The sequence below is a fragment of the Schistocerca piceifrons genome, chromosome 3, assembly GCF_021461385.2.
Source record: "Schistocerca piceifrons isolate TAMUIC-IGC-003096 chromosome 3, iqSchPice1.1, whole genome shotgun sequence".
Classification (NCBI taxonomy): domain Eukaryota; kingdom Metazoa; phylum Arthropoda; class Insecta; order Orthoptera; family Acrididae; genus Schistocerca; species Schistocerca piceifrons.
This window is the reverse complement of record NC_060140.1, coordinates 914,082,779-914,154,867: the sequence shown is the minus strand read 5'-3', so window position 1 is coordinate 914,154,867 and position 72,089 is coordinate 914,082,779. Positions and strand designations below refer to the sequence as shown.

Below are 72,089 nucleotides of genomic sequence, written 5' to 3'. Positions count from 1 at the left end.
CCAACGGCTGCAACAGGTGTTTTTCAGTACCAGGTTAACTGAGCGATTAAGTGAAAGGTTTGAGAGTGAAAACTTCGATATATTGGCGCCTGTTTGATACAAAACCACTGCCAAGCTCCTTTAAGTATTCAGGCGGAATCATAGTGACTCGTAATAGCCAGCTTGTGGTATCGAACCAAACCTAATACCAGAAAGGATTTCAAAACGGATTATCTGTGACAGAATGCTCGCTCAACTATTGTACAAACGGTCCACTACGCATGTTCGTTTTGCGGTCACTACTTGTATAACATGGCACTCGGAATTTGGTTATTCAAAAGTCATAGTCTGCATACTAAAATCGAAATTTCGCGTGTTAGTTATTATCATACGTTCGCATCCACTTTTCGGTGCTCTACGGTAAGTTTTAATCAAATGGTTCAAATGGCCCTAAGCACTATGGGACTTAACATCTGAGGTCATCAGTTCCCTAGACTTAGAACTCCTTAAACCTAGCTAACTTAAGGACATCACACACATCCATGCCCGAGGCAGGATTCGAACCTGCGACAGTAGCAGCAGCACGGTTCCGGACTGAAATGCCCAGAACCCCTCGGTCACAGCGGCCGGCTAAGTTTTAATCATTATTCTGCAAAAGTATCACACTTCTTCAGAATTCTTTATATTCGCATTCCAATATGATGGCTGATCTTCGAACCCCTGTTTAGACGTCGCAAAGAAATTGTTTAGCCCACAGTATACTCGCGAATGTACTGCCCTGTGATTGGGTGATACACATAAGAGCCAATCCGATATTCGTATTAGACCGTCCTGTCCTGCGTGTTTTACATACGACCAATCGCAGCTTGATAGCTTTTACGAATAATATATTAGCTGAAAAAATTTAGAAACTCCACAAAAATGTAACAAACTCTCTCTTCAAATAAGGGATCATCGTAAAATGTTTCTCGTTTGCTCAGTCCCATAACCTGACTAGCAGCACTTTACAATTATTCACCTTCTCTGTGCACATATCTCACGCTAATGCGTACTCGGTCAATAGAGACAACAATATCCGTTTATTACCTTACTTTCCATTCACATCAACATTCAAATTAATAAAAACATTAGCAATAATTTGTGATAGTCGTAATAAACAGAATTAGCGCACTTTTGTTACCAAAATATCTTTTAATTATTTGATAATTACATAGCCCCTTAGGAGCTGACATCTTTCAACAACAGTCGTAACTACCAGTACCTAGCTACTGGATTAACGCATCTGCCAAGCAATAACCATGACTCATTGTGTCTACCTGCTCGTTTCCTTCTGTTAGCGCGATGCAAGGCGCTGCGCCTCAAAATTTACACCAGTCTTACTTCATCTACAGACTAATACTTATAGCCATTATCAGTAGTATGTTTTTGGTTTGGATAGTAAATTGTAATGTTAAGGTGTGTGTGTGTGAGTGAGTTTTGTGCTCCAAGGTTCGTGAGATCTGCCTGGCTTTCGGCAGTAGTGAGACCAAGCTGTCTGCTACACTTGCGGACTGAAAACACTATTAACCCTACCAGCTATTCGACACCTTGTAGGTATAAACCACCATAGAATGATACTGTCAATGAAAACCACTCACACTGCTCAGTGCAGATGCAGGTGAAGTATAATTAGCAGTAAATAAACCCCCAGAAAATGTTCCAGGTAATGGCACCTGTTTCACACCGGAATAGCGACACAGCAAACGCACAATTTAGACATAAAGAACCGAAATAAGACATTTATTTGGAAAAAAGGACTGCCTCATCAAATGGTTGTACGACAGAAAAAAACAATTACATTCATTAAACTTAATCTTTAGGACACTGATTCAATGCGATTTACAAATCAGTAGTAACTATCGAGACAATTCACCACGTCGTAGATAATTTAATTACTGCGCTTGGAATTAGAAACAGAAAGAAACTACCCAGTCATGAGATAACATTCCTGTCTATGTTTCTTCCACTGAATAAAAGCTGAAGGCATCTCAATGTTCTGTGGGAGACTGCTTCTCAAGAGGCCAATGATCGTTCAAATTGCGAACATCTTTCAAATGCAACAACACTGGAGAAGATTGATCACGATCCCGCTACAAGAAAGCTACCGTAAATAGGAAACTCCGGTCGTGAAATAAACACGCAAATTGTGAGTTGCTCAGAGGAAAATCGGTGCAAATGATTAGCGCGATACTTACTCAAAAGGTACGGCGAAGGAAGCGCCAGGCTGGGTCAGACGCCGAGTGACATCTCTGTGACGTGAGCACCACGTTCTTGAACCCGACTCCATCCGACTGTCCTCTCCTGTGCTCCTCACTGCACCTCTATGCTACCGGGGGAGGGAAGGAATCCCGAGTTTTGCCATGGTGAAGGCCGAGAATGTCTTCTCATACTCAACACTGCAGGATAAGCCCAAATAATACATACCTGGGGCCGGCCGAAGTGGCCGTGCGGTTAAAGGCGCTGCAGTCTGGAACCGCCAGACCGCTACGGTCGCATGTTCGAATCCTGCCTCGGGCATGGATGTTTGTGATGTCCTTAGGTTAGTTAGGTTTAACTAGTTCTAAGTTCTAGGGGACTAATGACCTCAGCAGTTGAGTCCCATAGTGCTCAGAGCCATTTGAACCATACCCTGGGACCACTTGACTATCTCATAGGTCTGAGAAGGCGCCTTACGGTAGTCTGGCCTGGGAGCACCGTTACCTCCGACAGCCTTCCCATGTAGCTCTAGCGTTCTGGGGGGAATTTAGAGAGACGTCCCAAAGATCTGCTCCCCGGCGACCCAAAGTCCTTAGCTTGCGTTTGGCCTTTTTTCACTATGTTTCAATTTAATATTAAAGACTTCACAAGCCCTGTTCTTTCATACAGAAATTTTCTGATAATACAAAAGCAATAACTATATATATATGGTCACTTATGACATGTGACTAACTAGTTACGTCACAACCTCCAAGTATGTGTGATACAAACAAGCCATTAATATTTGATTTTCCCTAGGCAGCAGGTCAGGTATGGAACTGTAGCTATGCGGAAGCAAAGTAAATAGTCTATACCGGTAGTCATAGTTCACAGTGCTGTTAGTCAGTGAGTAAAAACAACTGAGACACTGAATTCGGTACGTATCAAAATACCAATGATCACAATTCCAATACCCCTCACACACTGTATATCTTTTCTCTGTGAGTCTACAGAGATCCTCCTCATTCATCAGTCCACTTAATTTTCTGCATTCTTCTGTAATAACATACAGCAAATGTTTTGATTCTTTTCCGCTTTTTACAGATTTTGCAAACGATAGGTCTATTGAATGTGATAACCAGAACTCTGAAGGAATCGGTTCAGGAGGTCTCGAATTGAACAAAGCCTAGCTAGCAGCATGCGATGAACTTGTCAAAGAATCTATCGGGCGTATGACTATCTCTAAGAAAATGGAAGTTTTGACAGCCAAGTGTGGTGTTTGAGAATCTACTGCAAGCTTTACGAATCGATCAACACGGACAGTTGATACCTCTCTTTTTTTCTACTGTCACTCTTATTGCGTACACCACTTTACTGTCTTGAATTTTGTTATTGCTGTCTTAACCCACTAATGAAGAATTGCAATCGCCATATTGAAAAAGTTGTGATTCAGTAGTCCCTCCAGGTGACTGCCTGAGTGACAGTCGAGCAGACGAAATTTCACCTTTTTAATGGCGGTCATCCTCATGATTATTTATATGCAGTTGGTTTTTTTATACGCGCCACAATATCGCTCTCTGCTCAAAGAACATCACTTTAAGTGAACTTCCGTGGACAATGTAATGCGATAGACGATGACGCCTTCGGTTGTTTAAAATTCTTAGACGTGAAACCTACTCTAATTCACTATTGCATACGAAGAATGCAAATAGGTTCTACCATGGAGACCATTGCACTCTCAGGGGATTAAAAAAGTCACCAGTCAGATTTAACAAAATGGTTCAAAAGCCTCTGAGCACTATGGGACTTAACATCTGAGGTCATCAGTTCCCTAGACTTAGAACTCCTTAAACCTAGCTAACTTAAGGACATCACACACATCCATGCCCGAGGCAGGATTCGAACCTGCGACAGTAGCAGCAGCGCGGTTCCGGACTGAAATGCCCAGAACCCCTCGGTCACAGCGGCCGGCTAAGTTTTAATCATTATTCTGCAAAAGTATCACACTTCTTCAGAATTCTTTATATTCGCATTCCAATATGATGGCTGATCTTCGAACCCCTGTTTAGACGTCGCAAAGAAATTGTTTAGCCCACAGTATACTCGCGAATGTACTGCCCTGTGATTGGGTGATACACATAAGAGCCAATCCGATATTCGTATTAGACCGTCCTGTCCTGCGTGTTTTACATACGACCAATCGCAGCTTGATAGCTTTTACGAATAATATACAGTATTAGCTGAAAAAATTTAGAAACTCCACAAAAATGTAACAAACTCTCTCTTCAAATAAGGGATCATCGTAAAATGTTTCTCGTTGGCTCAGTCCCATAACCTGACTAGCAGCACTTTACAATTATTCACCTTCTCTGTGCACATGTCTCACGCTAATGCGTACTCGGTCAATAGAGACAACAATATCCGTTTATTACCTTACTTTCCATTCACATCAACATTCAAATTAATAAAAACATTAGCAATAATTTGTGATAGTCGTAATAAACAGAATTAGCGCACTTTTGTTACCAAAATATCTTTTAATTATTTGATAATTACATAGCCCCTTAGGAGCTGACACCTTTCAACAACAGTCGTAACTACCAGTACCTAGCTACTGGATTAACGCATCTGCCAAGCAATAACCATGACTCATTGTGTCTACCTGCTCGTTTCCTTCTGTTAGCGCGATGCAAGGCGCTGCGCCTCAAAATTTACACCAGTCTTACTTCATCTACAGACTAATACTTATAGCCATTATCAGTAGTATGTTTTTGGTTTGGATAGTAAATTGTAATGTTAAGGTGTGTGTGTGTGAGTGAGTTTTGTGCTCCAAGGTTCGTGAGATCTGCCTGGCTTTCGGCAGTAGTGAGACCAAGCTGTCTGCTACACTTGCGGACTGAAAACACTATTAACCCTACCAGCTATTCGACACCTTGTAGGTATAAACCACCATAGAATGATACTGTCAATGAAAACCACTCACACTGCTCAGTGCAGATGCAGGTGAAGTATAATTAGCAGTAAATAAACCCCCAGAAAATGTTACAGGTAATGGCACCTGTTTCACACCGGAATAGCGACACAGCAAACGCACAATTTAGACATAAAGAACCGAAATAAGACATTTATTTGGAAAAAAGCACTGCCTCATCAAATGGTTGTACGACAGAAAAAAACAATTACATTCATTAAACTTAATCTTTAGGACACTGATTCAATGCGATTTACAAATCAGTAGTAACTATCGAGACAATTCACCACGTCATAGATAATTTAATTACTGCGCTTGGAATTAGAAACAGAAAGAAACTACCCAGTCATGAGATAACATTCCTGTCTATGTTTCTTCCACTGAATAAAAGCTGAAGGCATCTCAATGTTCTGTGGGAGACTGCTTCTCAAGAGGCCAATGATCGTTCAAATTGCGAACATCTTTCAAATGCAACAACACTGGAGAAGATTGATCACGATCCCGCTACAAGAAAGCTACCGTAAATAGGAAACTCCGGTCGTGAAATAAACACGCAAATTGTGAGTTGCTCAGAGGAAAATCGGTGCAAATGATTAGCGCGATACTTACTCAAAAGGTACGGCGAAGGAAGCGCCAGGCTGGGTCAGACGCCGAGTGACATCTCTGTGACGTGAGCACCACGTTCTTGAACCCGACTCCATCCGACTGTCCTCTCCTGTGCTCCTCACTGCACCTCTATGCTACCGGGGGAGGGAAGGAATCCCGAGTTTTGCCATGGTGAAGGCCGAGAATGTCTTCTCATACTCAACACTGCAGGATAAGCCCAAATAATACATACCTGGGGCCGGCCGAAGTGGCCGTGCGGTTAAAGGCGCTGCAGTCTGGAACCGCCAGACCGCTACGGTCGCATGTTCGAATCCTGCCTCGGGCATGGATGTTTGTGATGTCCTTAGGTTAGTTAGGTTTAACTAGTTCTAAGTTCTAGGGGACTAATGACCTCAGCAGTTGAGTCCCATAGTGCTCAGAGCCATTTGAACCATACCCTGGGACCACTTGACTATCTCATAGGTCTGAGAAGGCGCCTTACGGTAGTCTGGCCTGGGAGCACCGTTACCTCCGACAGCCTTCCCATGTAGCTCTAGCGTTCTGGGGGGAATTTAGAGAGACGTCCCAAAGATCTGCTCCCCGGCGACCCAAAGTCCTTAGCTTGCGTTTGGCCTTTTTTCACTATGTTTCAATTTAATATTAAAGACTTCACAAGCCCTGTTCTTTCATACAGAAATTTTCTGATAATACAAAAGCAATAACTATATATATATGGTCACTTATGACATGTGACTAACTAGTTACGTCACAACCTCCAAGTATGTGTGATACAAACAAGCCATTAATATTTGATTTTCCCTAGGCAGCAGGTCAGGTATGGAACTGTAGCTATGCGGAAGCAAAGTAAATAGTCTATACCGGTAGTCATAGTTCACAGTGCTGTTAGTCAGTGAGTAAAAACAACTGAGACACTGAATTCGGTACGTATCAAAATACCAATGATCACAATTCCAATACCCCTCACACACTGTATATCTTTTCTCTGTGAGTCTACAGAGATCCTCCTCATTCATCAGTCCACTTAATTTTCTGCATTCTTCTGTAATAACATACAGCAAATGTTTTGATTCTTTTCCGCTTTTTACAGATTTTGCAAACGATAGGTCTATTGAATGTGATAACCAAAACTCTGAAGGAATCGGTTCAGGAGGTCTCGAATTGAACAAAGCCTAGCTAGCAGCATGCGATGAACTTGTCAAAGAATCTATCGGGCGTATGACTATCTCTAAGAAAATGGAAGTTTTGACAGCCAAGTGTGGTGTTTGAGAATCTACTGCAAGCTTTACGAATCGATCAACACGGACAGTTGATACCTCTCTTTTTTTCTACTGTCACTCTTATTGCGTACACCACTTTACTGTCTTGAATTTTGTTATTGCTGTCTTAACCCACTAATGAAGAATTGCAATCGCCATATTGAAAAAGTTGTGATTCAGTAGTCCCTCCAGGTGACTGCCTGAGTGACAGTCGAGCAGACGAAATTTCACCTTTTTAATGGCGGTCATCCTCATGATTATTTATATGCAGTTGGTTTTTTTATACGCGCCACAATATCGCTCTCTGCTCAAAGAACATCACTTTAAGTGAACTTCCGTGGACAATGTAATGCGATAGACGATGACGCCTTCGGTTGTTTAAAATTCTTAGACGTGAAACCTACTCTAATTCACTATTGCATACGAAGAATGCAAATAGGTTCTACCATGGAGACCATTGCACTCTCAGGGGATTAAAAAAGTCACCAGTCAGATTTAACAAAATGGTTCAAAAGCCTCTGAGCACTATGGGACTTAACATCTGAGGTCATCAGTTCCCTAGACTTAGAACTCCTTAAACCTAGCTAACTTAAGGACATCACACACATCCATGCCCGAGGCAGGATTCGAACCTGCAACAGTAGCAGCAGCGCGGTTCCGGACTGAAATGCCCAGAACCCCACGGTCACAGCGGCCGGCTAAGTTTTAATCATTATTCTGCAAAAGTATCACACTTCTTCAGAATTCTTTATATTCGCATTCCAATATGATGGCTGATCTTCGAACCCCTGTTTAGACGTCGCAAAGAAATTGTTTAGCCCACAGTATACTCGCGAATGTACTGCCCTGTGATTGGGTGATACACATAAGAGCCAATCCGATATTCGTATTAGACCGTCCTGTCCTGCGTGTTTTACATACGACCAATCGCAGCATGATAGCTTTTACGAATAATATACAGTATTAGCTGAAAAAATTTAGAAACTCCACAAAAATGTAACAAACTCTCTCTTCAAATAAGGGATCATCGTAAAATGTTTCTCGTTGGCTCAGTCCCATAACCTGACTAGCAGCACTTTACAATTATTCACCTTCTCTGTGCACATGTCTCACGCTAATGCGTACTCGGTCAATAGAGACAACAATATCCGTTTATTACCTTACTTTCCATTCACATCAACATTCAAATTAATAAAAACATTAGCAATAATTTGTGATAGTCGTAATAAACAGAATTAGCGCACTTTTGTTACCAAAATATCTTTTAATTATTTGATAATTACATAGCCCCTTAGGAGCTGACACCTTTCAACAACAGTCGTAACTACCAGTACCTAGCTACTGGATTAACGCATCTGCCAAGCAATAACCATGACTCATTGTGTCTACCTGCTCGTTTCCTTCTGTTAGCGCGATGCAAGGCGCTGCGCCTCAAAATTTACACCAGTCTTACTTCATCTACAGACTAATACTTATAGCCATTATCAGTAGTATGTTTTTGGTTTGGATAGTAAATTGTAATGTTAAGGTGTGTGTGTGTGAGTGAGTTTTGTGCTCCAAGGTTCGTGAGATCTGCCTGGCTTTCGGCAGTAGTGAGACCAAGCTGTCTGCTACACTTGCGGACTGAAAACACTATTAACCCTACCAGCTATTCGACACCTTGTAGGTATAAACCACCATAGAATGATACTGTCAATGAAAACCACTCACACTGCTCAGTGCAGATGCAGGTGAAGTATAATTAGCAGTAAATAAACCCCCAGAAAATGTTACAGGTAATGGCACCTGTTTCACACCGGAATAGCGACACAGCAAACGCACAATTTAGACATAAAGAACCGAAATAAGACATTTATTTGGAAAAAAGCACTGCCTCATCAAATGGTTGTATGACAGAAAAAAACAATTACATTCATTAAACTTAATCTTTAGGACACTGATTCAATGCGATTTACAAATCAGTAGTAACTATCGAGACAATTCACCACGTCATAGATAATTTAATTACTGCGCTTGGAATTAGAAACAGAAAGAAACTACCCAGTCATGAGATAACATTCCTGTCTATGTTTCTTCCACTGAATAAAAGCTGAAGGCATCTTAATGTTCTGTGGGAGACTGCTTCTCAAGAGGCCAATGATCGTTCAAATTGCGAACATCTTTCAAATGCAACAACACTGGAGAAGATTGATCACGATCCCACTACAAGAAAGCTACCGTAAATAGGAAACTCCGGTCGTGAAATAAACACGCAAATTGTGAGTTGCTCAGAGGAAAATCGGTGCAAATGATTAGCGCGATACTTACTCAAAAGGTACGGCGAAGGAAGCGCCAGGCTGGGTCAGACGCCGAGTGACATCTCTGTGACGTGAGCACCACGTTCTTGAACCCAACTCCATCCGACTGTCCTCTCCTGTGCTCCTCACTGCACCTCTATGCTACCGGGGGAGGGAAGGAATCCCGAGTTTTGCCATGGTGAAGGCCGAGAATGTCTTCTCATACTCAACACTGCAGGATAAGCCCAAATAATACATACCTGGGGCCGGCCGAAGTGGCCGTGCGGTTAAAGGCGCTGCAGTCTGGAACCGCCAGACCGCTACGGTCGCATGTTCGAATCCTGCCTCGGGCATGGATGTTTGTGATGTCCTTAGGTTAGTTAGGTTTAACTAGTTCTAAGTTCTAGGGGACTAATGACCTCAGCAGTTGAGTCCCATAGTGCTCAGAGCCATTTGAACCATACCCTGGGACCACTTGACTATCTCATAGGTCTGAGAAGGCGCCTTACGGTAGTCTGGCCTGGGAGCACCGTTACCTCCGACAGCCTTCCCATGTAGCTCTAGCGTTCTGGGGGGAATTTAGAGAGACGTCCCAAAGATCTGCTCCCCGGCGACCCAAAGTCCTTAGCTTGCGTTTGGCCTTTTTTCACTATGTTTCAATTTAATATTAAAGACTTCACAAGCCCTGTTCTTTCATACAGAAATTTTCTGATAATACAAAAGCAATAACTATATATATATGGTCACTTATGACATGTGACTAACTAGTTACGTCACAACCTCCAAGTATGTGTGATACAAACAAGCCATTAATATTTGATTTTCCCTAGGCAGCAGGTCAGGTATGGAACTGTAGCTATGCGGAAGCAAAGTAAATAGTCTATACCGGTAGTCATAGTTCACAGTGCTGTTAGTCAGTGAGTAAAAACAACTGAGACACTGAATTCGGTACGTATCAAAATACCAATGATCACAATTCCAATACCCCTCACACACTGTATATCTTTTCTCTGTGAGTCTACAGAGATCCTCCTCATTCATCAGTCCACTTAATTTTCTGCATTCTTCTGTAATAACATACAGCAAATGTTTTGATTCTTTTCCGCTTTTTACAGATTTTGCAAACGATAGGTCTATTGAATGTGATAACCAGAACTCTGAAGGAATCGGTTCAGGAGGTCTCGAATTGAACAAAGCCTAGCTAGCAGCATGCGATGAACTTGTCAAAGAATCTATCGGGCGTATGACTATCTCTAAGAAAATGGAAGTTTTGACAGCCAAGTGTGGTGTTTGAGAATCTACTGCAAGCTTTACGAATCGATCAACACGGACAGTTGATACCTCTCTTTTTTTCTACTGTCACTCTTATTGCGTACACCACTTTACTGTCTTGAATTTTGTTATTGCTGTCTTAACCCACTAATGAAGAATTGCAATCGCCATATTGAAAAAGTTGTGATTCAGTAGTCCCTCCAGGTGACTGCCTGAGTGACAGTCGAGCAGACGAAATTTCACCTTTTTAATGGCGGTCATCCTCATGATTATTTATATGCAGTTGGTTTTTTTATACGCGCCACAATATCGCTCTCTGCTCAAAGAACATCACTTTAAGTGAACTTCCGTGGACAATGTAATGCGATAGACGATGACGCCTTCGGTTGTTTAAAATTCTTAGACGTGAAACCTACTCTAATTCACTATTGCATACGAAGAATGCAAATAGGTTCTACCATGGAGACCATTGCACTCTCAGGGGATTAAAAAAGTCACCAGTCAGATTTAACAAAATGGTTCAAAAGCCTCTGAGCACTATGGGACTTAACATCTGAGGTCATCAGTTCCCTAGACTTAGAACTCCTTAAACCTAGCTAACTTAAGGACATCACACACATCCATGCCCGAGGCAGGATTCGAACCTGCAACAGTAGCAGCAGCGCGGTTCCGGACTGAAATGCCCAGAACCCCACGGTCACAGCGGCCGGCTAAGTTTTAATCATTATTCTGCAAAAGTATCACACTTCTTCAGAATTCTTTATATTCGCATTCCAATATGATGGCTGATCTTCGAACCCCTGTTTAGACGTCGCAAAGAAATTGTTTAGCCCACAGTATACTCGCGAATGTACTGCCCTGTGATTGGGTGATACACATAAGAGCCAATCCGATATTCGTATTAGACCGTCCTGTCCTGCGTGTTTTACATACGACCAATCGCAGCATGATAGCTTTTACGAATAATATACAGTATTAGCTGAAAAAATTTAGAAACTCCACAAAAATGTAACAAACTCTCTCTTCAAATAAGGGATCATCGTAAAATGTTTCTCGTTGGCTCAGTCCCATAACCTGACTAGCAGCACTTTACAATTATTCACCTTCTCTGTGCACATGTCTCACGCTAATGCGTACTCGGTCAATAGAGACAACAATATCCGTTTATTACCTTACTTTCCATTCACATCAACATTCAAATTAATAAAAACATTAGCAATAATTTGTGATAGTCGTAATAAACAGAATTAGCGCACTTTTGTTACCAAAATATCTTTTAATTATTTGATAATTACATAGCCCCTTAGGAGCTGACACCTTTCAACAACAGTCGTAACTACCAGTACCTAGCTACTGGATTAACGCATCTGCCAAGCAATAACCATGACTCATTGTGTCTACCTGCTCGTTTCCTTCTGTTAGCGCGATGCAAGGCGCTGCGCCTCAAAATTTACACCAGTCTTACTTCATCTACAGACTAATACTTATAGCCATTATCAGTAGTATGTTTTTGGTTTGGATAGTAAATTGTAATGTTAAGGTGTGTGTGTGTGAGTGAGTTTTGTGCTCCAAGGTTCGTGAGATCTGCCTGGCTTTCGGCAGTAGTGAGACCAAGCTGTCTGCTACACTTGCGGACTGAAAACACTATTAACCCTACCAGCTATTCGACACCTTGTAGGTATAAACCACCATAGAATGATACTGTCAATGAAAACCACTCACACTGCTCAGTGCAGATGCAGGTGAAGTATAATTAGCAGTAAATAAACCCCCAGAAAATGTTACAGGTAATGGCACCTGTTTCACACCGGAATAGCGACACAGCAAACGCACAATTTAGACATAAAGAACCGAAATAAGACATTTATTTGGAAAAAAGCACTGCCTCATCAAATGGTTGTACGACAGAAAAAAACAATTACATTCATTAAACTTAATCTTTAGGACACTGATTCAATGCGATTTACAAATCAGTAGTAACTATCGAGACAATTCACCACGTCATAGATAATTTAATTACTGCGCTTGGAATTAGAAACAGAAAGAAACTACCCAGTCATGAGATAACATTCCTGTCTATGTTTCTTCCACTGAATAAAAGCTGAAGGCATCTTAATGTTCTGTGGGAGACTGCTTCTCAAGAGGCCAATGATCGTTCAAATTGCGAACATCTTTCAAATGCAACAACACTGGAGAAGATTGATCACGATCCCACTACAAGAAAGCTACCGTAAATAGGAAACTCCGGTCGTGAAATAAACACGCAAATTGTGAGTTGCTCAGAGGAAAATCGGTGCAAATGATTAGCGCGATACTTACTCAAAAGGTACGGCGAAGGAAGCGCCAGGCTGGGTCAGACGCCGAGTGACATCTCTGTGACGTGAGCACCACGTTCTTGAACCCAACTCCATCCGACTGTCCTCTCCTGTGCTCCTCACTGCACCTCTATGCTACCGGGGGAGGGAAGGAATCCCGAGTTTTGCCATGGTGAAGGCCGAGAATGTCTTCTCATACTCAACACTGCAGGATAAGCCCAAATAATACATACCTGGGGCCGGCCGAAGTGGCCGTGCGGTTAAAGGCGCTGCAGTCTGGAACCGCCAGACCGCTACGGTCGCATGTTCGAATCCTGCCTCGGGCATGGATGTTTGTGATGTCCTTAGGTTAGTTAGGTTTAACTAGTTCTAAGTTCTAGGGGACTAATGACCTCAGCAGTTGAGTCCCATAGTGCTCAGAGCCATTTGAACCATACCCTGGGACCACTTGACTATCTCATAGGTCTGAGAAGGCGCCTTACGGTAGTCTGGCCTGGGAGCACCGTTACCTCCGACAGCCTTCCCATGTAGCTCTAGCGTTCTGGGGGGAATTTAGAGAGACGTCCCAAAGATCTGCTCCCCGGCGACCCAAAGTCCTTAGCTTGCGTTTGGCCTTTTTTCACTATGTTTCAATTTAATATTAAAGACTTCACAAGCCCTGTTCTTTCATACAGAAATTTTCTGATAATACAAAAGCAATAACTATATATATATGGTCACTTATGACATGTGACTAACTAGTTACGTCACAACCTCCAAGTATGTGTGATACAAACAAGCCATTAATATTTGATTTTCCCTAGGCAGCAGGTCAGGTATGGAACTGTAGCTATGCGGAAGCAAAGTAAATAGTCTATACCGGTAGTCATAGTTCACAGTGCTGTTAGTCAGTGAGTAAAAACAACTGAGACACTGAATTCGGTACGTATCAAAATACCAATGATCACAATTCCAATACCCCTCACACACTGTATATCTTTTCTCTGTGAGTCTACAGAGATCCTCCTCATTCATCAGTCCACTTAATTTTCTGCATTCTTCTGTAATAACATACAGCAAATGTTTTGATTCTTTTCCGCTTTTTACAGATTTTGCAAACGATAGGTCTATTGAATGTGATAACCAGAACTCTGAAGGAATCGGTTCAGGAGGTCTCGAATTGAACAAAGCCTAGCTAGCAGCATGCGATGAACTTGTCAAAGAATCTATCGGGCGTATGACTATCTCTAAGAAAATGGAAGTTTTGACAGCCAAGTGTGGTGTTTGAGAATCTACTGCAAGCTTTACGAATCGATCAACACGGACAGTTGATACCTCTCTTTTTTTCTACTGTCACTCTTATTGCGTACACCACTTTACTGTCTTGAATTTTGTTATTGCTGTCTTAACCCACTAATGAAGAATTGCAATCGCCATATTGAAAAAGTTGTGATTCAGTAGTCCCTCCAGGTGACTGCCTGAGTGACAGTCGAGCAGACGAAATTTCACCTTTTTAATGGCGGTCATCCTCATGATTATTTATATGCAGTTGGTTTTTTTATACGCGCCACAATATCGCTCTCTGCTCAAAGAACATCACTTTAAGTGAACTTCCGTGGACAATGTAATGCGATAGACGATGACGCCTTCGGTTGTTTAAAATTCTTAGACGTGAAACCTACTCTAATTCACTATTGCATACGAAGAATGCAAATAGGTTCTACCATGGAGACCATTGCACTCTCAGGGGATTAAAAAAGTCACCAGTCAGATTTAACAAAATGGTTCAAAAGCCTCTGAGCACTATGGGACTTAACATCTGAGGTCATCAGTCCCCTAGAACTTAGAACTACTTAAACCTAACTAACCTAAGGGCATCACACACATCCATGCCCGAGGCAGGTTTCGAACCTGCGACTGTAGCAGTCGCGCGGTTCCGGACTATAGCGCCTACAACCGCATGGACACCGCGGCCCCCCAGATTTAACAATTGGAGTTGTAAAGTCGCCATTGTAAATTGAAACTGTGGGAAAATGTCACGTGGACTGGCAGTGAAAACTGCCTATTGATCACGCAGGTGATGCTTTTGATTTATTATACATGCAAAGTGATTCGATTGAAAATTTGTTATCAGACACTGCTGGTCGTTCACAGTGAAGATATGTCAGCGGAAACAATAGTGGCGTCCCCATGTAACTCACATTGAGTTTAGAACTTTATTTTACCGAGTTATGAATATATAAGTGCTCCGACAACTTTCGCGAAAGATGTAAGTATGGATGACGCATCACTATAAAAAATTTTACAAATTATCTCTAAACTCTGATTTTTTTTATGAAGTTCGGGTTTCCCCTGTGTAAGTGCACCTGATACTCTCTACTTCAGCTGTCTCACCTTCCACAGAGAACTAAAGGTTTTAACCAGCATGGGCTCCACACCTGCAGTCATTAGCGACGTGGCGTAGATAGACGTGTGTTTTTCAGTCACCTAGTCTGTACTACTAAACATATCTCCAAAGCCAATGTGGATACGTTTGGACACTGGAAGTAGCGTACAGCTGTCTCTTCGTGATATATGATCATGGCTACTCATTTTCTTTCTTTGTGTTGTCGAGTTACCGCCATCATTAAACTGACAGAGGCTGCTAAATGTTGCGCTTTTTCCTTCTGGTCATTGGTGCTCTCAATGTATTTAGACTAGTTTTTGACATTTCTGTCTTGAACAAATAAATGAGTGCCGAAATTGTTGCAGAAAAGCTAGGTTTATGGAAGAAAACGTATGAAGGTCAGGCAACAGAAACTTCTGTGTAGGTGGCAGAATAAATATCCATCAGTCACATGTAAATTAGATATTACAGTAAAGGTACAATACATTTTGTTCATCATGACTATAACAGAGATGTTTTCCACGTCGTTCTTTCACGTCCCCATCGTTCGTACTGTGACGGCATCAGGTGTGTATTCCGTATTCCGCAGAGTGCCTTCGCTCGTTGGTCGCAGGCGAACACTACCGCCCCATCGTTGGCGTGTGCAGAGCTGGGGAGAGCCACAGAAGTGCTTGCTAGTGGGAACGAGAGTTATCGAGGTTCACTGGCAGTCCAGGGACGAAGATGCTGCTGAAGGTAGGGCCCGCGGCTGCAGTGGCGGCGTTTGCCCCCGGGGCTTTGTGCGCTGCCAATACCTGCACAAAGAAACAGGCAATCAGTAACGTCACTTGGCACTGCAGGCTGGGTAACCCCGGGACAGTACGTTCTGGGGCGTAATTGTTGATCCCTTTTTTCCATCCTTCCTCTTTCGAATTTTGTCTGTAGAGACACTGTTTACTCTAGCTGTCAGTGATTAGTGCACTTACTGTGTAGTGTCTTCATTCTGTTGTTGAAAGCATTTAAGACAAAAGGGTAAGAGCGAAAGCTCGTTCCTGTATACAGCCTTTGGAAAAATGGTTCAAATGGCTCTAAGCACTTTGGGAGTTAACATCTGAGACCATCAGTCCCCTAGTCTTAGAACTACTACAACACACACATCCATGCCGAGGCAGCGCGGTTCCGGACTGAAACGCTTAGAACCGCTCAGTCACAGCGGACGGCTCAGCGTTTGGAACAACTGCTGTTGGCGCACTGACTGCCGTCACAGAGTGCACTGTTAACCCCGTCCATTCGAAGTGAGATTGATAAATTACATAAAATAAATTCTCAGTTGCAAATAAGGACTACCAACATCTGTATAACGGAATGACGACAGTGAAAATTTGTGTCAGTCTGGGACTCGAACTCAAGAGTCCCCACTTTATGATGCAATACTCCAACTGATTTGCATGCATGTCTGAAGGATCATTGCATCGTTCTTCTTAACAAGCACAGGCACTGCAACGTCGGATCAGAGTAAGATTCGCTCTAAGCTTACTTGGTATATGGCGCGGTGGCTCCCATGCAGGCTTCGTAGACTGCCAGACTGCTTCCCTGCCGGGAGCTTCAGACGTTTTCGCCCAATAGCTCCGGTACTATTTCCCTAGTAGGCATCCCCGAAAGCCACCTGCGCTGGCCAATCAGGAGCTACCAACGCCCCTTCATCTGCATCAGAGTGGCAATATTAGCCTATGACTGTGGCCCACTAATGGTAGCCATATGAATTTTAACCAATACTATCAATTCTCCAGCGCGAACGCCAGAAAACTCCCCCTTTATAAGTGGACGCAACACTCGTCTCTGACAGTGTTCTAGCAGTAGTGGACACCAAAAGATCCTGAGGAAGATCCCAGCAGAGGCGTCGAAATGTCGAACATTTTAGAAGAAACATGACGCGGCCTAATAACCCAGAAGAGTCTAACTTCAGTGACAACGGCCACGAAAGCCTGCAGACTTACAATCAGGAGTCCTGTTGGGCACCTGCCATCATAGCTTGGAGGGCGAAGCCCACTTCGCATACGTCACGAGGGTAGGCCTAAGCCCGGTCGCTCGCTCGGATCAGCAGACGAGCCGCATTTCTAAAACTGCCAACTCGTAAGTGGGTGTTTACGTACAAACGATAATTGCATCCTCTACTTTAATCCGCTATTCTGGAGTCTTACTTATTGGTAGTACTAACAACGAAACACACAACTCTGGAGCATGCTTTGATCTAATGACTATGCTAGACATAAATGACAAAATGGCTTGATGATAGCAGTTTGTCCCTTTCAAGATGTAGTGCCCCGTGTAACGTATAATCCTTTCGGCCTCATTTTAGTTTTATTGTACGTAGTACAGCAGTAACTAATAAGTATTAGTCCTATGGACTTCCAGTCATTGTAGCATTAGTGATCAGTCAGACTCCATAGTGCCGGCCATTGTGGTCGAGCGGTTCTAGGCGCTTCAGTCCGGAACCGCGCTGCTGCTACGGTCGCAGGTTCGAATCCTGCCTCGGGCATGGATGTGTGAGCTGTCCTTAAGTTAGTTAGGTTTAAGTAGTTCTAAGTTCTAGGGGACTGATGACCACAGATGTTAAGTCCCATAGTGCTCAGAGCCATTTGAACCATTTTAGACTCCATAGTAACGGGCTCTAGTCACTTTTGCACTATTCCATGGATTACACTCGACGCAGACAGATGGAGTACAGTAATTTCGTCCCGGGGGGTACGGTGTGGCGGCAGGAAGGCATCCGGCCACCCCTTGAACATTAACGTGCCAAATCCGAATAACGATGGCTGACCCTGCGTAACTGCGGGACAAGGCTCAAGCGATAGATAGATAGATAAGATAGACAGTAACGGGTTACAGTCGAAGATGCAATTCTCGTTCGCACGTAAATATCTACTCACGAGTTGAAAGGCTTAGAAACGCAGTGTGTGTGCTTAGCTGAGCGAGCCATACCGATCAATAAAAACAAAAATTCGAGACACAAATCTGAACTGTCGTATAGTTTACTACTCACCAACTGTACACAACAACGCTGTACACAACGACTTCTCTTACCTTTGTAAGCGTAATACGGATAATGAGTATTTCTTCCAGCAGCTGCACTGGCCTCGCGTTCCTCCCGTTTGGAGACTTCGGCTACGGATATATGTGGCCGTTACAACAACACAGGAAAAGAAAAAAAAACAACAACATGTGCCAGATACTAAAGTACCGGATCAATGCTTACTTACACTCATAAGCTGAATGTATGACCACCTGCTCAGTAGCACGTTGGCACTCGATGCAGCACCGATTCATCCTGGCATGAAGCTCTTAGTACGTTTTCGCAGACCTGAGGCACCAGGTGGTTACTCCGGGTCACGCAACTCCCGTAAATTACGTTCCGGTGGTATGAGGGAGCGGATCGGTCGTCAACAGTATTCTAGATGTGTTCCGCAGAGATCAAACGTCGGGATTGTGTTCACGCTGTCCTGACTAATAATAATAATAATAAAAAATATATAAAATAAGAAAATAAAAAAACAGGCGAATTTGGTGGCTATCGTGCTCCTAAAAACACTGTAGCTCTCGTATGACCCTGTGACACGGATAGCTATCCTGCTTGAAGACCCATCGTCGTCGGAGAAGGTATGTGTGTAGTCCACAGATCATAGTACCTTCCATCTCTACCACAGTTGTAATTGACACTCTGGTGAATGTTCTTCGCAGCATAATTCGCCCCACCTGCCTCCGTTAGTGGTGTGGTGCGTGTTTCAAACAGCTCTTTACCTGGATGATGGTGTATCTGGACACGTCCATCGGTCTGGTGTAACAAGAAACGTGATTCACCTGATCAGACCGCACGTTTACCTTGATCCACGGTCCAATCTGGCTGATTCCGTCCTCACTACAATCGTAACTGACGACGTAGTTGGGTAAACGTGGGAACGTGTAGGGGTCATCTACTGCAGATCCCCATGTTCAATAATGACGGCTGAACGCTGTGCTCCGAACTCTTGCGCCTGTACCAGCATTGTTACCTGTCTTCAGATTTGACAGAGATCGGCCACTATACCACGTTTTCAGAGTGGGAAAGCCTCTGAACTCCACGTTCTGTGATGAAGCTTGGACATACTCGCCTACTCGTGACTTCACAACTCTAAAATGACTTTCCGTAGAGGCTCACAACAATATGTGAATAGCTTCGCCGTTTCCGACATTCTCGCTTTCAGGTAATCCACCATAAAAATCAGCCCTTCCTCAGAGTCGCTTATATAACCGGATTTTCCCATATACTGCTCGTATAATCGCTAGAATGACTGCACATTTCTCTCTGCTCCACTTATACAAGGTGAACCAAACTCCACTGACAAACTTTCAGATGTTGTACACAGACACCGTCTTTGGTATATAGCTTGTTACCCCAGTTACGTTTATTTATGTAAAAAAGACGCTCAAAACAGTGAAAAATCCTATAACAAGAAATCACCAAAACATACAACACAAATCAAAGAGTAATATAAAAGCCCTCAGACAGATGCGAACTTGGTAACTAGCACTGTGTCGTTGGCCCACTCCTCCATTGCAGTCATTGACCAATTCTTCATCAGTGAACGAACCATACCCTTATGTACCACTGTTAATGCATAGCTAACACTGACAACCGAGCGGGCTAGCCGCGAGGTCTAGGGCGCCTTGTCACGGTCCTTCGGAAGTTCGAGTCCTCCCTCGGGCATCAGTGTGTGTGTTGTCCTTAGTGTAAGTTAGTTTAAGTTAGATTAAGTAGTGCGTAAGCTTAGGGACTGATGACTTCAGCATTTTTGTCCCCTAAGACCTTACCACAAATTTAAGAAAAAAAATGCACTGACAGATAAACAAACCGAGACAGAACCGAGCAGAAGTCAATGCCATCTCGAGGGAGAAGAGTAAAGTGGACATTATTTTTGTCAACAGCAAGTATTGTGACAGGATGATTCGAGATTGGTCCCAAAAGAGATACACAGTTTATACAGTCGACATTTGCTGTAGTGCATTATTTTCAGTACAATACAGACACACAGCTAATTCAGGAAAGAACACAAACGAAATACAATAACCTTGTAAATAGCCGCCCGAGATTGTGGTTCCATTATAGTAAAATGCTCAGAAGTTAGCCCTACACAACTACTATTCAAACGTGTGTGAATGCTAAGGGACCAAACTGGTGAGGTCATCGGTCCCTAGTCTTACACACTACTTACACTAACAGACCAGCTTACGCTAAAGACAACACAACACCCGTGTGCGAGGGAGGACTCGAACCTCCGAAGGGGGCAGCCGCTCGAACCGTGGCAAAACGCGACACCCACTGGAAGTTAGTCAGTGGAGTTCTATTTCGCCTTTATACTTCCCTTACCATGTCACATGCCTGCATAGCCACCAGGCAGCATTCAGTTTCGCCATTGGCAGTGATTATAATGTACCGCCTCATCACTATGTTTTGAATCTTACTACTAGACTAGCTGTTACCCACAACTGCACTTTGATATCAATAGTTTATGATGAGTGATGGTGAGTAAGAAAGCTGTTGTACTTGCAATAACGTCAGCTGCCCTCATGTGTCTGCCTGTTCCGGCAAGAACAGCTTGTCATCGGCACCACCCATCCCCCTGCTACCCCACTGCCCCAATGCAAGATGCAACTGCATGCACACCATTCCATTCTTTCTTTTTCTTTAACATATAACCTGTGCGCTTCCTCATGGTACAAACTATATGTATACTAAATTTCATAGAAAACGTTTCACTGAATGAGTTATTTCCACATTCAATACGAGTAACTTTGGTATGTAAGTGTAGACTAAATACTTTAAGATTGCACACAGTCCAGTAATATTAATCTGACCACCGACTTTGTGTGTGTGTGTGAAATCTTATGGGACTTAACTGCTAAGTTCATCAGTCCCTAAGCTTACACACTACTTAACCTAAATTATCCTAAGGACAAACACACACACCCATGCCCGGGGGAGGACTCGAACCTCCGCAGGGACCAGCCGCGCAGTCCAGCGCCTTAGACCGCTCGGCTAATCCCGCGCGGCACCACCGATTATTTTGGACGTCAACATGCAATAACCCCTTACAAACGGAAGTGGGCAACACTAACAACAAGGTTCAATAAAAATAACACCAGTCGCCGTTATATGGGTTTATTTGTAGGCAACCAGTTTCGACGCTACACTACGTCATCTTCAGGTAAAACTGCTCCAATCCAGTAACCTTCGTGTCACAAATGTAGCAGTGCCTTTAACTGGTGTCGTAATAGCTATTAGGGGCATACGTGCTCGTTGGACAACAGTCAGCAACTGTCACTCCATACATTCCAAACGTACGTGACCAGGCACTGTTATGTTTGTAACACGAAGGTTACTAGACTGGAGCAGTTTTGGCCTGAAGATGACGTAGTGTAGCGTCGAAATTGGCTGCCTAGAAATAAACCTATATAATGGCGATTGGTATTGCCTCTATTGAACAGTGGACAGCCGTACTCCCATACTCCATCAGAAGATGGAGTTACATTCACCAACAAGAAGGGTATACAAAGAATGTCGGGGGACGCGGAAAACAGTGCAGTCGTTGTCGTAATGCGGAAACAGAGCTCTTTACCTGAAGTCGAAAAGGGCATGATCGTGGGCTTTCGGGCAAAAGGTGAAAGCGTTTCCGCAACGGTTAGGTTTGTAAGCTACTCGCGTGCCGCCGTGGTTACAATGTACCGTGCACGGCAAAACTGCGAAATCCAAACATGGCGCCGACGGCGACAGGGGTAAATGACGGTGTGTGGAGATGTGTACGTGCGAATAGACGACCAACCTTTGAACAACTGACAACCCAGATGAACTAAGGGGCTACCAACACCGTCTCTTCAACGACAGTTCGGCGAATGTTGCTGTGTTTGGGCCTCCACAGCAGGCTCCTCATTCATGAACACATACTCACCGCTGTTCATCGGAGATTAAGGCTGCGGTTTGCACGACAATACCTCTATTGGACGTCAACTGAGTGGCGAAAGGTGGCTTTTCCAGATTAATCACGTTTTCTGCTCCACCGTACAGAAGGCCGTTGGAGTGTTGGTCTCCAGCAATCGGCGGTATGGTCCACGTCGGAGGAGGGAGCTTTATGGTCTTGGGAATGTTTTCGTGGTCTCGTCGTTCTGGAAGGTACAATGAATCGATACATGTAAGAATCTACACTTGGGTACTATGTCCACCCCTACATTCTGATTGTTATTATTCTCAGTGCGATGGCATCTACCAACAGGATAACGCAACATGTCACTCTGCTCTCAGTGTACGTTCATGGTTTGAAGAGCACGAGCTTGAGTTTATCGTACTCCCCTGCCTATCAACCTCCCGGAATTTGAACCCCAACGTGAATCTGTGCAACCACCTCGATCGGGCTGTTCGTGCCATGGATCCTCAACCGAGAAACATACCACAGCCGGCCAAGGCATCATAATGGGCGTTGCTCCACATTCCTGTCCGAACTTTCCAGAAACTCACTGATTCTCTTCGTGCAGGTCCACACTGCAAACTGTGGTTATTCAGGCGTAATGTTACTGGGCCGTGCATAAGCACGCAGAATCGTATTACGTAGGACATATCAATCAGCAAAAGCATTTTCACAAATATGATACTGTTCAAACTGTAAGTAGGCTGTTTAGGTGTTTATGTTGGTAATGCCACGTAGTGCTGTGTATGAAAATCGCTGACTGCGCTGTGTGCAGTCTGTGGCTGGTTGGACTCATTGTTGGGAATATTCGCTAGTGTACTGTTGGGCAGTTGGATGTGAACAGCGCGTAGCGTTCGGCAGTTGTATGTGAGCCGCCAGCAATGGTGGATGTGGGGGGGAGAGATGCCAGAGTTTTGAGAGGTTACTATGAGTGGGCGATCTGGACGTGTGTCCGTCAGAAAAAGGAAGTTTCTAAGACTGGATGTCATGAATTTATATATATAAAATGACTTTTGAACATTATTAAGGTAAATACATTGTTTGTTTTATATCAAAATCTTTCTCTTGCTAACTATGTCTATCAGTAGTTAGTGCCTTCAGTAGTTAGAATCTTTTATTTAGCTGGCAGTATTGGCGCTCGATGTATTGCAGTAGTTCTGTTATCGAAGACTTTTGTGACATAAGTGATTCGTGAAAGGTATAGGTTATTGTTAGTCAGGGCCATTCTGTTGTAGGGAATATTGAAAGTCAGACTGCGTTGCGCTAAAATATTGTGTGTCAGTTTAGTGATGATCAGAATAAGTAAAGAGAAAACTGTGTGAGTACGTTGAGTTTTACTCAGCTGTTCCTGTATCAAGTAACGTAAGAGTTTTTCCAGCACTGTCATTCTTTACAAACAAAGGGGAAGTTTCACAACTTCAAAGAGCAAACAGATTTTCCACATTGGAAATGTGTTTCCCTATGTCAATTTAATCCACAGCTTGTGGTCTTGCAGCAGCGTTCTCGCTTCCCGAGCACGAAATCCCGGGTTCGATTCCCCTCGAGGTCATGGATTTCCACCTGCCTCGAGATGACTGGGTGTTGTTGTGTCGTCTTCATCATCATCATTCATCCCCATTATGATCGGAGGAAGGCAAGGGAAAACCACCTCCATTAGGACCTTGCCTAGTACAGCGGTGCGGGTCTCCCACATCGTCCCCTACGCTCTGTTACGGAATATGGGACTTCATCATCATCATCATCATCATATCACTTTAACAAGATAAAACTTTTAATTTCGATGTTATTTTTTCCGTGAGTCGAATGAAATAAAGGCAGTACGTTGCCCCAAGATACGAGCAAGTTAACTGTGATAACTTCATGAAAATTTGTCTAGTAGTTTTTGAGGTTAGTGTGTTCAAACAAAGAGACAGACACGACAATTTTGATGACTAAAAGGTATAGGATGCCCCAAGCTAAGCTCAAGTAACCTAGGAAAGCCCAACCGAAATATGTCTAGTAGTTTTGGAGATCAGCGTGTTCCAACAGAGAGACAGAGACAACGCTCTTACAGAGTCCGTTTTATTAAATACAGATTTGCGGCCATATGCTTTCCTGTCGCCGGATTCGATTACGGGGTCGGCGCGACTGCCCCTCCCAGAAGCAGCGCCTTATCAAGCACGACTATCCGGGCGGGTCTGATTGCAGAGTGGTTAATGTAATTATTTAATGGTCGACAAGTGTGACACGGAGAGAGCGGCGCTGCCACCGGCGCACATTATATCGAGTGAGAACACGACGGCAACAGCGCAGGCACAGCGAGTCCGACAATGAGCCGTGATTGGATAATGGATACATTATCTTCAGGGCCTTGGAACCAGAAAGCAGTGCATGGTGAGCACAAACCTAACAAATAATTCTCTGCGTGAAGACACTTGCAATCAGTGATAGTCAACTATCGTGTACTGAGTAGACACAACAGAGAACTTGCTACTTCCGTGGCTGATACTATTACTGATCAGTGCAACTAAAAACGATTTGTAACATCTTGCTCAACTGGTTTGGGGTTTTGTGGTAGTGCACTACACAAAAATGTTTGTATATCGTTTACCGCCGGTAGTCCCTTTTCAGGGAGTTCGACCGTCAGTTACACTTTTTTTTATTTAACCCCGTGCCGGCCGCGGTGGTCGAGCGGTTCTAGGCGCTTCAGTCCGGAACCGCGAGACTGGTACGGTCGTAGGTTCGAATCCTGCCTCGGGCATGGATGTCTGTGATGTCCTTAGGTTAGTTAGGTTTTAGTAGTCCTAAGTTCTAGGGGACTGATGACCTCAGATGTTAAGCCCCATAGTGCTCAGAGCCATTTGAATTATTTTTTATTTCACCCCACATCGGCAACTTGATGATGGAAACACCACACACATGCAGTCCCGAACGGAGGGATTTCCCGACCCGGCCGGAAATGAGCCAGGGGCGTCGTGATAGTCAGTAACGCTAATCGCACATCAGTGAGTCGGTGACTGCAGTACTCAAAGAACATCCGTAGTACAACACACGAGAAGAGAACAGACAAAACGCAACATACTGGACATATAACTATTCATTCTTATAATCTGTAATGATAGCATCGTATTGTGTCAGACATCACACATCGGGCATGTAAAGTAGACAATGAAGTGTTATTAGAAACAATATGTCCCAATAAGTCGTACTCGAAGCTGTTTAACAGGAATAGGAAATGCCTAATATGTTGTTGCTCTTTAAAACTGTGTGCCAGACCGGTATCTGAACCCGCCTTACTGTCTTCCGCCAACAATGATCAGGTACAACTTACAGATTTAATCTCTATCAGGAAGTTCAAGACGGTCCGCGCTCCTCTACAGAGTACGGATCACATGAGATTAGTGTCAGGTGATCTCGGGTTTCATTGCCTAGGCCCTAGGGTAACAAGTATTTGTCTTTGTCCGTCTTGTCTGGAACAGCTGAGGGCTGTATACCAGAAAGACATTCAGGGTTTGTATTTCCTAGGAAGGGTTCCTGGGATCGGAGACGAGATTATAAAAAAAAATTGCGCATCGGTTCAAATGGCTCCAAGCACTACAGGACTTAACATCTGAGGTCATCAGTCCCCTAGACTTAGAACGACTTAAACTAACTAACCTAAGGGCATCATACACATCCATTCCCTAGGCAGGATTCGAACGTGCTACCGTGGCAGCAGCGCGGTTTCGGACTGAAGCGCCTAGAACCACTCGGTCACAATAGCCGGCTTTGTGTATAGTAAGCCATGAGTGAACGATTCTCAGTGGTCAGATAGTCCAACACCAGTGTTTACAAGAATCTGGGTCACTGACTAAACAAGAATTATTTAGGTGGACAGAGATCTTATATTAGGAGGCGGAGATATCAGCGCAGCTGGAACTGGCGTTTGATAACAATGTGGGGTGTTGGCGAGATCTCTTACACACAAAAAAATCCTTTGTTTCCCAAAGAGATGCTATAAATCAGCTGTAGACGGTGTAGTGACTGTTTGGAGTGCTCGTTTTGCAATCCAGTCGTCGTATCTGGATCTTTTGAAAACAGTGCAATTGGTACAGGGCACTGGTTAGTGATATAGAAGAAGCGTCTACCTTACCCCTGTCTTTATGGCGAGAGTAAGGTTCGCAACCATTACATTGCATGATGCTGCAGCATTCATGGAAATTTTACTCGGTGACTTTCCGTCAATTACTACGAACTGTGACTTGTCTGACAAGAAATCACAGATCCAGTCGCATAACTGAGACGATATTCCATAAGCACGGAATTTCACTACGAGCCGCTTGTGTGGTACAGTGTCAAAAGCCTTCCGGATATCCAGAAATACGGAATCGATCTGAAATCCCTTGTCAATAGCACTCAGCACTTCATGTGAATAAAGAGCTAGTTGTGTTTCACGGGAACGATGTTTTCTAAACCCATGTTGACTGTGTGTCTATAGACCATTTTCTTCGAGGTAATTTATTACGTTCGAACAGAATATATGTTCTAAAATCCTGCTGCATATCGACGTTAACGATATGGTCATGTAATGTAGTGGATTACTCCTACTACCTTTTTCGAATATTGGTGTGACTTGCCCCACTATCCAGTCTTTGGGTACGTATCTTTCGTCGAGCGATTGGTTGTATATGATAAGTATGGAGCTAATGCATCAGCATACTCCGAAAGGAACGTAATTGGTATACAGTCTGGGCCAGAAGACTTGCTTTTATTAAGTGATTTAAATTGCTTCACTACTCCGAGGATATTTACCTCTACGTCACTCATGTTATCTGGAAATTGTCTCGCTCCATCAACAAACTTTTTGGAACAAGTCAGCAGAGCAATACCTGGCTCAAATGGATCAAATGGCTCTGAGCACTATGGGACTGAACATCTGTGGTCATCAGTCCCCTAGAACTTAGAACTACTTAAACCTAACTAACCTAAGGACAGCACACAACACCCAGTCATCACGAGGCAGGGAAAATCCCTGACCCCGCCGGGAATCGACCCCGGGAACCCGGGCGCGGGGCAATACCTCATGTGATCTGTATTACGCCAACACTTTCCTGGAAATTATTTTGCTCCACCAACAGACTTTGTGGAACAAGTCAGCAGAGCAATACCTCATGTGATCTGTGTTCCGCCATGACTTTCCTGGCTGACCTCACAATTTGTAGGCAGTTGGGCCAGCTTGCTACCAGCATGATTCTGATGTAAGGGGCACAAATTGGATGAGCCGCTATGGCAGAAGCGTTCGCACCAGCACTATAGCGACTGTGGTTACCACATGCCTGTCCCTTGCGCTTGCTGCCTTGACTCCTTACGTGAAGATACATGGCATATTTGATAGTTACACTGGAGCGAGCCCGTATAAACAATGGCCACTTCGCCCATGCAGTACCCGTTATCGACTGCTGCTTACACTGGAATCCCTCCATACCAGCCAGGTATGATGAACGATAGGAAAATTGCTAAATTACCAATCGAATAATCACCACAGTGATTGGAAAGCTTTATTGTAATTCGTTGTTGTACCATACAATTCAAAAATCCGTGAGAGTAAAGGTCTATCGCTATACAAAGTAGTGCATGACGCAAAATGTAATTGCTTTTTCAGATAATGAAACCTTTGGTGGGAGAAAATAGTGAGTCAGTTGGGAACTTCACAAGGCAGTACTGCACCTCTGCAGGCAAGGGTGTGAACATCTTGCAGAAACGACTTACGAAGGGAGAGGTGCTTTTATCCAGGCAGGAGGACACTGTTTTGACCAATCACCAGTGGCTATTGGGATTAACGTATGATGCTTGGGAAGTAAGAAACGATGTGCGAAACCTGGATGAAGATTTCCTCGGAATTATACTTGACATCCGGGAAGAATGGAATGTCAAGAGAGGTACACAATTAATACCTGGTGCAGCGTCTCTCTTGTGAGTGCCTCCAGGACCAATTACAGCAAGCTGAGGTAGATGGTTGCTGGAGGTAGATTGTTGAAGCTGTTATTTAGCACATTAGATGCTGATGACATGTATGGGACTCAACGACACGTTAATACAGATGCAGATAGAGGCGGAGGGTACCAGAACCCTGACGTAATGGCACACGACTCAGCTAGACAACCTGGGACAGGGAATATTGAATAATACCATAATGCTGCGGGGGTTAACAGTAGAGCAGGCAAATTATGTAACAACGACCTCCAGTTCTGTGAACCAAAATTTTAGTTCAATACAGGGCTTGTTCGAGATACTGGAAATTCGGTTGGTCTACCGATGATCTGCAACGCAGGCACTAAGTACAAGTCACTGTATGCCCGTCCCAGGCGATCCACACAGCCATAGCGACGTGTGAAATGAAAGTATTTTTAGCAGGAACAAAAGCAGAAGGATGGGCATGGAACATACTTACGAGCAAGGGCCACTTAATGGAGCAGAATGGTTAAAGCCAGGAAGCAGCGGTATATGAAAGGTACGTGTGACATTTCGGGGTCAAATTTCAGGTGCCAGCAACCGTATCAAGACTAAAATTCTGAACCTGGCGTATCAGCTAGTGCAGTTGCCAGACAGACGCTTGGAGTTACTTCCTGCTAAAAACCTGAGCTTTCTGAATATCATGGATCCCGACTTATACAGTCCTCTGGACAAGTCGTAGCAGAGTTGGAGGGTCATGTTAGTGCGCAGGAAATGCTGCTACACATACACCATACCGGTGTCACAGCAGCTACAAGCATAAAATCACAGTAACAAGCACATCCACTTCAAGTATCATCTTGGTTCTGATTCTGATTTGTGCGGCTTATACCTGTCTATCGCACAAAACCTCCCACCCTTTTAGGCTACCTGTCCACCGAATATTGAAAGAGTGGGTCACCCTAGAAAGCAAGTACTCATTGAGGAAACTAGCCATCAGACATGGGAAACTGGACTGGATTAGTGTAAGATCCGCTGGGAGGAAAAGAGTACATAAATGTAAAAATATAGAATTCAATGTTTAAGTAATTAACAGAGTTAATAGCAGTCTGCAATACAATGGACTGGATCTACTGAAAGGAGAAGGACTGTTGTCTAGTGGACTTCACAATCCGTGTCCAGATGGGCCAGTGTCCTGTCTGTGTAATTCTGATGCTTGGGACAGAGAAAAGCTGAGCCAGCTTAGCAAAAGCCTCTGGACTGGAACTACAGCGAGCGTGGTTACCTCATGCCAGAAGCCGATCCTTACCGCCTAGAATCCATTCCTGTAAAGGGTGTCTTTGGTGTGCAGCCTGCACTGGTGTTCCTCTTGCATCTATCCCACTGTCAGTTGCTGGATGGCCGCTACACTTAGGCCTAACAGCGTAGCCGGTCTACCTGCTTGACTTTTGGAACTGCGCTCCTGTTTTCTGCATGCGGCCAACGAGATATATGGGAAATGTGGCTTGTGCCACAGTACGTGACACTAAAGGTCTTATGAGTGCAAGTGGCCCTCTGTGGCTGGGAGAGTTACTATTTCAGAAAAATTTAATAATTTTTAATTGTGCATTACATGCAAGCATTAGATGACGCAATACAAAGGTAAGAAATTTAGTGGGCTATGCGTGGAGCCGAGCGATCGCGATGTATGGCGGGCCAGGCGACTAGTGTGACGTCACAAGTTCGTTGCGGGCCCTGTATTTATCGTTGCTTCTTTTTCTGTAGCTCCAGATGTGCTGACACCACACCACTCCAGTCTGGCGTCCTTGCAGTGGTGGCTGTCACCCAGTGTCACATGCTGAGCTGGCCAAGCACCGCCATTCAGGGTCAGCACTTCAGGGGCACTGCCTGCTTCGACTGTATGTATTCTGCTGACTGAATACGTTGCAGTTACCACTGAGTTTATGAATCCACAACAGCCAAGGAACTGTTTCTATGTACCTGCTGCCCAGTCAACCATTTTGCCCACTGATATTTCTCTCACACCCTGCAATGTGCTAAGACTGCATGGGCTTTGGCCATGGCCAAGTACGGGACACAGACTCATTCTGTGATGGCTCCGAGGTGACAGATGAGAAGAAACATTTCAAGATGACAGTAACACACTACCTTACGACGAAGAAAGAACTGCCATTATAATGTCGTGTTACCAGGCTGTAAATTAATAATTGTTACAAGAGAGCCCTATGAAATCTTCTCATCTCAGCTAGGTTGTGGACAAAACCGACAAAGAATGGGAAAAACCAGTGCTTGAACTAGTTTTTAAAACACGAAACTGAAGTAATCAACTATAAAGAGAACATTACTCTCATATGTCAAGCTCTCTGTAATTATCTGATATCATGCAACGGCAGTGACTGGGCAATCGTACAAGCTGACATCGTGGATGATTCAGAGTTCGGTCTGCAAGTACCGTTTAGTCAACAAAGCACGTCAACGGAATTGCGTGAAAATCCGGTATCAGTTCTCAAAGAAAATGACAGCAAATACCTCATCACTATCATCATCATTATCATCATCATCATCATAAACTGAAGGCTATGCCTTGTCGATTTAGCCACGTCCCTCTCACCATTGTCATCCTCTTCAATTCTTTATACGATTTTATCCCCATATTTTCTTCGATGTTATTAAAATACGTTGCCCTTGGCCTGCCCCTTGGTTTTTTCCCTAAAACTTTTCCTTCAAATACATTCTTTAGGAACTGATTGTGTCTCATTGTGTGCCCTATCATTTTTGCTTTTCTTCTACCTATATAATTTAGCAGCGTTATGTTCTCATTCACTTCTCTTAAGAACTGTTCATTACTTTTTCTATCTGTCCAGCTTGTTTTCGTCATTCTTATCCATATCCACATTTCCATTGCTTCCAGTCTCTTTTTCTCTGCCTTTCCCAGAGTCCACGCTTCACATCCGTATGTTAAGACACTCCAGACAAAAGTTTTGGCAAACTTTTTCCTACTTTCTAGGCCTATATGTTTGTCTGTTAGTCAATGCCTTTTATTTCGAAAAGCTTGCTTTGCCAAGGCTGTTCTTATCGTTATATCTATGATACATTTATTGTCGTCAGTGACTGTGTTCCCCATATAACAGAAGTTCTTAACCTGCTCTAGAACATCAGCTTCTGGTTTAATATTAACTTTACCATATTCCTCTGTCTTCCCTACTACCATAGTTTTTATTTTCTTCTTATTTATTGCCGGCCGGAGTGGCCGAGCGGTTCTAGGCGCTTCAGTCCGGAACCGCGCGACCGCTACGGTCCCGAGGTTCGAATCCTGACACGGGCATGGATGTGTGTGATGTCCTTAGGTTAGGTAGGTTTAAGTATTTCTACGTTCTAGGGGACTGATGACCTCAGATGCTAAGTCCCATAGTGCTCAGAGCCATTTGAACCATGTTTTTCTTATTTATTTTATGTTATTTATTTATTTAGACCATCAACATCTTCATAAACCAAACTAAACAGAAGAAGGAACTCTAGAAGAGTAAGGAAAATGGGGCTGAAACTCGACCTAATTAGGAACACTTTAATGTAAAGACAATTTGAATTAAGAACAATCTAGGATATTACCTGTCAATGACCCTGTCTGAAAGTCTATATACTTCAGAACCTCCGACATTACTACAAAAAAGGACACTGAAGAGACAGATAATAAGAATCATAAGTTTCTTGAAAAAATTCAGCGCCTAAGAAGGAACTACCCTTTGTTATAGCCAATCATATCCGTGGTTTTCCACTTCACTTATCGCTGATCCTCAGAAAGACTTTGTCTGTACCACTGTGCGTTACTTACTTTATGTACGAAGCCACTGCCCTCTACGTTACTTTTATGTGTTCGTTTGCATCGGTAGTCTCCAATTAAGATAATTTCTTGAAGGACCGTGACTGAAAATTCCCGATTGCTGTAAACAGAACTAAGAGCTGGCTCACAATAACCAATTCAGAAATATGAAAGCAATTAAGTGTAGCGAAATGAGGCCGTAGCCTGAAGACATTGTTTGAAAGACGATATTTCCGTTTACCATTCTCTATGTGTTATTTCAGTTTTGGCAGTCTTCAATACTTAAGCAGATAGGAATGTACAAACGTATACGGAATACACGAGAAAGTAAAGCACGAAACAACAGCAGGCCATAAACTACAACTGTGGTAACGTGCAGGTACTTTTAATCGTTTCCCATCATTGCACTTTATAAATCAATTTGTTATTGATAGGAACGAAAGTACGGGGTAATTCAGAAAGAAAGAACCGATTTCAGTTGTTTATTACCGGCAGACTATTAAAGATAGAAACACACTGCGCACGTCACTGTACAGAGGAAGGATCCAAGTTTCAGACACTATACTATACGCAACCAACAGCGCAGCTATGACAAAACTTTGAACCTTTCTCTATTCGTGGACATGTGCAGTATCTTTCTATCTTTTATAGTTTGTCTGTAACAAACAACTGAAATCTGTTCTTTTGTATCTGAGTCACCCTGTACATTATGTTCCAATTTTAAAAAAAATCCTGTTGCATAGATCTAAGTAAATACGTTACATTCCATCAATTCATACAGCAGCTCAGAACAACGACTGGCATTTAAAGTGAAGGAATGAACGCTTTCTGAAGAAGTAGCAAACGATACAACTAACCGAGCAGATAACTTCTCTACTCTTGGTCGCTCGTATGCATACAGAATTAAAATGCTGCTGAACAAAGTAAAATCATATGGTAGCTACGATATCAGTATTTGAAGCACTTGAAAATTGCTTAATGATGAAGTACAATAATAGCACGTCATCATATATAGCGACTTCTAAGAGAGAAAGACGTCTTTGAAATGTTAAGTATGTTATCGATTGACTAATTAAGATCACAAGTTAACTTCTTTGACTATTTTCGAAAATAGATTACGTGTGTATTCTCTGCAGAAGACAAAGCAATTACAATTTGACTATGGTAGGTGAGAGGTTAGTGCAATACCTGACTGATGTCATCCAGTGATGGCTGTTGTGGAAAAATGGCGAAATTCGAGGGTCCGCCAACGAGGACAGGACCTTGAGCCGTGTTGACGACATTTCCAAGTGGCACAGTATCGCTATACAGGAGTACACTGGCACTATTGACTAGAACACTGTTGGAGCGGCTAGTTACTGGAGCTACGGAAGTGGGAATGTTTCCAGGAACACTGTGAGAAGGATTGTTCATAAGGAAAGCAATATTTTTCAGAGGACAAGTTTCGGGGCTACTGTTGGGGAAACCAGACGAGACAGTGTTAATGGGAATATGGCTTTGAGGATTGCCTGTGACACTGTTGACTGGGAGACTGTGAAAAAATTTTACTTGGCTGCTAGTGGAGGGTAAAGTCGAAAACGGGTTTTTAGAGAAGAATTTGGGACTGACAGTTTTGGCGAGGAATTCGCTGAAGGGATTACTTACAAGAAAATCAGTATTGCCGTTGTTGGTGGGAAAATTAGCAGAGCCACTTTTCAAAGGTAAACCAGCAGTGCTGGGAGCATTTGAAGTGGGGATACTGACAGGGAAGAAAACAAGGGTACAATGAGTGGGGAAACTGTTGGGAGTAGAAGCATCTGGGAGATCTGGACTGACGTCAACAGACTGACTTTTGGGCTGGCTGCTGGAATGGACAGCACCGCTGTTGACAGTTAAGCTGGCAGGAGAAGTACCAGTCGAAAGTTTGTTAGCACCATCATCCTTCGAAGAAACCTCAGTAAGAATATTGTAAAGGGAACTGCCAGAGGCTCCTTCAGATGAGGTATCAGTCTGGAAATTAGTTATAGGACTGCTGACAGTAGTGGCACTGGCAGGTGAATGAGAAATGGGACTGTCAGCAGGAAGGCCAACATGAGGGCTGTCTATTCGTATTTTAAAAGTAGTTGAAGCATCTGCAGTGTTAGTAGTTGGTGAGTCTTGATATCGACTTAGAGGATCAGGTAGAGGCAACAGGGTTCCAAAAGGAAGACCGATGTGGGGATTGTCAACGAACCGAGTGCCGGTGGAGTTATTGCCACTGTCACTGATGGGAAAACTGTCAGGTAGTATGGGATTGGCGAGCCTGGACTTTTTGAAAGTGCCTCGTACAGGGTTATGGAGGCTTCTGAGGATTCGAACTATGTTTTTGCCATCAACATTTGCCTCTTGGATGGCATTGTTGTTTGTCCTCACTGTTGGCGCCTTTGAGGATGCAGCGTCTGGAATGGTTCCTTGGACAGCCTCCAGCGAGCCAGGCCTGGCCACTGCAGCTGTGATCACTGCGCTCAGGAGCACCTGCACAAGAACAGGTCACTAAATTACTCTCCACAGAACATGACGTGCATGACATGCAAACTAAAGTGGCGAATAAAAATTTCTACCTAGGCCATGATTCGAACCCAGGTCTCCTGCTCTCATTTTTTTTCTCTGACCACTTTTTACTCTTTTTTGTTTATTTATTTAGTTATTTTTTTGAAAAATGAGAAGGTAATACAAACTTTGTTTATAAGCAAACAACACACCAAATCAGCATAACATCAGAAAATGCATTGGCGAAAACTGCCTGTTCCTGTTAAGGATATAGAAGGTAGGGATGATGGGATATAAATAGATGGAGGTCACCTGTGGCTCAATGGCAGGGTTCGCAGCTCGTGGTCTCGCAGTCGCGTTCTAGCTTCCTGAGCACGGGGTCCCGGGTTCTATTCCTAGTGGGGTCATGGATTTTCACCTGCCTCGAGATGACTGGGTGTTTGTGTTGTCCTCAGCATTTCATCATCATTCATGTAAGTGGCGAGATTGGACCGAGCAAAGGTTGGGAATTTGTGCAGGTACTGCTAACCGCGCAGTTGAGCACCCTACAAACCAAACATCATCATCATCATCATCATCATCATTATGAGCAATGGCAGGGCAGGGGCATGGATTGGGCAGTGGTCGACCTCACAAGGCCTTGCCACAGCGTTCCCAGCACCACCAACCAACCAGAAAACGACGAGAAGGGGCAGTCAGGAAAGGATATACTTAACTGTAGCCATAAAATTTCATTATATGACACACTAGTGGTAGGCAGGGGAGACGTGAATGGAAAAGGACAGTACAATGTCAGGTGAGGCGCCCGCTTGGGGCTTCAAATAACATGAGCGTGTGGTAGCGCAATACCCCACGAAGGTATCTGACGAGATAGCCACGGTGGTGTGGACGTCGTTCAATCACTGTATGCTCATTCTGTGGGACCGTCCAAAGACCAAGCCACGAATTGTCCCCGACTCCATCAAGGTAGGTGACTGTCCATCCTTTGACCCAGACTACGCATGAGTCTTGGCTGCAGGGGAACACACGTCCTCCAGGCGAATGAAAGCGTACTATAGGACCATGGATGGAGGGGCGTGAATGAAACAGGCGGCCATTTTCCGTCCCAGTGTCCAGTCTTCAAGAACACTAGCGCAGATCAGGCGATTGCTGTCATCATCCAGCAAATGACAGATTGAGCATGAAAGACTGTCCTTTAAACCAATCACATTTATATTTTAAAATAAGTTAAGTCTTGATCACAACACTTATGTCTCAATAACATAGGTGACCGGTTTCAGTTATATTTATATAACCATCTTCAGACCCATGGCTTCCTTGGAGGATGGTAGGCGGAGCTCTCCTCAGCTGCTACGAAGTCCACTGATCAGTTGACTTCGCAGCAGCTGAGGAGAGCTCCGCCTACCATCCTCCAAGGAAGCCATGGTCAACTGATCAGTTGACTTCGCAGCAGCTGAGGAGAGCTCCGCCTACCATCCTCCAAGGAAGCCATGGGTCTGAAGATGGCTATATAAATATAACCGAAACCGGTCACCTATGTTATTGAGACATAAGTGTTGTGATCAAGACTGAACTTTAGTTAAAATAAATACTCTATTGATTACTATTTCCAAAAATGTTTACCAAAATTGCGCAATCACATTTAAACGAATTTTCCACAGACGACGTGATACCATCTCGCTCAGACAGTGGTGGGAGGTGTTGCTAATGAAAGTTGCGCCACACAAGTGTCCACCTCTTTAATGGATACTTAATCTCAACGTTGCAAGGTACACCACGTAGTAACTGCATGTAGGAATTCTTTGGACATAGGGGGGGGGGGGGGGGGGGGAGAGATGTGCATACATGGGAGGCCAGTGTGGACATAGCTGAAGTCCACAAAAAGGACAACAGACGGATGCGCAAATAGAGGCGCAACATATTCTACTAACACAGGTGGTGAGCTGGAGGATGACGTGTACATGTCCAAGAGTTGTCACGTGAGTTAATTCCCATTGACAGACCACTGTTTGTTCATGCTGTTCAGACAGAAGGCCACCGCACGACACCGGACGTTGGCGAGCCCAAGTCCCCCGCCTTTCTGGGGTAGGGTGAGTGTTTCATATCTTACCAGCCATCAGGAAGAACCCAACGCGGCCTGCTGACTGCGACCAATTGCCGGCGACCTCGAGAGGACCTGGACTATTATACACCAGCTTGGAAACCGTGTACGTTCAGATATTCCACACACTGCAAAGCATCAAGGCAAATAGGCGATGTTGCCGAACGGTCGTACAGGTGACATTGAGGACGCACCAGAAGTTGACGGCGGTGGTGCGACAGCTGATAGACATAAATACAGTGCCAAGGTATTGTAATCTCTGGACGCAAGGGTAGAGGCGTCAATTCTTCTGTAGCGAGTCTTCGGACAGTTGACATCACTGCAGATTTGGCAACACCCATAGCACTGTCTACGAGATCCCATACGTAGATATCAGATCTGGTACACTTTTGCTCTCTTCCCGTGACCGTACCAGCAGCAACAGGTCGTCTGTGTAGGCACGACAGTGGAATGTGTATTGCTGCAGGGTGAATCCTGACAAGTGCGTCACGAGACTCCCAGTAAGTGGCTCCAGTGCGAGAAAGTAAAGGTGCATTGATAGCGGGCATCCCTGACGCAAGGAACAGCAGATCGGCACCGGTCCGGCGATACGACCATTAACCTCGTCAAAGGAGTGTGTGCTGTCGTAGAGACGTCGCATGGTACCAATGATGGGGGTCGGGAAGCCCATCCGCTCAATGACAGCAAAGAGGTAATCATGTCGCATCCGATCAAAAGCATTGTCAAAATCGACGGCCGCTAAAGCTGCATGGAGATTGGACGTAGATGCTATAACAATGACATCTCGACAATCACCAATGGCTGTCTGGGCACTGAAGAGTCCACCTGACGTTTTTTGTTCCGTGGATAGTATACTCGGAAGGATCTGATGGCATAGCGTGGCCAAAAACGTGCAAATATCTTGTAGTCGGCATTGAGTAAGGTAAGGGGGCAGTAGTGGGCAACTAGATTCCACTGTGATGGCCTGTGAACTGGGATGATGACGCCTTCGACAAATGATGGTGGAACCGTGGCGGCTGTAGTCAACAGTTCATGGAACATTGCAGTCACCTTTGGCGCCACCAAATCCTTGAAAGCCCGATAAAATTCCGCAGGGAGACCATCCGTACCAGGCACGTTTCGCTATCTTGAAGTCATCGCGGGTGATGTCCTCCATCATGGTTTCAACTTCGATGCCCTAGATGGTGCGAGTGATGTGGGACAAAACCGGCTCCAAGTCATGAATTTCACGTTGCTTGTACTGATAAATGTGGCGCAAGTGTTCCACAAAGTCAGCGACGATATGGGCCTGGTTGGCGGCTCCATGCCCTCCGCAACTAACGAGCTCCGAGACCAATTGTTGCCCACAGTGCTTCCTGTCAGTCCCGATGTGGTGAAGTGAGGGGTCTTCCTGCCACGTCGTATCTTGACGGCGAGTCCTCACGACCACTCCCTCAATCTGTGACGAGTGAGGGCAATTATGTGAGTTCACGAAGCAACTGAAGTACAAGTCCTTTGTATGGTGGTTCTATGCAGACAGTTCCCTGCCAAACTGCATCAAGACTCGCCGTATTGCAGGCTTGGCGCATTACAACCGCCAAGCTATCGTCGTCACATATGCCGGAAGCTGACGTTCGTACACTGCCCAAACTTCCGCTACATGCCGCTGACAGAATTGGTTGAGTGTGTGGTGTTTACTTTCCGCGGCACACGACTGCGCCGTGGAAGGACAATTTACAGAGGTCAGGGAATGCCAAGGTCCAATGTTCTGCATCTTCGATAGCATCGACGGAAAAGCTATAAAGGCGAGTCGCACAGAGGCCCGTCTGATAAGCATAGCCTTGTGCATCGCCATGCTGAATCTCCCATGTGTCACAGAGGGGAAGGTCGTTGACGACAAACCACAGTTCCTAGCAAGGGTTGAGCTGTAGCTCCTTCCGATGTCAAACACAATTGAAGTCGCCGCCAGCCATACAGTGTTTGTAGCGGTCTAGAAAGAGGGGATTGATCTCCTCTGAGTAAATTCGAGGTCTGTCTCTTCTATGGCCAGAGCAAGACAGCGCCTACACATTTACAATGCGGGTGTCCATCATGGTAAATTCCATACCTCTCGCGGATGGCGGGTACATGACATCTTCAACTGATATGCTCTCACGAACATAAGTGGCTGCTCCGCCTCCAAGGACGCCACCAGGAGAGGCGTAACCGGCCACATCCGGCAGGTTGGCACCTCCTGAAGCAACACGACGTCAGTGTCTGAAGCCCAAATCATTTCCTGCAGAGTTTGGAGTTTCACCTGTCTGAAGCCCAAATCATTTCCTGCAGAGGTTGGAGTTTCACCTGGGTACTAATGTTGTTGATATTAATTGTAGCCACTCGGTACGTTTGAAGCTGTGGTTTCAAAAACCCTTAAGAACTTCAATATTTCATATAAATTTTTTGAAAGAAGATATAGCGCTCGGTTTAGTGTTATTTTGTAGGGGAACACATAAAGTTTTTTTTTACCTTAAACTAGGGATGTTGTATGTGGCATCCGTTGGCTATCCTGCACACGTCCTGTCGAAAGCCAATTTCTTCCCAAACTCGCTATAGCATTGTAGGTGTAACTAGCTCATTGGAGGCGTAAATTCGTGCTCTAAGTTCAGGTAGAGGAGCCGGCAGAGGAGGTACAAATGCGATATTTTTGATGAATACCCATAAAAAAATAGAGAGGCGTCAGGTCTGGGGAACGTGGGGGCCGAGCAATTGGCTCATCACGGCAAACCCATTGACCTGGAAAGCGGTAACTGAGAAAATCCCGGACGTCAGCCAAGTAGTCTGATGGTGCACCATCATGCATGAAGGAAACATTTCGTTCCTTGTCATCCTCGTCGATCTGTGGTATCACAAATTGTTGTAACGTAGCCGGGTACATTACCCCGTTGATGGTTCTCTCCCGGAAAGAAAAGGGGCCGTACACCTTGTTTTTAATCAATGCACAAAATACGTATATTTTAGGGCTATCACGAACCTATTACAATGTTTGATGTGGATTTTCACTGCCACAGATCCTACAGTTGTGTGGGTTAACTCAGATTCTTCAAACCAAAACACACAGCTAGCACGCTCGGGTACACTAAAGTCTGCCGCGCGGAATGGCCGCGCGGTTTGAGGCGCAATTTCACGGATTGCGCGGCCCCTCCCGCCCCCCTTATAACAGCCGTGTACCGCAGGTCTCTGGAGGAACGGAGGGTTCCAAATGATTGGAAAAGAGCACAGATAGTTCCAGTTTTCAAGAAGGGTCGTCGAGCAGATGCCCAAAACTATAGGCCTATATCGCTGACATCGATCTGTTGTAGAATTTTAGAACATGTTTTTTTCTAGCGTGTCATGTCATTTCTGGAAACCCAGAATCTACTCTGTAAGAATCAACATGGATTTCGGAACCAGCGATCGTGTGAGACCCAACTCGCTTTATTTGTTCATGAGATGCAGAAAATATTAGATACAGGCTCCCAGGTAGAAGCCATTTTCCTTGACTTCTGGAAGGCGCCTGATAAACAAAGTAAGAGCCTACGGAATATCAGACCAGCTGTGTGGCTGGATTGAAGAGTTTTTAGCAAACAGAACACAGCATGTTGTTCTCAACGGAGAGACGTCTACAGACGTTAAAGTAACCTCTGGCGTGCCACAGCGGAGTGTTATGGGACCATTGCTTTTCACAATATATATAAATAACCTAGTAGATAGTGTCGTAAGTCTCATGCGGCTTTCCGCGGATGATGCAGTAGTATACAGAGAAGTTGCAGCGTTAGAAAACTGCAGCGAAATGCAGGAAGATCTGCAGAGGATATGCACTTGGTGCAAGGAGTGGCAACTGACCCTTAACATAGTCAAATGTAATGTATTGCGAATACATAGAAATCAGGATCCTTTATTGTATGATTATATGATAGCGGAACAAACACTGGTAGCAGTTACTTCTGTAAAATATCCGGGAGTATGCGTACGAAACGATTTGAAGTGGAATGATCATATAAAAATAATTGTTGGTAAGGCGGGTGCCAGGTTGAGATTCATTGGGAGAGTCCTTAGAAAATGTAGTCCATCAACAAAGGAGGTGGCTTATAAAACACTCGTTCAACCTGTACTTGAGTATTGCTCATCAGTGTGGGATCCGTACCAGATCGGGTTCACAGAGGAGATAGAGAAGATCCAAAGAAGAGCGGCGCGTTCCGTCACAGGGTTATTTGGTAAGCGTGATAGCGTTACGGAGATGTTTAGCAAACTCAAGTGGCAGACTCTGCAAGAGAGGCGCTCTGCATCGCGGTGTAGCTTGCTCGCCAGGTTTCGAGAGGGTGCGTTTCTGGATGAGGTATCGAATATATTGCTTCCCCCTACTTATACCTCCCGAGGAGATCACGAATGTAAAATTAGAGAGATTCGAGCGCGCACGGAGGCTTTGCGACAGTCGTTCTTCCCGCGAACCGTACGCGACTGGAACAGTAAAGGGAGGTAATGATATTGGCACGTAAAGTGCCCTCCGCCACACACCGTTGGGTGGCTTGCGGAGTATAAATGTATATGTAGATGCAGAAGTCCGAGTCCTCTCTCGGGCATGGGTGTGTGTGTTGTTCTTAGCATAAGTTAGTTTAAGTAGTGTGTAAGTCTAGCGACCGATACCTCAGCAGTTTGTCCCTAAGGAATGACACACAGTGAAGGCAGTCATCGTTAACGCAACTGCCGCTAGTGCTCCTTACGGTGCGATTCGGCACTAGCGAAGTACGCTAGAGAAAATTTTATGTACTTTCCTACAAATTGACACTACAAACGTTCTACAGTGATAGTATCGACAAACTGGCCTGGCATTGGGAGAAATTTCTTTGTCGCCAGGGTAAATGTGTTGAGAAATAAAGGCGTAAACATTAAAAATAAGGATGTGGAACGTAAGTAAAGCTTTTTATTTAAGAAACTTTAAGAGGTTTCACATAAAAAAATTGGCTGGCATTTCTTTCCAGCACGACTTTGTATAAAAAATAATTTCTCGGAGTATATGAAAAATAAGTAACAATAATAACGTCGAGATGATGGCATTACATAATTTAATTTAGTAAGTAGTAACAGAGTAATCGTACAAGGAGCGTACTAAGGCTAAAGAAACTTACAGTTACTGAGACAGTTGTAATTATGTGTAAACCAAAGAAAATTTAAAATGGAGGGCTGCTAGCGATAGCTGGTCTTGAATGGAAAGTTTATCTACACACTTCAAGTAGAAAAAACAGCAGGGAGGCAGTTTCAAATGACATAGCGAGACAGACATGGCGCTATCCATCAGTAGAAGGAGGAACTAAACAGGCGGAGGAGAACACACAACTGAAACCTTTTCAGAAGGTACTAGTGTGGTGAATGGAAGTCTTACTTGCTACTCCAGAAAATATATACGTCCTTACTGTACTAACTCTGTAATATATGACGGACGAAATGCCACGCAGATGGGATACAATATCAAACCAGTGACTGTAACAGTACGATGGTGTGCGATGGGGCCTCAGACGAGTACGTACAGTCGGCTAGAATTTCAAATGACCTCCGGAAGAGTTTGAATCATCGAGAGTTCGTTTAAAAAAAAAAGTATGACTGATCAAATACAAATCAAGTGTCGAACTACGAGAATCCTTTCGCGAAACAGAGTTAAAAATGTTAGTGTAGTTTGAATATCATTCGGACTCTCTTACAAAGCAAGAACTACTGTTTACGTTAAAGTTTACTTTTTCCGTTTCATGAAATTTAATGTATTTTAACACGAAAGACAATTGCACATAAAATTTGCGAAAATACTGAAGAAAATGTCAGTTTTATTTTACAAAGAAATCAGTGAACTATTTCTGCTTGAATAACTTCTAGCGTTCTTTTCCAAACCCGTTTTCTGTTGTGACCTTAGTCGAAAAATACGTCACCCTCTACTTGCGTTCCGAGGATGTACATGCACAGAGTTTGCAATGACGACTTTTTGCTCTTTTACAGTCACAGTCTTATTCTTCTTCATCTTAAAAAAGATGGAACCGGGTCCGTTTCCGCCATTCCAATGATACGTTTTAATCAGTCTGACATCTCTGCTTCAGCACTGCTAACAGCGCGGGTGGCGAAATCATGAAAGTTTTCGCTACATCCTTTCTTTTTCACCCCACATTCCAGTGTGTCAACAGCCTGTTTCTTTTCTGCGAGAGTCGAGAACGTGTATTTCTAAGAAGACATGTCTGCAACTATTTTACGTATCGTACTCTAGTAGATTATGCATTTTTGCGTAACTAAAGATGTGTCGCCGCGCGAAGGGGCCGCGTGGTTAAAGGCGGCATGTGAGTGATTTCGTGGCCCCTCCCACCGGATATTCGAGTTCTACCTCGGGCATGGGTGTGTGTGTGTGTGTTGTTCTTAGCATAAGTAAGTTTAAGTAGTGTGTGAGTCTAGGGACTGATGACCTCAGCAGTTTGGTCCCTTAGGAATTCACACACATTAGAACATTTTGAAAGAAGTGTCACGAAGAACTGAACGTCGAAAAAACAAGGAAACGGTTCTTACTATCAGGTGTTAGATAGCGGCCAACTTGCAAGTCTACAGTGTACGTGGACGGCAGGTTATGACTATTGCTTCGATTTATATCGCATATACGAAAATGCGTATGATGTCTTCCTACTGGCGTGGACTGGGCGGTTTTTTAGGTTAGAGGGTATCGGGAAAACACAAGATGGACTTCAGTCACAAAGGGTGCAGACTGAACACAGGAAGAACACAGATACAGGAGCCATTGGTGTAACAGTTGTAAATTGTCGTAGCTGTGTTGGGAAAGTACCAGAGCTTCAAGCGCTAATAGAAAGCACTGATGCTCAAATCGTTATAGGCACTGAGAGCTGAAGCCGGATATAACCTCAGCCGAAATTTTTGCTAAGAAACTAACGGTGTTCCGAAAAGATAGGCTAAACACGGTTGGCGGTGGCGCGTTTGTTGCTGTTAGAAGTAGTTTAACTTGTCGCGAAATTGAAGTAGATCCTTCCTGTGAGTTAGCATGGGCAGAGGTCATTGTTGGCAACCGGAATAAAATAATTGGATCCTTTTACCGACCTCCCAGTTCAGATGATGCAGTTGCTGATCATTTCTCCCGTCGTTCTTTCCGGTTGTGGTAGATCCATTGGATATTGTCCACTGTAACTTTCGCCTACCCTTGCGTAGTATCGTTGGAGTGGTACGCAACGATTTTCTTCCATCGGTTGTGAACGTGTAGCTCAATGCGTTGCACTGTCCTCTTCGCGACCTGTCTTTCCATTGTCAGGTATTGGTTCGGTCTCTTGTCTGGCTAATCTTGCTGCTTCATTGCACGATCCAAACTGTCTTGAAAGATACATTTGTGGTTCCGCATGTGTTTGTGATGACGTTTGTTCATCAAGAATTTCGAAACGTGTTTGTTGCTGTGCAGGCTGTCTGATTTCACGTATGTTATTTTCCGCCTGTGATTGGAATCGAAAATGCATGATATCTTCGTTAATTGCTTGTTTTTCCGGTGCTGTTACAGATACGGATGTGGTTGCAGACTCAGTGCTTTTTCGATCCTGTTCAGTACGCTCTTCAATGGTTTGCAACAACTCTGTTCGCAATTTCTGAAATTGTCGCTTCGTTTGCGCTCTTATTTTGACTATGCAGTTATCATATCTTTTCAGCGCTGCTTTTGTGATACGTTTGTGTAACACACTGTTTTCAACAACTTCACGCGCTGTACCTGCTGCTTGTCTAGTAATTACGTTTATCTGTTTCTCTAGTTTCTTGACTTCTGCCTGGGCATTGTTACGTAATGTTTTGATCTCGTCCTGAATGTCATTACGCAATGTGTGTACGTCCACTTGTACCTTGTCAATGTCTGTTCTCAATTGATTGTACCCTGTTATTAAGTTTCCTATCACTTCTCGAGATTCTTTTGCCTCGTCTTCAATATGAGTTAGCTGTAACTGAATTTTTTTGTTTTGTTCTTTAATCGCACGCATTTGTCTCGTGGTTTCTGCATTTTGTTTCGTCATTTCTGCATTCTGAATTTTAATCTGGTTCGCAATTTCTTTATTTTGTCTTGTCATGGTTTCCGTCATTAATTGTAATAATTCTGCCAGATTGGTGGGTCCTATTGCGTTTTCTTCCGACGTCCTACGCTCTGTGTTTTCACCCAAGTGTTGGTTCGCAACCGATTGCATTGAACTGTGCGGTGACACGTTTCTGCTCGAATTCCTTGTACTCTGTGGTGATGGAGCTCTGATTACTTGTACTATGGGTTCTACGTATTCAAGACGCAAGTTAGAATTCTCATCGACTGTCTCTCTACTTTCCTGCTCCTCTGTCGTATGCTGACTTTGGTTTTCTGTGCCTTGGCGTACATTATCCTCGTTATGGTGTGTTATATGTCCTATTTCTCGCGATACTGCATCGTCTGTTGTACTGTCCTCTATTCTCTGTCCATCTTCATGCTGGGTCTCTACCTCAATTCGGTCAAGGTCTCCATCTGCCATTGCTAATCTTTCCTAATACTTTATTTTCTGTTTTAAAAGCAATTCACGCGCCCTACTTCGAGTCAACATGCGCTCATACGATCTCACGTGTTTCATGAACTTTTTGTTCACACGATTTGACAATCCATTCACTTACTTGTTGGGTCAGAACCAACTTGTCAACGATGTATCCGCCACCTGTCCGCTTGCATTGAGGAGAAAACTTAATTCTTACAATATTAAACTTCATAACTTAATTATGCTGTTGTCTCTGCTAGAATGTCTATCTATTGAATACTTTATTACTATCTATCGCTGCAGCTACTGTTTTCGACTATTTATAACGTTCAAAAAATTTTTTTTATTACGAAAATTTTTCAACAGGATATTTTTCTGACCTAGTTAGGCATGTGGTCGACCTTCAGTCATGGTATTTTACCATCCTGGCAGGGTCGCCATATTCTAACATTCTGCATGGTGTCTGTTTGTTCTAAGTCGTGTATCCCTACCACTTTCGCGCAACGACGCTCTTAGCATGTTTTTTAGTGAATTGACTAGTTTGAACCTGGGACATGTTGCTGGTAAGGAGACGGCAGGCCACACATAACATGTAGAATTCAGAACAGTTCAGTGAGACTAGTGATGATATAGCCAAATACTTAATGATTTCAGCGTCAGCTCCACTGCACTCCCTGTAAAAGAATCTTAATACTAACTAAATTTAGTGGAAGGGGCTCAAAGCTTTCCTATTTTTAGTTAGCTGGTAAAATAACGTCGAAAAAGCAGTTAAGTTTACCATTGGAAATTTTATTCTACTCACAAAACATTGTTTATAAATTGCGCTATTGATAAAAGGAAATGTTTTAATACAGGATGGTAAAAACCAACTGCGTTCAACAAAAACGTGAACGAATATTCCCTGAGTGGGTTTCCAAGTTCTACAATGGATCGAAGGATGACCTATGCCATATCACATCTATAATCTAGGTTTAAATTAAGTTTCACAAAAGAGAAAATTGTCAAAATGGTCTACAGTGTCCCTCAATTATCTTTAATTACCTATCTAACTTGTCGTAAATTACAGTGGCTGATGTGGCTTCTCAATAACTATATAACAGAAAAATCATCGCGATTCTGATTTTTACTTCAAGTGGCAAATGTGAATGCCATGAGCTTTAATTGACGATCGACACTAGTATTACACAAAAAGGGGGTGTAACAGATGAGACTTCTGCAGTTCTAAGTGAAGCTTTATGCGCTGTTATGCGGCATCGCGTGCGTTCATTACCTTGTCGGTGTTCGTCAGGGGGCGGCGGGCAGCACAGCTCCGCTCACCTCGCCGTCTCCGAAGCAACTCTCTCCTAACTTCTCCTGACTACAATTTACCGAAGTTGGTTTAAAAAAACTATCTGGCTGTGTTTTCATCTGACCAATCAGGGTCTCAATGTTAACCTTAAGCTCCGCCTACAAAAATTCTGTCTATCCAATGAGAAACGTTATACTTTTCGTGGTGGGGCAATGTTTTTAAACTTTGCAACGTAACAGAGACGCGAAAAAGTCTTACGCTAAAAACTTGCGGGTGGTGTGGCCCTTTCTGTGTTATCATAATATCTATACTGTTCTTCTGGAGGGCTCTAGCTTTTAACATGGGCTGGGGGGGGGGGGGGGGGTCCTAACGTACCAGAGACGCAAAAAAGTCTCACGCTAAAACTTGCGGGTGGTGTGGTCCTAGCAGTTAGCTGGCGACGTGGGTGTCCGTCCGTCCCTTATCGTAGGGCCTTCCAGCTTAACACGGTTCTGCTCTCGGCTTCTGTTCTCGTTTCTCCCCTTGGAACTGCGTCTGTCTCACGGTGGGAAGGTATGACATGCATTTAGGCATTCTTGTGTTAGTCTGTGGTATTCCATTTGCTCACTCGTTACTCGTATTACTTTCGTTAATTTAATGTCACGATTTATTCGGAGCTATGTGACATACTACTGGATTTGCTTATCAAGTCAGGGTTTTCATGGAAGGTGTTGGGTTTGCCCGACACATTACATCATACCCGACTCATACGATAATAGTTGATGGCGACTTTAATTTACCCTCGATATGTTGGCAAACATACATGTTTAATTACGGAGGTATGCATAAAATATCATCCGAAATCGTGCTAACCCATTCTCTGAAAATTATTTCGAGCAGTTAGTTAATGACCCCACGCGAATAGTAAACGGTTGTGAAAACACACTTGACATCTTAGCAACAAACAATCCTGAATTAATAACCAGCATCAAAACCGATATAGGGATTAATGAACACAGGGTTGTCGTAGAGAGACTGAGTATTGTAATCCCAAAATCCTCGAAAAATAAGCGAAAAATGTACCTATTCAAAAAAGCAGATAAAAATTCACTTGACGCCTTCCTGAGAGACAGTCTACACTCATTACAAATTAATTATATAAGTGTAGACCAGATATGGCTTAAATTCAAAGAAATAGTATCAGTAGCAATTGAGAGGTTTATACCAAATAAACTAACAAACGACGGAGCTGATCCTCCTTGGTACACAAAACGGGTTAGATCACTGTTTCAGAAACAAAGAAACAAACATACCAAATTTTAACAGACCCAAAATCCCCAAGATTGGCGATCCTTTACAGAAGCTGGAAACTTATCGCGGAGTTAAATGCGAGACGCCTATAACAGTTTCCACAACGAATCTTTGTCTCGAAACCTGGCAGAAAATCCAAAGATTCTGGTCGTATGTGAAGTATGTTAGCGGCAAGAAACAGTCAGTGCCTTCTCTGCGTGATAGTAATGGAGATACTATCGAAGACAGTGCTGCCAAAGCAGATTTACTAAACACAACCTTCCGAAATGCCTTCACAAAAGAAGATGAAGTGAATACTCCAGAATTCGAATCGAGAACAGCTGCCAATATGAGTAACGTAGAAGTAAATATCCTCGGAGTAGTGAAGCAACTCAAATCAGTTAATAAAAGCAAGTGTTCTGGTCCAGAATGTATACCAATTAGGTTCCTTTCGGAGTATGGTGATCATTGGCTCCATACTTAACAATCATATACAATCGTTCGCTCGAAGAAAGATCCGTACCCAAAGACTCGAAAGTTGTAAAGGTCACACCAATATTCAAGAAAGGTAGTGGGAGTAACCCACTACATTACAGGCCTATATCGTTAACGTCAATATGCAGCAGGATTTTAGAACATATATTGTGTTCCAACATTATGAATTACCTAGAAGGAAACAGTCTGTTGACACACAGTCAACATTGGTTTAGAAAACATCGTTCGCATGAAACACAACTAACTCTTTTTTCACATGAAGTGCTAAGTGATATTGACAAGGGATTTCAGATCGATTCCGTACTTCTGGATTTCCGGAACGGTTTGGACACTGTACCACACAAGCGACTAATAGTAAAATTGCGTGCTTGTGGAATATCGTCTCAGTCATGTGATGGGATTTGCGATTTACTGTCAGAGAGGTCACAGTTCGTAGTAATTGACGGAAAGTCATAGAGTAAAACGGAAGTGATTTCAGGCGTTCCCCAAGGTAGTGTTGTAGGCCCTTTGCTGTTCCTTATTTGGGAGACAATATGAACAGTCGTCTTAGGTTGTCTGCAGATGACGCTGTCTTTTATCCACTAATAAAGTCATCAGAAGATCAAAACAAACTGAAAACGATTTAGAAGAAATATCGAAATGGTGGGTAAAGTGACAGTTGACCTTAAATAACGAAAAGTGTGGGGTCATCCACATGAGTACTAAAAGGAACTCGTTAAACTTCGGTTACACGATAAATCAGGTTTAATCTAAAAGCCGTAAATTGAACTAAATACCTAACAACTCAAATTGGAAAGAACACATAGGAAATGCTGTGGGGAAGGCTAACCAGAGACTGCGTTTTATTGGCAGGACACTTAGAAAATGTAACAGACCTGCTAAGGAGACTGCCTACACTACGCTTGTCCGCCCTCTTTTAGAATACTGCTGCGCGGTGTGGGATCGTTACCGGGTAGGACTGACGGAATACATCGAAAAAGTTCAAAGAAAGGCAGCACGTTTTTTATTATCGCGAAATATGGGAGGGAGTGTCACAGAAATGATACAGGATTTGGGGTGGAAATGATTAAAAGAAAGGCGTTTTTCATTGCGGCGGAATGTTCTCACGAAATTCCAATGACCAACTTTCTCCTCCGAATGCGAAAATATTTTGTTGACACCGACCTTCATAGCGCGGAACGATCACCACGATAAAATAAGGGAAATCAGAGCTCGTACGGAAAGGTATAGGTGCTCATTCTTTCCACGCGCTGTACGAGATTGGAATAACAGAGAATTGTGAAGGTGGTTCGATGAACCCTCTGCCAGGCACTTAAATGTGATTCGCAGAGTATCTATGTAGATGTAGATACTGTTGAGGTTTTTTCAAGAGACCACGTAACTTTTTCGATTTATTGAGACGGTTCGATTTATCAAGGTTCGAGCTAGCGAGAGTCGACCTATACTGAGAGGCGAGCTGCGCCGAGAAAGCTGACACCGCCGGTGGGCGGCAGAAACAATGGATGAGCTGAGTGGCGACTCCCGACGCCCTAGCGTGCCCGCGGCTACTCACCAGTATTGTCTTCATGGCTGTCCGTGGCTGTGGCCGCGGCCGGACTGCTTGCCGCTGCCGGTGTCCGTTTCGTCCCTCGCGCCCCACCGCGACCGCCGAGAGGGAAGTGAGGGCTTAAATAGGCGACAGTAGACGCGCATCCGCCGCTCGCCCCTCCACACCACAAGCGACCCCGTGCCGTGCCATCACACACGGCAACTGCAGTGCCATCTACTCGAGGTACTCGAGGTCAAGTACGTAGAAAAATCCTATTCAGGGCAGCGTAATTATCGTAATTCGATTGTCACGCTGTTAAGATTGGTTGTCCTCCGTTTATGTTTCCCTCTCTTGTGTCTCCTCATTCCTGTCTTGTACCACTGCAACACATCCTTGTCCTCCTTCTTCTTCTCTCTGTCCTGTCTGATGCGGACAGCCATGAATTCCATTCCTATGCTAAACCCTTCATCTCAAAGGAACACTTCCACAATACTTCAGTCATCTGTTGTATATAGTCCATTGATCGTGACCGGGCCAAATATCTCACAAAATAAGCGTCAAACAAAAAAACTTCAAAGAACGCAACTTGAAGGGGGAAACCAGATGGTGCTATGGTTGGCCCGCTACATGGCGCTGCCATAGGTCAAACGGATATCAACTGGTTATTTTAAAATAGGAACCCCGATTTTTATTACATATTCGTGTAGTACGTAAAGAAATTTGAATGTTTTAGTTGGACCACTTTTTTCACGTTGTCATAAATGGCGCTGTAATAGTCACAAATATATGGCTCACAATTTTAGACAAACAGTTGGTAACAGGTAGGTTTTTTAAGTTAAATTACAGAACGTAGATACGTTTGAACATTTTATTTCGGTTGTTCCAATGTGATATATGTACCTTTGTGAACTTATCATTTCTGAGAAAGCACGCTGTTACAGCGTGATTACCTGTAAATACCAAATTAATGCAATGAAAGCTCAAAATGATGTCCGTCAACCTCAATGCATTTGGCAATACGTGTAACGACAGTCCTCTCAACAGCGAGTAGTTCGCCTTCCGTAATGTTCGCACATGCATTGACAATGCGCTGACGCATGTTGTCAGGGGTTGTCAGTGGATCACGATAGCAAATATCCTTCAACTTTCCCCTCAGAAAGAAATCCGGGGACGTCAGATCCGGTGAACGTGCGAGCCATCGTATTGTGCTTCGACGACCAATCCACCTGTCATGAAATATGCTATTCAGTAATGGTTCCACCGCACGCGAGCTATGTGCCGGACATCCATCATGTTGGAATTACATCGCCATTCTGCCATACAGTGAAACAGCTTGTAGTAATATCGGTAGAACATTACGTAGGAAATCAGCATACATTCCACCATTTAGACTGCCATCTATAAAATGGGGGCCAATTACCCTTCCTCCCATAATGCCGCATCATACATTAACCCGCCAAGGTCGTTGATGTTCCACTTGTCGCAGCCATCGTGGATTTTCCGTTGTCCAACAGTGCATATTATGCGGCGAACGGTCCGGACACTTGGATGATGTCGTCCAGGATACCGAGCAGCATACATAGCACACGCCCGTTGGGCATTTTGATCACACTACCCATACATCAACACGATATCGACCTTTTCCGCAATTTGTAAATGGTCCATTTTAACACGGGTAATGTATCACTAGGCAAATATCGTCTGCACTGGTGGAATGTTCCGTGATACCATGTAATTTGTAAGTAAGCTGTTTAGGTTTTTTTATTGGGAACGCCACGTAGCGCTCTGTATGAAAATCACTGGCTGTGCTGCGTGCAGTCTGTGGCTGGTTTGCATTGTTGTTGGCCATTGTAGTGTTGGGCAGCTGGATGTTAACAGCGCGTAGCGTTGCGCAGTTGGAGGTGAGCCGCCAGCAGTGGTGGATGTGGGGAAGTGAGATGGCGGATTGTTCAGAGCAGATGATCTGGACGTGTGTCCATCAGAGACAGTACATTTGTAATACTGGATGTCATGAACTGCTATATATATATTATGACTTTTGAACACTATTAAGCTAAATACATTGTTTGTTCTTATCAAAATCGTTCACTTGCTAACTATGCCTATCATTAATTAGTGCCTTCAGTAGTTTGAATCTTTTATTTAGCTGGCAGTACTGGCGCTCGCTGTATTGCAAGAGTTAGAGTAACGAAGATTTTTGTAAGGTAAGTGATTTGTGAAACGTATAGGTTAATTTAGTCAGGCCATTCTCTTGTAGGGATTATTGAATGTCAGATTGCGTTGCGCTAAAAAATATTGTGTGTCAGTTTAAGCACAGTCATGTATAATTTTTCTAAGGGGACGTTTCATATGTCGACCCTTAGCCGAGGATACCTCACTGGAATCTTCTGATTTTTTCTTTTAGTTTGTGTAATTAATGTAGCTTTTGTTTATTGCTAGCGCGTAATTGTAGAGAGAATCTCCTTTGTAGTTGCACTCTTTCATTGTTGTACAGTAAAACAGTTGTAGCATGCATGTAGATTTGCACCAAGTATTTCGCAGCTGCGCTTGCAATTAACTAGATATTATTTTCAGTGCTATGTTAATGTGTTCTCTTATTTTTGCTCTTCAAATTGTGCTTTTCTGTGTTATCGTGTGAAATATTGTGACAATAATGGCGTGTGAAAAACGTAACACTAGGTTCCAAAGTAAACTGAGAAATAATAGTGACGACGAGCGTAGCTTATCAGCACCACTGTGTAATGAATTAACGGACATTCGAAGTAGTAATTTGGTAATTGTGCACAGGGAAATGGAGCGGGCGGCATATAATGGTGTAGACAGTGAAACAAATAGTGAACAGGGAAACATTATCGATCGCCGGCCGCGGTGGCCGTGCGGTTAAAGGCGCTGCAGTCTGGAACCGCAAGACCGCTACGGTCGCAGGTTCGAATCCTGCCTCGGGCATGGCTGTTTGTGATGTCCTTAGGTTAGTTAGGTTTAACTAGGGGACTAATGACCTCAGAAGTTGAGTCCCATAGTGCTCAGAGCCATTTGAACCAACATTATCGATCGATCGGTCAGCAACAGCTCGCCTCAGGAATCCGAAATGACAGAATACGATATTGCAAATACTGTAGACTCAGGTTTTGGGTCCTCACCGTTTTCTCAAATGAGTCAAGACACATTTTTCTGCTTGTCAAAATGTGAATGTTGACGGCGAAAATGCACTGCCAAAAAGCATAGAGAAACAGATTCAAGACACTAATACATTATTATTGCAATTAATGCAACAAATGGAACAAAATCAGAGGCAAACACAGCAAAAGCTTCAAAAGTTAGACACAATGGAACAAAATCTTCAAATTTTAGACACAATGGGACAATACCAGAGACAAACACAGCAACAGTTAGACGCAATGGAACAAAATCTTCAAAAGTTAGACACCACACTTGAACAAACACGTGAAGATTTAACTACTGAGTTATAAAAAATCGAATCGAAATGTCTAAATGTCTGTAATGACGTAAAAACACAAATTTGTGAGCATTTCCAACCTATTTGTTCGTGGCATGAAAATGCATTACAGAATCACGAAGCAGCCATAAAGGAACTGCAAACTATTGTTCATGAAAATCATGAGACCTTGCAAGCTAAAGCTGATTCAGTTGCATCTACCGATTCGGTTATGCAACTTGCAAAAACTCAGGGAAACTTAAAGGACGCAGTAGATACTCTGAAAATTGGTTCAGAAAGACAGATGGAGGAAATTAGTTCATTATCAGAGAAAGTAGTTGAACTTTCGGATCAGCTAAATAATGTATTTATGAAGGTAGATGATAATCTGAATGACACAAAACCGGTAGTCTTTAGTGACACAGAAGAGTGCGAACAAATTAGGAAATTAAAACAAAATCAGAATCAAATTAATACGCAACACCAAAGAGAAATCCGGGAAGTACAAGATCAGCTGACACAGGTAATACAAGAATTACATATTTCAGAGGACACTCGCACTCCAATACGGGAAGAGGGACGTAGAAATACGGAACAGCCACAAAATAAAAACACAGGGCATTTCGGAAATTATGAAAGAAATTGGCAAGGTGCACCGAATTTTGAGATGGAACCGCCGACACGACGTAACAATGACCGATATGCGACTCGCCGACACGATGATTTTGACTATAAGCTGTTCATCACTACACGTAAATTCAAAACATTTAAGAATTCTTGCAACGACATTCATCCGCAAGCGTGGCTTCATCAATTCTCTCATTGTTTTCCTCCCAACTGGTCATTAGAGCATAGATTAGAATTTATGTGTGGCTACTTAGAGAATGAACCAGCTGCAAGAATGCGATCGGTCATTCACGATTGCCACAGTGAAGGAGAATTTAATCATGCCTTCCTCTCAACATATTGGTCTCAAGCTACGCAAGACCGAGTAAAACTTAGCATCATAATGATGAAACATTTCGAACAATCGGAATTTTCTAGTCTTGTCGAATATTTCGAAGACATGTTACATAAGAATCAGTATCTTTCAAACCCATATAGCCCCTCAGAACTCATCCGCATGTCCTTAATCAAATTACCTGAACATTTACGACATATTATTTTGGCAGGACGTTGCAAAGACGACATTGAAGCTTTTCAGGGACTCTTACAAGAATTAGAAATTGACACTGACAATCGCGGAACGCGGGAACAGGAGCACAACAATTACAGGTCACATCCGTCACAATTCCGCGATGACAGAAATAATAACTGGACACGTCAAGGCTATTCTTACAACGTAAATCGTGACCAAAACAGACACCACCCATATGACAACCGCTGGCAGAATAATAGTTACAGAGAAAGCTCGCATTTCCGTAGTAATGAATATGACAAAGATATACAGAGAAACAGACAATACGGGAACCAAAATAAGGGAGACAGAATAACTTTAGTCGCAACGGTCCAGCGAGCAGTTACGATTCAGGGAGAAATTCTCCACTACGTGACAGTCAAGAAAGAAACTATGGAATCTACCGACATGACGACACATGATATGATCGTAACGACAGACCTGAATTGCATCAGAACTGGCGGGATTCAAACAGGGCAGGGCCCTCTCGACAAGGTGAATTTGTAGAAGTTAGGTCTCCAAATCCCAATAACGACGCGCGCCATCAAAGTGACAATAGGCAATGACCCATACCTCTGGCAGCCACAAAACGTACTTATGAAGCTGACGACGTAGCTGCCGTGGCTAGTAATTACGTAAAAATGGAAGACATTAGGGACATCTTACCCCAGGAACACGACGTAAAACATAACAACATTGCATATCCTGTGATTGACATTACTGTAAATGACGTAACATTTACAGCAGTACTTGACTCTGGCAGTCCCATTTCAGTAATTAGTGAAACAGCTTTTAGAAAATGCAACATAGCGAACGATTGCCCCACACTTCCGTTACGTAAGATTAAATTACAAGGTGCAATCGTGGGAAAAAATGTAGATGAACGCCAACAAACCAACTTAGAATTCTTTTGTCAAAGCCACTGCTTCCCTATGAACTTTCTTATTGTTCCATTATTGTCGACGGAAATTATACTGGGAGTAGACTTTTTGAATGAATACAAAGCAATCTTAAGCTTTCACGATGCTGAAATAAGTTTAGAGAAAGAAGGTAAGTCAATAGCTTTGAAATTTGAAGATTGGCTCTCAAACCATGACGACGAAATTAATCGGCTTTACCTTCTGTTAGACAACAGTTCGGAATTTTCGACGGAACTTGACACTAATAATCACTCTGCAAGTACTGACAGGGATGATATCGATGGCATATTTCATACTAATGAGTTAATTCAGAATAAAATTCAAACAATTGGGAACTGTAATGACACTGATAGGCAGGACCTTTTTGAGATTTTACAAGCCCATTCCACAGTTTTTACTCGCAAAACAGCAACAATCAAGGGATTCCAATACCAATTTCCTGTTCGTAAGCATGTTAGACCATACTTAATTCCGGTACATTATAGGGACCGTGTTAGAACAGAAATACAATCTATGGTTGACGAGGGCATTATTGAGCCTGCAGTTAGCTCATACAACAATCTATTACATGTTGTTGAGAAGAAAAATGGATCGATCATGCTTGTCTTAGATTCGAGACAAATCAATACTATCATCATTCCTGAAACAGACAGGCCGCAAACTTTGGAAGAACTTCTTCAAAATTTTAATGGTGTAAATGTGTTGTCTTCTATTGATCTCAGATCCAGCTATTATCAGAACTAACTTCATCCACAATGTAGAAAATACACAGCTTTCCTTTGTTTCAGCGTTCGTTTGTTATCAGTATGGGAAACTTCCTTTTGGTTTGAACATTTCTTCGGCAGCATTCATTCGCGGGCTAAATTCCGTATTACCTGACTTCTTAAAACGTCACATCGCCTTATATGTGGACGATATTCTGATAGCATAAGCTTCATGGGAACAACATAATCGCATCCTCAACAGCGTGTTACGTATTTTTGCAGAATCTGTAATTACAGTTAACTTGGAAAAGTTGAATTAGGCATGACAAAGGTGAAGTTTTTGGGACATATTATTTCTTCTGAAGGCATTCAGCCGGATCCTGAAAAGTTAGAAGCAATCAGAGCCATTGCAGTTCCATCCACAAAAAGACAAGTCCGTAGTTTTCTAGGTCTCGTAAATTTTTACCGTCGTTTTCTGAATATGCAAATTCTTGTTACACCAAAACTTTGTTCTCTCACTGGAAAAAATACTACTTGGAACTGGGACGAACAAGCACAGTTGGAATTCAATTCTTTGAAAGAATCGCTACTTAACGAGCCAATACTAGCTCATCCAGATCTGTCACAAGATTTCTGCCTTAGCACGGATTCTTCTAAAGTCGGTCTTGGTGCCCATTTATTACAAGAAGCCACAGAAAAAGACACTACTGTTCAGAAAGCCATTGCTGAAAAAAATTATTCCGTTACTGAATTATAAGCTTTAGCTATCGTTTGGGCATTTAACACATTCCGTTTCTTTCTTTCTGGTACGCACGTAAAACTATACAACGATCATCGTGCATTACAATTTCTCATATCTTCAAAATTAAATCATGACAGGTTAAAACGTTGGACATTGTTTCTGCAAGAATTCCACTTCACAATAGTCTACATTCCCGGCAAGGAGAACATTGTTGCGGACGCACTGTCACGCGCACCGGCTGGGCTTGAGAAAAGTAACACAGAAGGCAACCTCGAGAAAAATTTCAGTATTCTTTACATTCAGAAAGTCGCCTTTGAAAATTTCATCACCACATATTTAAAGGACATTGCTCATGAACAAGATAAAGATCCGATTTGGAAAGACATCAAAAGTAAATGGCATGAAAAGACACACACTCAGATTCGGCATTATTATCTGGTTAGAAACAACATACTCTTCAAACGCTGCACTGTTGATGACAAGCTATGGCTACTTTGCATTCCAGGTCATTTTGTTAATAAGCTCATCTGGTACATTCATTTCAGCTACGGACATTTTGATCCACGAAAATGTTATCATATTCTTCGGACGACTTTTTATTTTAACAATATGTAAAAGAGAATTCGAAGAGTCTTGTCTATTTGTAAACTTTGTCAAAAGGCGAAACCATCTACTATCTCACATCGTGCTCCGTTGTTTCCTATCATTCCTTCTAAATTAAAAGAACTTGCTGTTGTTGATCTCTTGGGACCCCTTGTCAGAACATCGAATGGATTTTCGTACGTTCTAGTTGCTGTTGAACTTACTTCAAAATTTGTTTCTTTCGCTCCGTTACGTAAAGCCACTGGACGGTCTGTATCCAACGCCTTTGTTAAAAATTTCTTACGTGAAGTTGGCCACGTTGCTTAAGTCATTTCAGATCATGGCCCGCAATTCAGATTTGCTGTTTGGTCACGCATGCTTCGGATACATAAAATCAAACCTGTTTTTATTTCATTGAACTCACCACATTGTAACCCGTCTGAACGGATTATGAAAGAAATCAATAAGCTTTGCAGACTTTATTGTCGCAGAAAGCATCAGCATTGGGACAGATATTTACACTTATTTCAAAATGTGCTGAATGAAATGCCCCATGACTCCACTGCTTTACCATCTACTCTTGTACTGAAGAATGAAGAACCACCGAACAGAATCAGAGAGCTTGTAGCTTTCCAGAATACACGTAAACTTCGACACAAAGACATAATTGATTTGGCTACTAAAAACATAAAATCTGCAGCAGACAAAAGGAGAAAACTACACGGTAAAGCAAATGCAAAGAAATTAAGTTTAAGCACAGTCATGTATAATTTTTCTAAGTGGACGTTTCAACTTATACGTTTGTGACTATTACAGCGCCATCTGTCACAAAGCGAAAAAAGTGGTCCAACTAAAACATTCGTATTTCTTTACTTACTAAACGAATATATAATAAAAATTGGGGTTCCTATTTAAAAAAACGCAGTTGATATCCGTTTGACCTATGGCAGCGCCATCTAGCGAGTCAACCATAGCGCCATCTGGTTTCCTTCTTCAAGGTAGACAAGTTTCGTTGTTTGAAGTTTTTTCGTTTGACGTTTGTTTCGTGAGATATTTGGCCCGGTCACGATCAATGGACCACCCTGTATATTCTAGTTCCTGTCTTGTCCTATAGTTGTTACCTTCTACAGCTCCCTCTAGTGTTATGGAAGCCTTTCCTGAAGTCTTAATATATGTCCTATCAACGTCCCCCTCTTGTCAGTGTTTACGATGTGCTGCATTCTTGTCCGATTCTGTGGAGAACCTACTCATTCTTTACCTTATCAGTTCACCTAATCTCCAACATCCTTCTATAGTTCCATATCGCAAACGCTTTTCTTCTTTTCCGATTTTTCCACAATCCATGATTCACCGCCATACAACGCAGTGCTCTAAAAGTATAAATTCTCATAAATTGCGTCCTCATAGGAACCACAATGTTGGATACTAGCAGACTTCTCTTAGCCCAGAGTGCCCCCTTTATCCGTGCTAGTGTGAATTTTATGTCGTCTTTGCTTCATTCGTCATGCTTATTTTGCTTCCAAGCTAATGGAACTGAATATAATTGTCGCTGTTGTATCTAAATTTCTTTTAAAAATACGCCTCAACGCGTTTCAGCCACAGCTACCATCAGAATCCCTTCGATAAACAGAACAAATGAGAAGTAATATCCCTATAATAATTATAATAGTGCATTGTACAGAAAGAAAATGAAGTTACATCATATTTTTTTTAAAAAAATCGGTATTGTATCTCGTCAGTTCACATGCACTAAACTAAAGAGAAAAAAAATCTTATTTGAATTTCCTTAGTCAAAATGTGTTAAGCTGTATTTTTACGAAAGTACATATATGATACTGACCAACACAGACAATTCCATTGACTAGCGATAACGCTTTATAGACTCACTGAATTTCTTAACCTCATCCTCTTTGTGCTCACGCATTTTGATATTAATTTTATAGCTGATTTCATACTTGCAATTCTGAATTATTTTCCTTAGTCTTTGGATTAGTCTCCATACATAGTGCGTGCTTGATAAACTGTTTATTCTATTCAACAGGTCTTGCATTTCTTCCCATCTTTTACTGAGCACAAAAATTTCGTTTCCTTAATTGTTTGCTCAGGACGCTTAATTTACAGTACCTGGTGTGTGTGTGTGTGTGTGTGTGTGTGTGTGTGTGTGTGTGTGTGATAGAGAGAGAGAGAGAGAGAGAGAGAGAGAGAGAGAGAGAGATGGAGCAGAGAGAGAGAGAGATGGAGCAGAGAGAGAGAGAGAGAGAGAGAGAGAGAGGATGTGCATGTGCGTGTGTGTGTGTGTGTGTGTGTGTGTGTGTGTGTGTGTGTGTGTGTGATAGAGAGAGAGAGAGAGAGAGAGAGAGAGAGAGAGATATGGAGCAGAGAGAGAGAGAGAGAGAGAGGATGTGCATGTGCGTGTGTGTCTGTGTGTGTGTGTCTGTGTGTGTGTGTCTGTGTGTGTGTGTTTGTGTGTGTGTGTGTGTTAGTGAATTAGTTCGGTGTGTTCATTCATATTTGCCATGTTATTAACAGAGACCGTCAGCTAGTACATTGCTTTCAACAAAAAAGTTTATTTAAGCCAAATGCTCGTGTGAGTTAAACTGAAATTATTGTTGAGATGTATAACCCCACTTCACAGAACATAGCGACTGTGTTTCACAGTAAGCTGTTAATATGCGCCGGCCGCTGTGGCCGAGTGGTTCTTGGTGCTTCAGTCTGGAACCGCGCGACCGCTACGGTCGCAGGTTCGGGTCCTGCCTCGGGCATGGATGCGTGTGATGTCCTTACTTTAGTTAGGTTTAAGTAGTTCTAAGTTCTAGGGGACTGATGACCTCAGATATTAAGTCCCATAGTGCTCAGAGCCATTTGAACCATTTGTTAATGTGCGTTCAAATATAGTGCGGAATCGGATGTATTTATATGTGACTGATAAATGCAACATATTCCAATATAGAAAGATAGTGGTCTCATTTGTAAGTGGTGAGAAAGCCAATTATATGTGTGTGGCACGCACCAGTGGACGATGTTGCCCTTGAGGTCTTTAGTCCTAAGACTGATTTGCGTAGTTGTCCATGCTAGTCAATCATATGCCTCTTCATCTCTCCCTGACTATTACAACCTAAAACTATTTTAATCTTCTTACTGTATTGAAGCCTTTATCTGACTCTACAATTTTGACTTCCTACACTTGCTTCCATTACCAAACTGACAAGTCTGTGGTTGTCCGTCTCCAATAACAAACCATAATCTGCCTTCTTTCTCTGCTTCAGAGTATGTCCTAGAAACCAGTTTTTTCTCTTTATCAAGTTGTGGTCTAAATTTCATTTTTTTCCATTTAGATTCAGTACCTTTTCATCTGTTATACTTCTACCCGTTTAATCTTTCCATTTGAAAAGCATATCGCTAACGTTTCAAATCCACCAAAGCCTACACTGCGACAAATACGTTCAGAAAAGACACCCTAACACTTAGATTTATACTCGAAGTTGACAAATGTCTGTTCCTCGTGTATGCTTTCCTTGTTATTGACAGTCTGCGTTTGATCCCCTCGCTATTTCGGGCCTCATCTGATATTTTGCTGCTCAAATAGAAAAACTCATCTACCAGTTTTTGTGTCTCATTTCCTAATGTAATTCCCACAACCTCGTCTGATTTAATTGGACTACATACTCTTATGTTTATCTTTTATTTTTGTTCATCTCATAATCTATTTTCCAGACACTATCCATTCCGTACTGTTGCCCTTTCGAGTCCTTTGCTGTCTGTGAGAGAATGACAATGTCATCAGTAAACATTAGAAATTTTTTATTCTCCATGAACTGAATTCATAACCAGCTTTTCCATGGATCCCAATAATTCTGCGAGAATGTCGTGCTCTCCAGGGGCCTTGTTGTTACTTTGGTCTTTCAGCGCTGTATCAGATTCGTCTCGCAGTATCGTATCCCCATCTCATGTTCACCGACTTCCTATTCTCTTTCTATAATAATGCCCTTATGGTTATTTACTTTATATAAATCTTCCACCATTCAGCTTTCCCTTCTTTGGTTAGTACTGGTTTGCCTCCAGAGCTCTTGATTTTCATGCAGCTGCTCCTTTTTTCGCAAAAGTTTTCTTTAATGTTGCAATGGGCAGCATCTATCTTTTCTCCTAATTATACGTGCTTCTACAGCGATGCGTTTGTTCTCTATCCCTTCCTGCTAAGCCATTTTGCATTCTCTGCCAGTCACGTCTGTATTCCCTTTCGTCTGTTTCATTTACAGGATTTCTATATTTTCTCCTTTAAATTAAATCAATACCTTCTGTGTTACCCGGAAACACTACAAGGCCGTGATAGAGTACCTATGTAATCCTCTGCTGACTTCCCTACTTTTTCTCTCAAAGATACCCATTTGTCTCACAGTGTATTCCTTTCTCCTGTTTTAGTCCAACTTTGCTTAATCCTCCCTCTTAAAATCTCAACGGTTTCTGATTCGTTCAATTCATGCAGACTATATTGCAGTGTTGTTAATCGCCAGCTATCAGCGCTCAGTCCAACAACATTTCCTTGATCAAAATAGCAATGTATCACTTGCACTTCACCAACATGATCCAGCGGAAATGATTGTCAGATGAGTGGCGGCTGAAAAGTAATTGCTGGGTGACAGTTTTCTCTTCACGTGATTTACAATGTATATATGTAGGTGTGTGTGTGTGTGTGTGTGTGTGTGTGTGTGTGTGTCTGTGTGTGTGTGTGTTGTGCGTGGTGTGTGTGTGTGTGTGTGTGTGTGTGTGTGTGTGTGTGTGTGTCTGTGTCTGTGTGTGTAGTGCGTGGTGCGCGTGTGTGAGTGAGTGTGTTCAAATATGTGTGTAGAGACTATTAATTCGCTGAACAGGCTATAAATGTTTCCTCAGCTAGTGCCAGTTGTTTGCTTCGCAAACATGTTACTACAACAGCTATAGAGCCCTCTAGTATCGTAAACCAATGTTCCGTTTGGACTATGTCTTTCTAGACCACATGCATACCATGATTTAATCAAGTTTGTCCGAATGTGTATGTCACATCATTGAAGACAGCAACATACGTAAAAATCACCAAGTATAACGAGGGGGTAGTTTGCGATATTCAGTGATCACCAGATGGGTAAAATTTAACCACACACTAACTTTTGATGAATTAGAACAAGAACCGCAACAGAACGTGTAATCAAGAAAAGTTTCAATGACCCTTAAAGAGTCGTCACAGATGTTAAGCGAAATGACTCAGGCACAAAAGTTTACTGTCAGTCCCTTAGCTGAAACGACGTAGTACAAGGTTAACAATTCTGAAAACGCTTTACTGTTAGCTGTAATCTTACGTCCAGGCATACGTACTTAACCAACTGCGTAGAAATTATATGGCCACGAAATTCTGTAGCACGCGTGTTGTGTAGAAACATCAACAAATATTGTACGTCCTTGGAGTTACGCAAGGGAGTTTATAAACAGCATGCCGAGACAGCAAGCGAGAGCTTCACAAACATTTTTAAATACGCTGCCCTTGTACGTGGTGACTTCAAGGTTCTTCTCATTCAAGGGTACATGAAATAGTATCATTAAGCTGTCCATAAACCCTATGCACTGCAAGCTGCGAGAATTATCTCGTATCTACGGCTCTGGCTCCAATGACCTCGCCTTTGGTGGAACGTTAAACACTAATCTTTTCTCTAATAGTTCTTAGCTTCACTCAGTGATGCCAGTAGAATAACAGAGATATCTTTTTCGCTTCTCACACTGGTCCCACTACTCTGGCGACAAAGTATTTGTTGTTGTTGTTGTGGTCTTCAGTCCTGAGACTGGTTTGATGCAGCTCTCCATGCTACTCTATCCTGTGCAAGCTTCTTCATTTCCCAGTACCTACTGCAACCTACATCCTTCTGAATCTGCTTTGTGTATTCATCTCTTGGTCTCTCTCTACAATTTTTACCCTCCACGCTGCCCTCCAATACTAAACTGGTGATCCCTTGATGCCTCAGAACATGTCCTACCAACCGATCGCTTCTTCTAGTCAAGTTGTGCCACAAGCTTCTCTTCTCCACAATCCTATTCAACACCTCGTCATTAGTTACTACAGAATTTCGTTGCCATATAATTTCTACGCAGTCCATGTTTCACTTCCATACATGGCTACACTCCATACAAATACTTTCAGAAACGACTTCCTGACACTTAAATCTATACTCGATGTTAACAAATTTCTCTTCTTCAGAAACTCTTTCCTTGCCATCGCCAGTCTACATTTTATATCCTCTCTATTTCGACCATCATCAGTTATTTTGCTCCCCAAATAGCAAAACCCCTTTACTACTTTAAGTGTCTCATTTCCTAATCTAATACCCTCAGCATCACCCGACTTAATTCGACTACATTCCATTATCCTCGTTTTGGTTTTGTTGATGTTCATCTTATACCCTCCTTTCAAGACATTATCCATTCCGTTCAACTGCTCTTCCAAGTCCTTTGATGTCTCTGACAGAATTACAATGTCATCGTATTTGTTATGTCAATAAAAAAAAGGTACGATGACTGCGGAGGACGCGTAAAGCCTAGATTTATTTTTTGCGCTGGGTGTTGGACCGCTTGATGAGCCACGGGTAACTGCAGTGGTAAGTAAAGAAGAAAATTTCTCTCATGTGCTTTAGTTGTGAATATTACTGTAACTTCGAAGTAGGTTATAAAGGATTACTTACACTGAGGTGGTGGTGGTGGTGGTGGGTAGTGTTTAACGTGCCGTCGACAACGAGGTCATTAGAGACGGAGCGCAAGCTCGGGTTAGGGAAGGATTGGGAAGGAAATCGGCCGTTCCCTTTCAAAGGAACCATCCCGGCATTTGCCTGAAACGATTTAGGGAAATCACGGAAAACCTAAATCAGGATGGCCGGAGACGGGATTGAACCATCGTCCTCCCGAATGCGAGTCTAGTCTGCTAACCACTGCGCCACCTCGCTCGGTAGACTGAGGTGAGTCGTCGCATACTTCCTAATATCATGTCGGACCACCTTTTGCCCGGAGTAGTGCAGCAACTGGACGTGGCATGGACTCAACAAGTCGTTGGAAGTTTCCTGCAGAAATGTTGATCTCTCGCTCATGTCCCAAAATGTTCGATGAGATTCATGTAGGGGCATGTGGGCGGCCAAATGATTCGCTCGAATTGTCTAGAATGTTCTTCAAACCAATACCGGACAATTGTGGCATTGCGCATTGTCATCCATAAAACTTCCGTTGTCTTTTGGGGACCTGAAGTCTATGGAAGGCTGCAAATGGTCTTCAAGTGGACAAAAATAACCATTTCCAGTGGATGATCGTACCAATTGAAGCATGGTCTCATGTAACCGGACCACGGTTTTCCAGCCGTCTAGGGTCCAACCGGTATGGTCACGAGCTCAGGAGAGGTTCTGCAGTCGATGTTGTGCTGTTAGCATAGGCACTAGGGTCCATCGTCTCCTACCATAGGCCATTACCGCGAAATTTTACCTCACTGTCGTAACGGATACGTTCGTCGAATGCCCCACATTGATTTCTGCGATTATTTCACGCAGTGTTGCTTTTCTGTTAGCGCTGACAACCTTACGCAAACGCTGCTACTCTCGCTCGTGAGGGGAAGGCCTTCGGTCACTGCGTTGTCCGTGGTGAGAGGTAACGCCTGTGGATCTCGGAATATTAAACTCCCTAACGATTTCCGAACATGTGTCTAGCGCCAACAACCAATCCGCGTTCGAAGTCTGTTGATCCCAACTTGCAGCCATAATCACGTCAGATACCTTTTGACATGAATCACCTGAAGAGGGAAACTCTCCATCGCATCCTACTCAGATTTAGTGCTAAGATGGCCTAGTGGATAGTCCATCAAAAACTGAACACAGATCATGCATGAAAACAGGAAGAAGGTGCACTGAACTATAAAAAAAAGCAAATTTGAAGCAATGAACGGTCCAGATCTGCAACATCGAGCGAACTTCACTGGCCACAGTATTGTGGTTATATGGTCACAGAATTTTATTCCAGAAGGTGAGATCCAAGATCAAATCTCCCTCATACCACAATTTTATTTTCACAAATTTTTAACTGCCCGTCCGGTTATTCACGTCTTTGATCATTGTATTTAAATTTGTGTCTGTGTCATGATGTAACGTTCCGTTTACCACATTTATTGTAAGGAAGAAACCTCGAGACGTACGTTTGTCGTATTTGAGCTACACAAGTACCACTGGTTATGACTTTAGCGTTTCGTTCTGGAAGTTTACTCTTGAATTCCTTTGTTGTAACATAGTTCGCACTAATTTATTTTTTGTTTTTATTTCTGTGAGGGATCTATGCGGCGTCCAGCCCGCTCTCACTATTCATGACATTTACTTGCGGTGGTAATATATTCTTACCACATGACTCATATTCTTTAATCAGTGCATAGCATGACAGTTCTCGAGACTACAGAAGGAATACAGACACGTCAGTGACCGGACGGAAGTTCATAATTTGGTGAAAAACAAAAATAGGTGCAAGAGGGACACTTGATCCAGGATCTCTCTCTTTGTAGTCCAACACAGTGACCACACGATCACGACATCGTGATTCTTACAATTCGCTCGATGTTGCACTTCTTAAGCTTGGACAGCTCACTTTTTATTTTGCTTCTTCTTTCACAGTTCGGTACACCTCTCTGTCTTCATGCATGATCCGTGGTTCGGTTTTTCACGGGCAATCTTAACACTAAATCTGAGGCTCGAGTGGGCGGGGGGGGGGGGGGGGGGGTTCGACGGGGGGGGTTCGACAGGGGGTTCCCCTTGTGAGAACAAATGACAGCTGCGCCAGAGCACTGCACTTTCACATCCGTTCATATGATCAATAATAAACGAGTACTTCCTAGTTCAATTATAAGTCGATATTTATGTGCGTGGTTACGAACATTCTGCTCTGTTCGAGGGCTGTTGTAATGTTCTACATTTATCGTTGAAGTTGCAACATCTTTTAAAACTGGAAATTTTCTAATTTTTTTTTTAAATTAAAGGAGAGTAAATTTAGGGAGAACAAGCTAATAACGTAACAAAATGTTGTTCATTGTTTATTCTCGAGACAGCTGCCTATAAAATAATTTCATATACATAAAGTACAAATCCAGCTTGAAGTATTGTAAGAGAAAGCTTGTGTTATTGACTGGACCGGACTTAATACTGCGCCATTGTATTATTCCATCATGCAGCTAAAATTTTATCTTCTTAATGCACTGTTTAAACTGGTAAACACAATATTTATATTATTTTTTGTTAAGTATGAATCAACCAGTTATTTTTAGTTCACGTGATTTCATAAAATATGTTTTAACAATCAATCATTAGCTGTGTAACATCAAAAACAACAACTGGTGATACTTGGTTTATTAAAAGTGGAATATTTGGTTATGCTAAAGTTCACATAATATTATGGATATATAGGATTACACAGTTAATTTGGTGGTGATACAATCACTTGCAGATGCATGACTATCAGCGTCATTGTAGAATGGGTCATCACTGTATGTTCATCGTAGCTCTAAGGACTATTCAACCGACAATGTGATCGTCAGCTTCCTACACGGAAGTTTCAAATGGTTCAAATGGCTCTGAGCACTATGGGACTTAACATCTATGGCCATCAGTCCCCTAGAACTTAGAACTACTTAAACCTAACTAACCTAAGGGCAGCACACAACACCCAGTCATCACAAGGCAGAGAAAAATCCCTGACCCCGCCGGGAATCGCACCCGGGAGCCCGGGCGTGGGAAGCGAGAACGCTACCGCACGACCACGAGCTGCGGACCTTGTGTTCTTCCACATTCTGTTGTAAATGTCTAATTTTGACTTTGGAGCTTATTCATTTTTTTTTCTCACGTGCTACGCTCCATTTATTTGTGTAATCGAGGCTTGTGGTATTATGTAGTGAACGAAAATGCGTTTATTGGACTTAAAACAAAACTTTTCAGCCCCTAAATATTATGCGCTTATTTAATCTAATTTATGCGAAGTGAAAAACGCATGTGGAACTAATATTATTATATTCTTAGGTAACGTTTCTTGTCTCTCAGCCTGTCGCCGGTGTTTTGGTTTGACAAAAGGTCGGATGCAAAATTAGTCTTTTCTTATGTGGGTTTTCGAGACGGTGTGGTCTCTGTTGCAGAATTTCCGCCGAAATGCAAAATTGCAACATGATGATTGAGTAGCGAACTAAAGACTTGTGAGTAAGGAGCACAACAATCCATTAGATCACGAAGTCAGTTGTCCTGATAACAGTTTCTTGCAAGAAAATATCTGTGCTGTAAATGTTGTCTTCTGCTGCTTCGCTGAATCAAAACTTCTTGCTTGTAGTTTAAATATGTTTCCTCGATCATTTATGTGATAAAAGGATATTGTATGAAGAAAATATAGTCTTATGTTCTCGTTTTAACATTTTTGTCTCCTTCCACGCAACGTGCATAAGACAGTCTTGTGAAAAATTTACTTTTACAGACTGGCCATCGCAATTACACGACACTTATACATTTTGAACTTGTAGCATGTTTACTTAATTTGACCAAGCACGACTTGCTTAACTGCAAGACAATATCATAGTTTGAAATACGACGTTCACGCTTCATTCAAGCGTATACGATCATGTGTATGTAACTGGTGGTTAATCTAGTACACAAACACATAATTTAATGACCAAGAAATGTACATGGTAGTTTTGGGTGACTGAGAATCCGCATTTCGCGATTAAGAAGTCTCTTCACCCTCAAATGGTGACTATGTGGTGTGCAGTGTCCATTCACAGAATAATCGGTGCGACGTTCCTTGACGCACGGCGACTCCTGAACAATACGTGAAGTTTTTGGAAGCTGATGTCATCCCCATTATCCAAAGTGACCCTAATTTCGACCAGATGTGGCTCACGCAAGACGGAGCTCGACCCCCATCGAAGCAGGAGAGTGTTTGATGTCCTGGAGGAGCACTTTGGGGACTGCATTCTGGCTCTGGTGCCCAGAGGCCACTGACATGGCCCTCGATTGGCCGCCACATTCTCCAGATCTCAACACATGCGACTCCTTTTTGTGGGACCATATTAAAGACAAGGTGTACAGCAACAACCCCAAAACCATTGGTGAGCGATTCAGGAGTCATCGACATCATTAATGTTCCGACACTTTAGCAGGTCACGCGGAACTTCACTACTCGTCTGCCTCACATCACGCCATTGACGGCTGGCATATCGAACATATCAAAATCTAAATCCGAATATTCGTAGTGACGTTTACATGCTGAATAAAGCGTGTGCACGCCGTAGTTTGTGACTAATTTGCATGTTTTTATTTAGTTCAATAACTGTCAGCCTGTACCAAGACAAGTATGCATCTATCCTTGTAGACCCTGTCCACCCTTACAAGAAGTGGCATCTTCCAGCAGGACAATGCAACGTGTCACACAGCTCGTATGTACGAGGGTTGTTCGAAGAACACCAGAATGAGTTTACCATACTTGGCCACTGGGTTCCAGTGCAGCACTCATGGCTGCCACATCACGGTCGCGAAGTGGGGCAGAGGCAGCTTCAGATACGTTTTTACAGTCTGACGATAATTTATGGATTTGTTGTTTTAGCTTGACGATGTCCTCTATGGAAAACGGTAGTTACTTTTATTCTGAAGAAGGTTGGGTATTCCGACTGAAACCTAGGTAAATTCTAGGTAAACGGCGCACCTGAGGCTGTAGATTATTAAAATTAGAATTAAAATCAACCAATTGAGAATCAATGGGACCATCTCGATTGGTCAGTTCGCGCAATGGATTCGCAGCTGAGCAGCCTACCGCAGCTGACCGCGGCACTGGAGTTACCATGGCTCCAGACTCATGCCTGTATCTTCAAGAACGTTGTTGATTCTCTTCCTGCACGCCCGCGCTGCGAAAGGTGGTTATTCAGGCCTTTGACTGTTGGTCACATGCATTCTGATGTAAGCTGTAATCGGGAACGCGAGTTATCGGAAGCCTATATACAGTCACCTTAGAGTGGTACTGAGAGACTTCAGGATCGCCCGTTTATAGAAATGGTGGAACTTGCCATATCTGTAATGCCTGTTTAGGTCTTATATTGTTTGTGCCCTGCGCGTAGTGTTCTAAATGCGTGTGGCAATTGGAGCGGAAATTTATTTCTTGCAGACGTGTAACAAATATCAGTTTGAATTATAACAACTATTAGTTTCAGAATTGTAATTAGGCCAGTTGGGCTCTAAACTATGCTAAGTGGTAGTTAGAGTGATAGCAGTTGATGTACTTTATATAAGAATTTATGCGTGTGATTTTTGAATATACGTTATTGTTGAATACAGTGAACATTCAATTTATGATCGACATTTTCTTACTCCATTTCAAAGTAGAAATTGTCACATTGTTTCAGCTCAGGTTGTAACACTACCGCCCTACTCGGACGTAGGTTAGCTATATAAAGCCTGTACTGTAATAAGTTCACGGGCTTCACCTTATGAACAAGGATTTTAGTACAAAAGTTGACCGCGTGTACCTAATAGAAGCAAGATCGGACTTATACTCAGTCAATAACTACAGTGATGCATCAAGCAAATGTACAGTATAATTATTCTTTCGCATGGACAAGAAGTACACACAGTAGATGCTACCTATAACTAACAATTCGGTCGCCAGCCTACTTAGGCAATTAGTGAGTTTTTCCTTGTACAAGTGGGTGCATGTACAAGCATAGTAACACGTAGTAATGATGCGTTATATGGCAAAGTTTGGAACTCGAAAAATCCACTGAACTAAAGTTTTCTCTTTTTGTACTAATTTGGACGAGCTACTTTTACACAACACCACACAGTAATGATTACTACGAACTACATTTTGTATGTTGAGCAGACTGAAATCGGGCATAGATTGCCCTAGCGTCGACAATCTTAAAAGTACACACACAATATCACTATGAATAATGGAAAAACTCTAATACATTTAGGATTAATATAGAATTTAGCTTTACTGGTCAAATTTGATCAGTACACATCAAGGTTTGAACGAATGAACAAGAGCAAAAGGGGGAGGCCCTGAAACTGTTATAGTCGTTATTCTGAAACTATCTAGTACTGAAGGCAAATTAACACACAAAATTATCAATCTCTGGATAACTACTCTTTTGTCTTACTTCTGAATAATTTAACTGTCATTATTTCTGTCTCAAATTAATTAAATAACATCGCTAACTCAATCCAACAAAAACTCTTTTGTTCTTTACCAACATTTGCAACAACACACAGAACTTTAGATTCCTTTTATGGCATAGATTAATCTGCTGATAATTTTCTTTAACACAAACATTAAACTTTCAGTTTAGGATACTCGGATTGCACAATACGAGGTAAGGATCCTGTCTAGGTCAGTGATCAGGATAAGTCATGGCTAAAGCAATTCTGGTGAAAGTCACGTTATTATTGAACCATTTGAATACAGTTTCGACACTGGTCCACACAGATACACTTCTAAAGATGAAATAAATGTTTGACCTGTGCAAGTCGGTGCGGCGGGTGGCGGGCAGCGAGATAGCGGGCAGCACGGCACACATGCAAGCACGGCTAAGGCTCACACAACATCGGCACTTTCCATCTTCTTAGCGTCGTGATCTTTCCAATTTTGTGCCTCAGAATATAGCCATGCCAAGTAGTCGTCGGAATCGGTTCATCCGAGGCTCAATGGAATCCACTTTTCCTGGGTAGCCTCCTCGGTACAGTACGTGTACTTCCGACTGTTGCTCGCCTCCGACTGTGTTACTGAGTCCGTTGTGCCGAACCGCGCCAGTGTGCGTTTTCCCGCCTCGCCTGCCTCCACCTTTTCCCGCTCCCCTACAGGTAGGGTATTCACCACAGGTTTTCTACTACACATATCCTAATGCATTACCTACGTATGGACCAAGTGTATAAATTACAATTTTCACATCTTACAATAGTTTTAACATTAAATACACTTTCCTTTGATCACCACATTATTTGAAATCTAACATAAATAATATTCGTTTCAAAAGTTACTCACAGTTTCTTTAACATGACACGAAAAGAATCGAAAAAGAAATTCAACACATTGCTAATATTAATTTATCTAAATTCATAAAGAAAAAAATTATTATACGTATAATTGTCGTTACACATGCCCCTGTTTCCAGAAAATTTTCTTAAGTCCAAATTTTATGGGAACACTAAATCTTACAATTATACAGTGGTTCCGAATCTTTACTTAATTATCCAAAGAGATTTACGCTACATATTTCCTTTTGCTCACTGTATATAGGTTTACACTTTTTTAACACTTCAAGAATACTGACTTGTCATTTACTCAAGTGCCTTTCGCACAGTCCAACTTCCCATCACAATCTCACTAAAATAGCAATTTACTTATTTTCTCTAAATTTCTCAAAGAAATAATTTAAAATTCAGGAATACAAACATTTAACTACAAAAAACAATTTCATATTTTGTGTACACTATAAGAAAATTTATCGCTGCATGCTTTGAATAGCAGTCCATATTCTTACTTACTAAACAAAACACACACACATATATTCAGAAAATTAACTACACATATTTGCTGCCTATTATGCGGATTTGGGCAGTCCTTTTCACTTCATATTGTGACATCTCCTGGATCACATTTACAATTTTCCATCGATTATTTATCTGCCCTCATTAGTATTTGGCAGTCCTTCATATTATGGTTCATACACTGCCCATTTTCATTTTTTTTTTTTTTTTTTTTTTTTTTTTTTTTTTTTTTTTTTTACAGTCCCATCTTTTATCTGGCTGATAGCATTTATCCTTTCTTTTCAGTCCTTTTCTCCATATATTTTTACAGTTACAGTACAATTGGTAA

At 42.8% G+C, this 72,089-nt stretch overlaps 1 protein-coding gene across 1 annotated transcript; it reads right to left on the bottom strand.

Annotated features, from left to right (window-relative positions):
• Positions 1-15,609: 15,609 nt before the first annotated feature.
• On the bottom strand, positions 15,610-49,771 carry LOC124789412. The gene is made up of 3 exons (XM_047256757.1): positions 49,673-49,771; positions 33,147-34,451; positions 15,610-16,048 (listed from the first exon to the last, which is right to left on the bottom strand). The coding sequence occupies exons 1-3, from the start codon at positions 49,685-49,687 to the stop codon at positions 15,929-15,931; spliced, it is 1,440 nt and encodes a 479-aa protein (XP_047112713.1). The 5' UTR covers positions 49,688-49,771; the 3' UTR covers positions 15,610-15,928.
• Between the last annotated feature and the right edge of the window lie 22,318 nt (positions 49,772-72,089).

Coding starts and splice junctions, on each gene's coding strand:
- LOC124789412 (XM_047256757.1), bottom strand. Junction 16,049..33,146: donor CACTGGATGACATCAGTCAG/GTATTGCACTAA, acceptor TTCTTTGTGCAG/GTATTGGCAGCGCACAAAGC.